The sequence below is a fragment of the Eschrichtius robustus genome, chromosome 9 (assembly GCF_028021215.1).
Source record: "Eschrichtius robustus isolate mEscRob2 chromosome 9, mEscRob2.pri, whole genome shotgun sequence".
Lineage (NCBI taxonomy): Eukaryota > Metazoa > Chordata > Mammalia > Artiodactyla > Eschrichtiidae > Eschrichtius > Eschrichtius robustus.
This window is the reverse complement of record NC_090832.1, coordinates 16,427,399-16,488,346: the sequence shown is the minus strand read 5'-3', so window position 1 is coordinate 16,488,346 and position 60,948 is coordinate 16,427,399. Positions and strand designations below refer to the sequence as shown.

At 38.5% G+C, this 60,948-nt stretch overlaps 2 protein-coding genes and 1 non-coding gene across 3 annotated transcripts in view; 1 reads left to right on the top strand and 2 right to left on the bottom strand.

Moving 5' to 3' along the window:
• Positions 1-280: 280 nt before the first annotated feature.
• PPIL4 (peptidylprolyl isomerase like 4) lies at positions 281-35,551 on the bottom strand. The gene is made up of 13 exons (XM_068550878.1): positions 35,420-35,551; positions 29,368-29,435; positions 29,216-29,280; positions 28,700-28,817; positions 27,958-28,100; positions 27,356-27,452; positions 26,496-26,612; positions 21,722-21,846; positions 19,819-19,885; positions 14,708-14,819; positions 12,117-12,213; positions 7,155-7,302; positions 281-1,085 (listed from the first exon to the last, which is right to left on the bottom strand). The coding sequence occupies exons 1-13, from the start codon at positions 35,487-35,489 to the stop codon at positions 834-836; spliced, it is 1,479 nt and encodes a 492-aa protein (XP_068406979.1). The 5' UTR covers positions 35,490-35,551; the 3' UTR covers positions 281-833.
• A 10,956-nt stretch (positions 35,552-46,507) lies between these two features.
• GINM1 (glycosylated integral membrane protein 1) overlaps positions 46,508-60,948 on the top strand; it is an 18,264-nt gene continuing 3,823 nt past the window's right edge. The window contains exons 1-7 of the mRNA XM_068551169.1: positions 46,508-46,661; positions 50,599-50,658; positions 50,830-50,926; positions 56,271-56,422; positions 56,960-57,116; positions 57,660-57,793; positions 59,195-59,358. Coding sequence (XP_068407270.1) covers positions 46,542-46,661; positions 50,599-50,658; positions 50,830-50,926; positions 56,271-56,422; positions 56,960-57,116; positions 57,660-57,793; positions 59,195-59,358 — 884 coding nt within the window. The 5' untranslated portion in view covers positions 46,508-46,541. The remainder of the gene's footprint in view (positions 46,662-50,598; positions 50,659-50,829; positions 50,927-56,270; positions 56,423-56,959; positions 57,117-57,659; positions 57,794-59,194; positions 59,359-60,948) is intronic.
• TRNAK-UUU (transfer RNA lysine (anticodon UUU)) lies at positions 52,667-52,738 on the bottom strand. The gene has a single exon. It is a non-coding gene; the product is annotated as a tRNA-Lys (tRNA).

Here is a 60,948-nt window from a genome sequence, read left to right as displayed (position 1 = left end):
CATATAATGCTGGTAGGGATATGATTGGTACAGCCACTGCAGAATATAACTTGGCATTATCTTATAAAGATGAAGATATCCATATCACATGACCAAGCAAATCACTCCTAGATAAAGAATGTTCATAGCAGCATTGTTTGCAATAGCAGAAACAAAATCAAACCCCAAACACCCATCAACAGAAGAATGGATAAATTATGGTCTATTCATAATATAGCAATAAAAATGAATGACTTTCAAAAAACACTAAGCTGAAAAAAGCAAGTCACAGAAGTAAACGTACTTTATACCATTTATATAAAATTCAAAAACATACAAAACTTAACATTTTGTTTAAGGATACATACATATGTTGTAAAACTATAATAACAAGCAAGAGAATGACAAACACAAAATACAGAATAATAATTATTTGAGAAGGAGAGGGCACTTTTAAACTGCCAGTAATATTCATTTCCTAAGCTGGCCAATGGGTACATGGCAGGTATTTATTATTCTTTATACCTTATATATACACGTTTGTGTATTTTTGTAGGCATGAAATACTTCATTAAAAATAAAGACTGAAAAATATGAAAGACTTTAAAAATGAAGACTACTATTTATGTATAACAATAAAATTAGTGTAAAAAAGTATACAAAGAAAATGTTCAATTCTTTATTTCTTTCAGTGCCCTGTACAATCAGTATTAATCTAAAAGGGCCATAATCCTACTGTGAAAAAAAAATAACAGGCAGTGTCTTTAACTGCTTTGACACAAAATCTGAACGTCTGGTACTCGAAGTTATACAAGAGCAAATATGTTAGCCACTCATGTCTGATTCTTCAACTTTCATCTGTACTTAGATTTTTCTTTATCTTTGGATTTCTTGGGACTCCTGCTTCGTTCTCTCTTTTTACTCCTTTCTCTTTCATAGGGATCTGTCTGGTATTTGGATTTGTGACTGTTACTATAGTGGCCATCCCTTTCTCGAGATCGGCTACGACTTCGGTTTTGAGGTTGGTCTCTCTTTTCACTCTTTTGCTTCTCCCAACAACTTTCTTCTTCTTCATAGTGACCAAAGCCCATTTCCCTGTAGATATCCTGTCAAAGGAATAAAGAGAGAGGTATAAGTGAATCAGTAAAATAATCATTTTGTGCACACTATCAACAAAACTTAGACAAGTCCTCCATTAGCAAGCAGTTTTAACAGCTCAAATTTGAACGCTACCACTAAGGCCAAGAATCTTGTAAGTTAAAAAGCAAAAATAATTCAGAAAAAGACTTAACCATTTTCTCATCGATCTCATTATTCTGTACTTACTATTTCAGCTGAACTGAAAGATCAGATCCAAAAACAAGGAACTGAAATAGCCCAATTGAAATAAGAAGTCTTTAGGGTGAAATTGCAATACCAAGAATTCTGGTTATGTGTGGTTACATTTCCACCTCCCCCCTCTCCACTCCCCAAAAATGTGGTTCCATCGCTGATCTACAATGAAACTACTAAAATCCCCATAAGAATCCTATAAAGAAGACATCATTTAAATAACATAGCCAGAAGACGTTTTAGACAGGTCAGTCAGCCTAAAGAGGAGAGGAAACAGATTCTGAATACTTGGGTCTGAGCAATTATTATTATTATTTTTTAATTTACTTATTTATTTTTGGCTGTGTTGGGTCTTTGTTTCTGTGCGAGGGCTTTCTCCAGTTGCGGCGAGCGGGGGCCACTCTTCATCGCGGTGCGCGGGCCTCTCACTATCGCGGCCTCTCCTGTTGTGGAGCACGGGCTCCAGATACGCAGCTGAGCAATTACTTTTCAAGTATTTTTTTGTAACAGCTCCTCTCTAAATCTCTAAATAAATTTTCTGGTTTAGACTAAGCTGATAAATGTTTTTATTAAAATCATTATTGACATATTTCTTTAAAATGAGTTAACAAACACTGAAATAATTCATTGCCCCAAAGACAACAAAGTGGGTACATTTAGTTCTATTCTCAGTAACTAAGGAGCAGTAGTAACGTTTCCATACAAAAAAGGGCTAGTTACAACACAACAATTCTATCTCTGCTCGTGTCTTATCCCTGATTAAAATGAGTACCTCCACAAGTGGCTGAAATCTAAAGACACCAGAGCCAATGCTCTTTCAAGAATAGTTCATAAAATTCAACTTTCTTAAAAGATTTCTCAACAGAAAGGCAAAATTCTAAGGACTGAACTCCCAAGTGCCCAACTCTATCACCTTAGACATTATTATAGTAGATGTAAATATCAAGGTTTAAAATCCAAGTGATGAATACCCACGGTGAAGGACTGGGTTTTAAGCAAATGATTCGCAATTACTCCACATACTCTCTAGATACTGTACATTACGCCTGGCACAGAGATTGCAGTATGTGAAAACAGACCTAACACGATTGTTATGCTCCACAGTGTCTGTGGAACACCTCACTATAAACTGACTCATCATTTCCCACACAAGACCAATAGTTCTTGTCATTCTGTAAGAGTCCTGGAGGTAGAAAATGAGTAGGTATTTCAGCTTAACCTTTTATCAACTATTTTTGAGCAAAATGTGACATCCTTAGATAAAAGAATTTTTTGTGCTTCCTGTAACATACACAAAATGTAAATATCTATGTACTATTCTGACTGTACACCTAGTACTTATTTCTGTACTGGTTGAGGCAATAAACTTTTTAAATGGAGAGACTGTTTTAGCTGATGTATAATCCTATAAAGTCTTCAGCACATTATTATACAAACAGGCACTTAAATGCTTTGAGTGTTTAAAATAAGAGAGAGAGAGAAAAGATTATGCAGTATTTAATTCTTTGAAAAAACTGAGTAAGCTGAAAATCTGAAATGGACTGAAACCTTAAAAACCTCTCCTACTTGGCACAGTTTTCAAAGCTACACAAGCTTTGAAGTCGGGCAGCTCTAGGTTCACATGGTCTTTGCCATTTAGGAGATGTGTCAAACAAGAAATGCTCTTGGGCTTCCCTGGTGGCACAGTGGTTGAGAATCTGCCTGCCAATGCAGGAGACACGGGTTCGAGCCCTGGTCTGGGAAGATCCCACATGCCGCGGAGCAACTGGGCCCGTGAGCCACAACCACTGAGCCTGCGCGTCTGGAGCCTGTGCTCCGCAACAAGAGAGGCCGCGATGGTGAGAGGCCCGCGCATCGCGATGAAGAGTGGTCCCCACTTGCCGCAACTAGAGAAAGCCCTCGCACAGAAACGAAGACTCAACACAGTCATAAATAAATAAATAAATAAATAAAAGAACGTGAATTTCTAAAAAAAAAAAAAGAAATGCTCTTGAGGTTAGATTCATCAGTGAAGGTTTCACAGAGAAGTTATAACGGACTTGAGATGAGCCTCAAAGGATGAGTGGCTTAGGGCTTGGAATGGCTTCAAGAAAGCTGATGCAAGGAGTGTAAGTGAAAACGGAAAAGCAAGGAAGAATGAGTACTGTATGTACGAAGGAGAAAAGTTTAGGCAGCTGGATGAAGCCATATTAGAACAGATCTAAGTATGTGCTTGCACATTGCTAAGTGCTTTTGGAGTACAATATTATCCTCCTTCCAGATATAAGGAAACTGAGACTCAGGAGAGATCCCCATAGGTTGGAGATAATTATTTGATTGATCAGTAACTCTACATATAAAATTGAAAAGGGGGTGGTATAGAGTAATGAAAAAAATTATGCCACATCCAACTGAATTAAAATAAATGTTAAACTTCCAGTCCTCCCACTAAACTATAAGGCCCATGGGCTTGTGGGGTCAGGATCTTCATATCTAATGTGAGGGAAACGAATCACATGAGCTCTAAGTCCTTTCCAGTATGGACTTTTAAAAATTCTATTTGTTCTACACATTTAAGACATAAGACAAGATGATTAAACAAACAAGCAGCTGAAAAAAAAAAGAAAGAAAAAAAGAAAAAGAACACCATAAAATGGCCAATTTAAGGCACTCAACTTAACCGAGCCAATAATTTCATGTTTAGTAGTCAAAAAATTACAAAATCAACCAAAAACTGTCCTTGCTGAGGTCTCTGGGAGTAAATAAGAGGTTTAGTTACATCTAAATCACTAAAATAATATTAAATGATTAAAATGACAACAAAAACAGAGTCCCAAATTATAAGAATACTGAACACCTACGAAACCACAGAGGAAGACAGGCAAGTAGCCTGAGGACTTCTCAGCCAGGCAGCCCACGGCTGAGTACTCATTTCCTGTAACCCCAGTAAAACTCAAACCTCAAGAACACAGTAACCATCTCTGGAATTAAGACATGTGGTGGAAAAATTAAACAGAGATTTCGAAATTGAACAGTAAGGCTGTCATTCAATAAAAAACAAAGCACTTGAAGAAGTAAGTTAAAACATTCTTAGGAAACTAAGCTCACCAAGCAAAACACCACCAAACAGGAAAATTTGAGCTATACCTGAAAATTACCTAGCACTGAAAATTCCCTTTAACGATTACATTTTTGAGATTAAAATCAAAAGGATAAAAAGCAGAATAACAGAAAAAAACCAGGCCCACTGAAATCTTAAAAATGGATGCTATTTTATTAGAAAGAAGAGAAAATTAGTACAGCTATATTATTAAATCAAAGTACAAAATCAGAAACAATTGCTTTAATACACTTCGAAGGGAGAGATAAAGTTAGAATATTATTGCAGAAAGAGAAAGACATCTGCTACTGCTACTGTAAAGTTTTAAGTAATCAAACAGCAAGATAAAAAAGATTCACAAAAAGGCAGGGGTGCAAGGGTGGGAACCACAGACTTAAAATGCAGCCAGTCTTTGGAATTTTTTAAGACGTCTGATCATCTCAAAGACACCAATGTGTGTTTCGGGCCCAAACTCATCGAGGAATCCACGTACAAGCGCAGGCTGAGGAGCTGTAGCTAACTGGGGGGATTAAGGGGTTTTAGTGGGAAACCTGCTAAATAGTCACAGAAGTGTGGTACAGCCACCATTAAAAAAGATGTTGGGGTGATCTTTGGCTAAATTAATAGAGTATAAAAACTAAGAGGGAGATGTTCCTATTGGATGACACTGGAATATTATACTATGAGACAAATTATATTAGAATTAACAACTGGAGTTAGGAAGGAAAACTGCTGACAGGAATATATTCCAGGTAAGAAGATTTAGAAAAGAAACTGACAGAAATATATTCCAAGTAAGAGGAACAGCAGTAAGGGTACAAGTCCAAATTTAAATTGTGGTTCCATTACTTATTAGCTGTGTAAAACCACTGGCAAGTGGCTGAACCTCTTTATTCTTTACTTTCTTTGCTGTGAATGGAGACAATAGTATCCACCTCGCATTATAAGGACACCAGAGATGTTACTATTACTGATTCATGTGAGGATTACTTGAAGGATTGACAAGGATGTAACTTAAAAACTGAGGGCAGGGCATAAACGATGGGAATCTTTAAGTAGTAAAAGGGCTATGGAAAGAAGAGAGATTAGATCTCTGCTGGATGACAGCAAGGAGTAGGAAGATCGGCTGTCTAGAAAACAGGGTGCTAAAAATATATATAAAATATGCATTTGCTGAAAATTTTTAAAATGAAGAATAAGCCATAAAAAACATAAAATGGTTATCTTTGGGGAAAGAAGAAAAGGGGGAAAGGACAAGGGTGGAAGCTAGGTTTTCTATATGTACCATTTTGTAGATTTTACTTTGGATTACAATTAATTTTTAAAATTACGAAACAAAAGAAAAAATTTTAAGCTATCCTTAAACATCAAAAAGAACAAGTTAATTGAAATATGGATCCAGTTAATGGCCTTACCAGAGAGAAATTATTCCAAGTGATTTAAAACACGATTTGACTGTAAAAATAATAGTAAGAGCCAGTGTAGAAAATGTGTGCACACACATTTTTTTTTTTTTTCACTTAATCTTAACATGCCTGGACAATAAATATTATCTCGATTTCACAGAGGAGGAAACTGTGGCTCAAGAAAGTTAAATAATTTGATGAGGTCACATCAATGATTAGCAATGTAGAAATCTAAACCTAGCTTTTCTGACAGCAAATCCTTTACTTTGCCAGTCACACTACATCTCTCCATCTCAGTGTCTTTGCTTAACGTTCTCACCGTCTTGAGTCCCCTCTGCCAACTGAAAGCCTCCTCGTCTACCAGGGCCCAGGTTCAAATGTCCTTACGTGGCAAAAACCATAGCAAGGGAATATAACGTAATCTGCTTTTCATTTAACTGAGAGCCAAAATGCAGGCTGGTAATGATTTCTTCTCTTTATAATTAATTTTCTTTGGGGAATTTTTATTATCATTGTCTTAGAAAATGTATTGTTCAGGAAAGCTCTGGGGATGATCAAGATAATTATTAGTGCTGCTTTTATTTCATATATACCATATGGAAGGGCATAAACGTTTTTCAGGTCCTAAAACCTCAAGAGCTGTAAGTGCTGTACGTAACACTTGGTGATAAATTAACACGATCCATTAGAAGAACTTTTTTACCATAACCACACTTGTTTTTGATAGGAATAAGTGAGTGTCCACAGGTATGAAAATCACTCTGGTTTCACAATGTGGAACTATATGATATATTAAGTTATTTCAAAAACAATCTTTTATAATCTGTTATATATATTCTTGAAAATTACAGTCCATTACCCTAGTGAAGCCATTCTACATCTTAAGAGTTAGAAACACATCCATCCCTGATCAGGACTATACCCTTATCTCCTAAATTAAGATGTAATTTACAGGGCTTCCCTGGTGGCGCAGTGGTTGAGAGTCTGCCTGCCAGTGCAGGGGACACGGGTTCGAGCCCTGGTCTGGGAAGATCCCACATGCCACGGAGCAACTAGGCCCGTGAGCCACAGCTGCTGAGCCTGCGCGTCTGGAGCTTGTGCTCCGCAACAAGACAGGCCGCGATAGTGAGAGGCCCGCGCATCACGATGAAGAGTGGCCCCTGCTTGCCGCAACTAGAGAAAGCCCTCGCACAGAAACGAAGACCCAACACAGCCATAAATAAATTAAAAAATAAATAAAAAGTAAAAATTCTACAGTTGTTAAAACTGACCTATTATTTAAAAAAAAAAAAAGATGTAATTTACAAAGGGATGAAATATTTATTTCTCTACAGCTAAGTCTGAACATCAGTCAGTACCTGATTTGTATTTTTGACTGGCATATAGTCCTCATCTTCTTTTTCTTCAGAGCAGTGGCGGGTTTTCTTCTTGTGTTTTTTACTTGTGTGTGAGTAACTTGACTTTGAGTCTTCTGCCTGCTCATCTAGTATAAGATCATATTTTGCACTGCAGCAGCTAGTTAAAGACAAACGTGAGAACTGACACCGGTAATACATCAAAACATAAGAATCTGGTAAACAAAGGAGGCCATGAGGTTAAAGATAACTTTTTAAAGCAAGAAGCATCTCAGAAGCATAGAGTATATTTCTAAAACAAAACTAATTCACATTTTACTTCATTAGAGAGTCAGGAAAAATGGAAAGAACACTTGTCTTAAATAAACGGTTATAAATTGGTAAGTGGGCCAAAAATATAGAGAGTAAAAAAAAAAAAAATGAAAACTATAAGTAGCATAAAAAATAAGGAAGCATATTTGTCAATAATGAAAAACTTAAACTTAGAAAATGAGGCACATTTTTAACTAGAAAAAATTAAGACATTATAAACCCCAATGCCAGAGAAGCTGTACAGATGAAAAAGACACTCGTGTGACTCTTCTTTTGAGTGTAAATTAGTTCAGTCCTATAGGAGAAAATTTAGCAATGCATATCAATAGTTATCATGTTTAAATTCAAACAAGAATTTATAAAAAATAAAATAACAGTAAGTTAAATGAACACAAGCACAGCTGTCCCTCATTATCCACAGGGGATTTGCTCCAGGATCCCCTGAGGATACCAAAAGCTGCAGATGCTCAAGTCCTTTATATAAATGGCATGGTGTTTGCATATAACCTACACACATCCTCCTTCATACTTCAAATCATCTCATTACTTAAAAACTTAACACAATGTAAATGCTATGTAAACAGCTGTAAATACAACATAAATGCTAGTAAATAGCTGCCTGCACGGCAAATTGAAGTTTTGCTTTTTGGAACTTTCTGGAATATCTTTCCTGAATATTTTCCATCTACATGGATGCGGAACCTGCAGATACAGAGGGCCTATTGTATACATAACAGGATTATTTTTTTTTTAGGATTATTTTTAATAACAGAAACTAAGAACAATAAACAGCCTAGTAATAAAGATATACTTAAATACATCAGGGTATTTCAACTGATATATTACTGTAAAGGAAGTTATTAACAATGACAAATGAATGCTATTAAATAACCTGGAATGGTGTTTATAAAAAATTAAAAGTGGAAAAAGCTTGAAGCAAAAACTGTATATACCGCACAGTGATTATAACTTTATAAAGCTTTATAAAAGATCAAGGCTTGAGAGGAACAAGGAGAAATAAAAAGTATCATTTGCCTAGGCGGTAGAACTATGAGCGAATCATTTTTAAATTTCACATAAATGTTATAAAAATTGTAATAATATATGTTTCAATTCAGAAATAAGTGTTTAACATACTATGTCTTAGAATAAGAGAAAATGTAAGACTATTAGACCCTCTTCTAAAAATAATCTTAAACTCTAAAACAGATTCTGAGGAAGGCTGACAAGGACTAGAATAGTGGTTTTCAAAAGAAAGACTAGGAGGAAGCCCAAAACGCACAGCTATTTTAGTGGCGTGTGGGACTAGAGTAACAGTAGACACACTTCCCTCAGGACTAGGGTTTCACATGCCACAGCTCTACGCTTCCTCAGCGATGTCTCATGCAGTAGGAAAACGCTGCAACTTCTGGCTCTTCACAAGACGGCTAAGGACAGCTAATCAGCCTGTACCATCCTATTATTACTCCACTATCTCCAACTTCTTTTCTCCTTTATACCATGTTGCAGTGTTTCCACAGTACCTTCTGGATGGTCTCCTTCTCCAGATACAAATTCAACAGTCCTTGCCTATGATTTCACCTCAGTGTTTGCTCTACACATGCTGCTCCCTGGCCAAAGTGCTTCAGAGTGGGCTTCCCTGGTGGCGCAGTGGTTAAGAATCTGCCTGCCAATGCACGGGACACGGATTCGAGCCCTGGTCTGGGAAGATCCCACATGCCACGGACCAATTGGGCCCGTGTGCCACAACTACTGAGCCTGCACTCTAGAGCCCGTGAGGCACAACTACTGAGACCGTGTGCCACAACTACTGAAGCCCGCGCGCCTAGAGCCCGCGCTCCACAACAAGAGAAGCCACCGCGATGAGAAGCCCGTGCACTGCAACGAAGAGTAGCCCCCGCTCGCTGCAACTAGAGAAAGCCCGCACGCAGCAACGAAGACCCAATGCAGCCAAAAATAAATAAATAAATATTTAAAATAATAATAAACTATTTTTAAAAAGTGCTTCGGAGCTTCAGAGTGTTTCAAACTACTGATCATAATCCATCAATGGGGTGTAAAATCCAGTTAGTGGGTCACCAAAAGCCAGCATTTTAAAATAACATAGACTAGAAAATAGAGTACATGGCATCTAATGAAAATTTTATAACACTGTTGTTTCAATTATGTGTGTGTGTGTGTGTGTGTGTGTGTGTGTGTGTGTGTGAGAATGATTATACTTGGACTGTACTGAGTCAAGATGTAAACTGTATTTAATGGATCACAGATAAAGAAAATATTGATAATATCCCACCTCAGCCCTCCTCTCCCCCCATATTCAAGCTGTAGCTTTAATGTCACTACGTATAGTATTACTTGAGGATCCTCTGACCCCTTACCTCTATTATGAGTCCCATATCCCACAAATGCACTTCTCTGCAACACTCTAGACATATTTAATTAATGGTGATTATTTAATGTCTGTTCTTAATGTCTTCAAGGTCCAGGGGCTACATTTCATTGCGAAACTTCACTGGGCATGTAACAGATGCCAAATAATATCGGCTGATTACTTGTAATACCACCAAGACACTTGCGGTATCTCTTCCTTCCTTGCTCATCCACTATCTTCTACTCACCACTACAATCAAGACTTTTAGAAGATGTCAAATCTCTCCAAAATCCTACTTTGTGATCTCCCTGTCCTCTTTTCCCCAATTACTTCCCTGAGGTCTAGTGCAGCCAAGTTAAACTTCTCTCTTCTACTTCTATTTTTGAATCTTATTAATAGTTTAACAGCACCTTCTCTCTCATGACCTATAAAGTACATCCCATGTCTTTCTAATTGACTTATCTGTACTTAGATTATCATCAGAATCCCCTTTCTTCACCATGGTAATAATGTATGTGAAAATATATATATATGTGCTACATATGAAGACATATGTTCTGTCCCTCTATAATTGTACCTATAATTTGTAGATTACAAATGACTTGCTAAAATGAAACCTATCAATTACCAGGAATGTAAAGATCATCCTACTGGGTCAGATTCATGAATTCCTTTCTCTTGTTCAGTATGCTGTTTGTGAATGATGAATAGTGGTTTGCACCAGGACATGCCTGTCTTCTCCATCAACTTCAAAAGGTTAAAAGCAGCACTGTTCAATACTAGCCATGGGTAGTGGTTTAAATTTAAATTAATTAAAATTAAACAAGTTTTAAAATCCAGTTCCTCAGTCCATTTCACACGCTCGATAACCACATGTGGTTAGCAGCCATACTGGACAGTGGAGACACAGCACATTTCTATCACTGCAGGAAGTCCCCTTAGACAGCACTGGCCTACAGACTGATTCTCAAACACACCGAGTTCCTTTCTTAACTCTCAGTAATCTATCATCTTGAATTTAAAACACTTTAATACTAGGTATCCTTCCTTTTCAGCCTGAACACCCGCTATGCGGGGAAGATGCCTCCTTCTACTTTATACTCCACAGCTGACCTTCCTTTCATTCGTCCTACACACTTCCCTTCTTCCAGTTGCAGTTTCTAGTGGTTGGCCTCAATTTAATTTCAAAGATTTGGTGAATAAATCTCAAGTGTATTCCATCCACACCTTTTATGATTCTAAGATTTCAATCATACCCCCTCTAATGCCCATGTTTTCAGACCAATCTTAGTTTACTGTTTGGTTTGTCTGTATGTGAAAGCCTCTTTTCATGCTGATTATGTCAGTATACTCCAGACTTTATCCAACTCTAACACCTTACAATGCTTTGTGCATTAGACAGCCAATACAATAAAAAATATTTAACAGGTCAACCTGATATTCACTTTTCCTGATGAATACTTGGGAAAAACATGTCTATACAGTATGGGTAAACAGAATCCCTAAAACACCAACAGAAACTAGGAAACAAGAAACTACTTACGAGAAAGAATCACAAAAGAAATAACCTTTGCCATGTATGGAGTGATAGATTTATAATGAGAATATCAATGAACAAACTAAAATGACATAATATGAAAAGCATGTTTCATTGCTTCTTATTTGTCTCAGCCTAAAACTTGAAAGAATCTATAAACTAAAGGGTCAAGTCAATGGATTTCTTTTTAATCCTATAAAAGTCAACTTTTGTACACAACAGGAGCCCAATAAATATTTGCTGCTAGACTGACAATGTATTATGCAGAAAGAAGCAATCTAATAACGTAAAACAACAACAGGATTTTGTTATCTACATATTCACCAACTCCAAAGAAGTTAAACATATAAGAAGGCTTAACACAAAGCGTTTAGCTTAGCTATAACAAAGAAATTTCTGACTATGAGAAATTTAAAACATTAAGATTATATATAGAAAATACAACTCTTACCCGCAGATCTTCTGAGAATAAGAGATAACCTTAACCTAAGTGTAGGGAGGTAAAAGAATTAAGCTCAAAACTTCTTTCAACCTTAACTTTCTCCATACAATAGAGAATATACTGAAAAAGCAAAGTATACATATGTAAAATGGTGAAAAGAGGTAACAATCAACTAAGTGATTTCTTCACAAACCATCTGGATTCAGGAACTTGTCTTCTATAGCCTTTTTATAAGGTATCACACTCTAATCTCCAGATTGGATGGTCAATACATATTGACCAACTGGTTCTTGTGAAGGATACTCCTGTTTGGGCTTTACTTTATCTTTCAGAACCAGATTAGATGTTTTATCCTGTTCCTTTTCATATTCCTTGAAATCACTCTTGGTGTATTTCCCACCTATTTAAAAAAAGAAGAAACAGCCTAGTAAGAAAATCACCTGATTCATCAAGAACAATAATTATTTTATAAGAGGTATAATATATAAGAACTATTTTATAAGTGGCATATATATCAGGGGATAGAAAAAGGCTGAGAAGAAAACAAAAGAATCATAGTAATTCATTCTCCACCACTATTTTAACTGAAATCAGATATCCATTTTGCTAGGTAGCCAGATGCTGCCCCCTAATGACATACATGAATATTACAACACCAAACTTCCAAATCCTAAATTACGCAGTGAATACAATCACTGGAAAATAATTCAGGGTTCAAGTAGAGCCATTAAGTCTATGAGAACATTAGGCCCAAAGGAAATTGAGGGCTTGGGACCTGTGTCTGAGATCTGAGAGGCTTATAAGCATCAAAGACAAGATGAATCTATTTGGCAATTCCAGAAGCTCTGTAAAGGAAAAGGGCCAGTAGGCCAAGTTTCATATAAATGTGAAACAGACAACTGTAAGAGTTAAAATACTGGTAACTGTAACAAACAGGCACCATTTCATCACTGAAAAATATGTGCCATGTGCCTGCCATTAGAAGTCTCACTATGGATGAAGCAGTTATGGTATACTGTCGAAGGAGCAACAGATCAAAGTGAGAAGTTTTGGATTCAAATCTTGACTCTAGTGGGAGGTCCTAGGTAGGACACTTCAATTCTCTGAAAGTCATTCTCTTCATTTAGGAACTGAAAATAATATCAACATTTCACAATGCTGTTGGAATCATTAAACAAGGCTATAAGGAAAAGTACTTAGCACTGTGAATGGTACACAAGATATGTTCAATTTTTTTAAATGTTAATCCATAATATACAGAATTATCTCAGGAACTTCCCTGGTGGCACAGTGGTTAAGAATCCACCTGCCGGGCTTCCCTGGTGGTGCAGTGGTTAAGAATTTGCCTGCCAATGCAGAGGACACGGGTTCAAGCCCTGGTCTGGGAAGTTTCCACATGCCGCGGAGCAACTAAGCCTGTGCGCCTCAACTACTGAGCCTGCGCTCTAGAGCCCGCGAGCCACAACCACTGAGCCCGCGTGCCACAGCTACTGAAGCCCGTGCACCTAGAGCCCATGCTCAACAAGAGAAGCCACTGCAATGAGAAGCCCATGCACCGCATCAAAGAGCAGCCCCCGCTCTCCGCAACTAGAGAAAAGCCCGCGCGCAACAAGATCCAATGCAGCCAAATAAATAAATAAATTTATAAAAAATAAATAAATAAAAACACTGCATCAGCAATCAAAAACCCGTAGTATTTCAGTATACACAGATTCAACCTTAAGTTTGTTACGCTACCACTAGCAGAAATTTATCTGACATATATATGCATATGTAGGATATGTCATATGTGTAGGGATAGGACCTAGTACACAGATCTTTTCAATTTTGTACCATATGACAACTAAAACAAACAAACTTTATAAAAAAGAATTTTTTTTTAAAATTTATTTGTTTTTGGCTGCATTGGGTCTTTGTTGATGTGCACGGGCTTTCTCTAGTTGTGGCGAACGGGAGCTACTCTTCGTTGCGGTGCGCGGGCTTCTCATCCCGGTGACTTCTCTTTTTGCGGAGCACGGGCTCTACGCACATGGGCTTCAGTAGTTGTGGCACACGGGCTTAGCTGCTCTGCAGCATGTGGGATCTTCCCAGACCACGGCTCAAACCCATGTCCCCTGCACTGGCAGGTGGATTCTTAACCACTGCGCCACCAGGGAAGCCCCAGAAAAAAGAATTTTTAAGAGTTTTGCATCTAGAAGAGCCAAACCACCAAATGGTAATTACTTTGGAAACATGTTATGTCTGCAATGGGTAATTATAAGTGATTTATAATACAGTCAAACATAGAAAATATATTCATCATCAGTTTAAAATACACCTATACATCAGATAGAGAAGGACAAATATCATATGATATCACTTATATGTGGAATCTAAAAAAATAGTACAAATGAACTTATTTACAAAATAGAAATAGAGTTACAGATGCAGAAAACAACCTTATGGTTAACAGGGGGATGGGGGAGTGAGATAAATGGGGAGATTGGGCTTGACATATACACACTACTATATACAAAATAGATAACTAATAAGGACCTACTATATAGCACAGGGAACACTACTCAATACTCTGTAATGACCTACATGGGAAAAGAATCTAAAAAAGAATAGATATATGTATATGTATAACTGAATCACTTTGCTGTGCACCTGAAACTAACACAACATTGTAAATCAATTATACTTCAGTAAAAATTAAAAAATTAAAAAAAATACAAATACACACACTCACACACACATACCCCCATCTTGTATACTAGATAGCAGCTAGGTAAAATCAAATAGCAGGAGTTACATCACTGAACATTTCTAGTTAACAGCACCGTCAAAAGAGATACACACACACACACACGATGCAAAGCAGAACAGAAACAAAGGAAGATGAACCAACATACCTTTTCCTTTCCATTTAACCTTTGCAACAGACTGGCTAAAGTCCACATGTATTCTTCTGTCATCTATAAGTACATTGTCCATCTTGAAGAACGCTTTCTCACAATCTTCTTCCTGATAGTAATTACAAAAACTCAAGCATAAATCTTTATAGAAAAGATTTCTGCAGCTAGAACAAATACTGAAAATACAAAAAGTTTCTTGTTACTAAAACTAAAATTTGAATACTTACTATGCACCAAATGCTGTTAAATGCTTTGCATCTATTATCTCAATTAACTCTGATAACAACCTTCTGAGGTATTACCTACTATTACCTCCATTTTGTCAAAGAGAAAACAGAGGTTTAGAGCGATATAGAAGTTGCTAAAGGGCACACAGTTGGCAAGGGCGAGAGCCAGGATTTGAACCGAGGCAGTCTGATTGCAGTGCACATACATACACTTACCAACTGTGTTATACAAATCCATAATCCCTTTTACTCAAAACCCAAAAATATCCTGAAAACTGTTTTTATAAATTTGGTGTTAAAATCCATGTGACAGCAAAACCTAATGGAAGGATAAACCTTAACTTATTCTACTAAGTATGAATATTCATTTGTTTTCACAGCAGAAGTATTTCTGTGATTATGGAATGCTGACCCAGAAGTGTGCCACGTAACCCAGAGATATGTGTGTTGCGCGCACACACACACACACAAACACGCAGTATTACATTTCTAAATTCTGAAAAAGTCTGAAATGGGAACAGTTACTCCCAAGGGTTTTGGATAATGGATTGTGGGCCTATGATACCAAGGTCTATGTTACATAAGAATTCTTGTCAGTAACTTCACAAGCCCTACATCCCCATTTCTGACATCTGAAGACTAGAAATGACACATTTCAATCCAGCACTGATCAATTTTCTCCTAGGTCGCTGGAAACTTATTTTTTGGTCTGTTCACAACTCAACTAGAAACAATCCAAAGAGAAGCAGATAAAAGAACTAGTTATAATCATATTTATTTACAATGTACGTCAAGAATTAAATGGAACATAAACTCCAAGGGACAAAATTTTATTCATCTTTGAATCTACATCATTTAGACCATCATCTGGCACATGGTAGGCAATCAGTGCATGTTTGATAAATCTGACTGATGACCCTTAGGCAGGCATAATTCCATCACTGTGCCATTTCCCCAAAGAGAAAGTTCTCAGATACTTTTTTTCAGGAGGATAATATTTGCAAATACTCAATTTACTTATACCTAAACAACAGTTAAGGAATCTCTTCAAAATTTAGATTAAGCGCATTGTAAATCAACTACACTTCAATTAAAAATTATAAAAAACACATATGGAAATGCATGCAAAGGACAAAAATATCCAAGAAAATCTTTAAGAAGAACAAAGTTGGAGGACTCACACTACCAGATATCAAGACATTATAAAGCTGTAGTAATTCACACAATTTGAGAGTGGTGCAAGGACAAACAGACCAGTGCAACAGTGCGGCATCCAGAAACAGACTTTACACATGTGGACACCTGATTCATGACAAAGTTGGTACTGAAGAGCTATGCAAATGGGTCAACCTTTTTAACGAATTTTGCTGGGTCACCTGGCTATCTTATGCAAGAAAAATGAAATTTAACACGACACACATAATATACAAAAATCAAATTTCAGATCTAAATGGGAAAGATAATTTCACAACAGAGCTTCTAAAGATAGCATAGAGAATATTTTCATGACTTCAGGTAGGCAAACATCTTTAAAAATAGGCAATAAGGAAGAAAAGCTGATAAACTGAACTGAAAATTAGAAATTTCTGCTTATCAAAAGACACCATTAAGTTCCCGGTCAGGGAAGCCTCTGCAAAAGACACCATTAAGAACGGGAAAAAGGTAATCCACTGAGCAGCAGATACTTGCAACACATACAACCAAAAATGAGTTTGTACCCAGAAAGTACAAAGAATTCTTACAAATCAATAAAAAGGCACAAACACCCAATCCCAAAGTGGCCAAGTCTTGAACAGGTATTTCATTTTTATAAAGGACGTTTAAATGGCAATAAACATATGAAAAGGGGCTCAATCAGGAAAATGCAAAATAAAACCACAATAAGATACCACTACACACCCACCAGAGTGGATAAAATTTAAAAGACAGACCATACCAAGAGTTGGTAAAGCTACAGAATAATAGGGACTCCCATACATTGCTAGTGGAAGTGAAAATTAGGATAATCCCTTTGGAAAGCTGACTGGAATTATCTCCTGAAGCTACACCTACCCTATGACACAGCAATTCCCTCTTGGATATATACCCAACAAAAATGCATACATTTGTACACTGAAAGACATGACAGAAATGGTTTAGAGCAGCACCATTCGTAGTAGCTAAAACTGGGAAAGACCCAAATGTCCATCAACAGCAGACTGGAAATCTAAATAATGTTATATATGCGCAATGAAATACCATATGGCAATGAAAATTTACATACACACAATAAAATACTATATGTCAGTGAAAATTTACATACACACATAAAATACCATATTTCCAATGAAAATTAACAAAAAAGTTAAAAGCTACATGCAGTAACGAACAAATCTTGCAAATGTTAACACTGAGCAAAAGAAGCTAGACACCAAAACCACACATTGTGCGTACACTGATATGAAGTTTAAAATTAGACAAAATCTATATCAGAAGTAGCATCAATGGGGAAGTTTGCGGAAGGGGACACAGGTGGGGCCTCTGGGATTCCGGTAATTTTTTTTCTGCTGGTGTTTTATTTCTTGACCTGGGTGGTGATTTACATGGGTGTATTAACTGTGATTAATTCATCAAGCTGTTCACTCATGAGCTGCACGTTTTCGGCATGTATTTCATTCCTCAGTTTTAAAAAAATTTTGATCAGATTATCCAAAGCATAGAGAACTTGCATAACATGCAAAAAAGACTCAGCGATGGATACTTACAAAGAGGCTACCGCTCAGGAGAATTATGAAGCAGAATAACGTAGCTTAATCTAATTTTCAAGAAAAGAGAAAGGCTACAAAAGATTCACCTCAGGGACTTCCCCGGTGGCACGGTGGTTAAGAATATGCCTGCCAATGCAGGGGACACGGGTTTGATCCCTGGTCCAGGAAGATCCCACATGCCACGGAGCAACTAAGCCTATGCGCCACAACTACTGAGCCCGTGTGCCACAACTACTGAAGCCCATGTGCCTAGAGCCCGTGCTCCGCAACAAGAGAAGCCACCGCAATGAGATGCCCGTGCACCACAACGAAGAGTAGCCCCCGCTCGCCGCAATTAGAGAAAGCCCACGCTCAGCAACTAAGACCCAACGCAGCCAAAAATAAATAAATAAATAAAAGGTTCACTTCAAAAACTGAAATGTTGAATCATGATAAAGAATCCATAGATTCTAGAACCACTCTATGCTCTAAAGTTGACCTGAACTATGTATTCATGGCAAATGGTATACCTGCAGAAGATATTAGTCTATCTGCCATAAACAAAATGAAATTATGTTTGTAAGCAAATAAACAATATAATCTATGCTCAGTGATGGAATAACACTGTCAAGTTGACAAAAAGTATTCATAGCAAACTAAAGGTAGAGATCTCCTTTCTGCTGACACCAATGTACCTTGTAAATATTATTTCTGGTACACCTGACACAGTGTCTAGGTATAATGTGTTATGTGTCTGTCTTCCTCAACCCTCCATTATTCATCTTGTACCCCTAGGCCCTACTGCAGTGCCTGAAATATAAAAGGTGTTCAACAAGTACTTTGGAATAACTATAACTTAGAATGAGCTACTACTGGACACACTTCAGTCCAAAGCTGCAAAAAGAAATAACGTAGCCTAGCAAAATGGCTAAAAACATTGGGAACAGCATCAGACATACCTAAGTTCAAATCCTAAGAGCAAATACAAGCTTTTGCATTTATTTATCAGATGAAGAAAAGTGCAAAGAAGAAACAGAATTAATACAAATGTTCCTAGTCACTGTATAAGTCACATTTAAATTTGATGGGTTTTTTTTTAAAGAATTACACTGAATTTATGAGTATTAACAACATTTTAAATCTGAACAATTTTATAAATATGGGTGGTAGTTAATATTTGTTATATAAAATGTTAATTGAGTTATTAACTATTTCTTTGAAAATAAAACAGCAGGACAGAAGGCTATGACATTCACTAGGTACATGATTTTAAACAAGTCACACTACCACTGTGTGTCTCAGTTTACTTATTTGGAGAAGGAGGACAGTACCTATCTCAGAGTTGTGAGGATTAAATGCAGGTCAAATAGCATAATGCTTGCTTAAAGAAAATTACTTGAGTAACATAAGCTATCATTCCTATTACAGATCTAGAAAGTACCATCTAATCTCATACTCAAGTTTTACTTATAAGGAAGATAATGCCTAGAAAGAAGAATTCTAAATAAACTGCCAAATATCATAGAATAGTTGGTCAATGACAGAGCTGAAATTAATATCTAGATCATAACACCCAGATTGGTTCTCTTTCTATTACTCAATTATTATATCTACCTAAATAGCACTGAAAAATTGTTTATAGAATGTGAAAAACTTTACCTAAAACTTTAAAATTTTAAAGATACATTCATGTAGGTTGAAACTGAACCTGAAACTGAACTGAGCCTAGAAAGAAGAATTCTAAATAAACTGCCAAATATCATAGAATAGTTGGTCAATGACAGAGCTGAAATTAATATCTAGATCATAACACCCAGATTGGTTCTCTTTCTATTACTCAATTATTATATCTACCTAAATAGCACTGAAAAATTGTTTATAGAATGTGAAAAACTTTACCTAAAACTTTAAAATTTTAAAGATACATTCATGTAGGTTGAAACTGAACCTAAAGTAAAGATACATACATTAACATTGATAGATGTTAAATTTATCCCCTATTTGAATATTACAAAGTTATTTTTCTTGGGTGCCTAAAGAAAGGGCAAACTAATTTTCTAATCTTAGAGACCAGAAAAAGTTCTATACATTTTCACACTTTAATACCATAGACCAAAAAAAAATACAAATTGAATATATCTATATTATGACCTACTTTTTCAAATTCAATAAAAGCATAACACAGGGATTCTCCAGTCTTCCAATCCCGGATAACTTCACAACTGAAACAAAGTTTGGAAAAAAGTGACTTTAAAGAAAAAGCATTCACTCTTACTCTTCAAAAGTAAAAAACAAAAGAAGCCAAAGTTAAATTCACAGAACTATATTTCTCCAAATTTCTTCAATGATAATTATTTTTTTAAAAATAGTTCACCACTCTAGAAACTAAATTATCTAGATTCTACTATAAATGCCCTATCTAGGCCTACAATCCTAAATTCCCAAAACACTGAAGGAAGAATAGATAAAAATATTTAATTTTCCTTTGGCAAAGGGAAATTACTGCTAAAAATCCTTTTAAATGGTAATTTATTTCTAGTCCAAGTACAGATGAATTACAGATTATCTAATGTCACTGTAGAATAATGCACACACATTCATACATATACACATGTTTAGTAAACTTACGATTTGGGATTTTTGAATTTTAATATAAACCAAGCTCAAATGTAATTGCATAAGTCTAGCTATGATACAGAACTAATCCATCTTAACCAAGTGAAAGGGCCAGTAAGGTGGAATTTAAAGCACCTGGCTTAATCATTTTTCCTCATGTATCTCAAGTCTCATTTTAAACACATGAAATGAAACAGGGACAAAAAACATTGTGAGAGAAAGGAAAAGTAATCACATTATAGCATATGGTTCAGCTGTTACAATATTTAAGTATACATTAAAATGTAAATATTGAACAAAGATCTAACCAAAATTATGATACAACCAAAGTAGTAGGCAGGGAGAATGAAGAGGGCAGGATAGAAATAGAGGTGAATCCTCATCTTCCTTAGCAAGAAGTTAGAATATAATGTCTCCAATTTAAAAATAAGAAGTAGCAGTATAGGAAATATTTTTATAAAGATGATATATTATAAGTGAGTAGAGGAATAAAGTCAGGTAGTCTTTTATAGAAAGATTTTCCTTTCAATAGAAGAATAAAGAATGGCTTCATAGGGCTTCCCTCGTGGCACAATGGTTGAGAATCTGCCTGCCAATGCAGGGGACACGGGTTCGAGCCCTGGTCTGGGAGGATCCCGCATGCCGTGGAGCAACTGGGCCCGTAAGCCACAATTACTGAGCCTGCGCGTCTGGAGCCTGTGCTCCGCAACAAGAGAGGCCGCGATAATGAGAGGCCCGTGCACCGCGATGAAGAGTGGCCCCCGCTTGCCGCAACTGGAGAAAGCCCTCGCACAGAAATGAAGACCCAACACGGCCATAAATAAATAAATAAAAATTAAAAACAAAAAAAAGGTCAACAGAAATTGATGCATGACTTTAAAAAAAAGAATGGCTTCATAGAAGAAAAAACATGAAATGAAAGGAAATTCTAAACTTAAAATATTTTTTAATCAATTACAAAATATTCCCCTTTCTCACAGAAACACTAGCTTCATAAACTTTTGCATTAATAATACAAGGAAAATTAACCAAAAGAAAAATTTTAGAAAACTTATATTCAAATTAATTTTGACATAGGTTGCTGGTAATTCTAGGGAAAATTTAAATGAGATAGCTATTTAAAATATTAAAGAAGAATACTACAGAACTAGACTTAAACTGTTCCATTCACTTCCTGTTTTAGAGTTGAAAATGTCTGTGCTGGGAGTGAGAGAATCACTCAATGTATAATGCATACACACACATTGCAATATATACACACACATATATCTACGCATACACATTTACATACATGTTTTTCTTCCCTACTGTCCAACAGACTCATCTGTAAAACTCACCCGTATAAAATTCACCTAGAGTTCACAGACTCATCAAAAATGTTATTAGAAAACCACCAACTAATACCTAGTTTTTCTAAATCTTTCACTAATTCTAGAGACTACCTTCTTATTGGCCCAAATCTTGAGAATATTATCTCCAGATCTTCATCTGTGGTCACTGGGTTCAATTTACACACAAAGAGCACATTTTCTGGAGGTTTAATATCTGCATCAGGTAGGTCTCCCACCTAAATGATAAATAAACAAGAATATAAATCAACTCCTTTATTTAATTCGCATTCTAAACATCCCGTATTTAGCCCACAATGCTGATTCCCTGAAATATCTAAATTTACATTATAAACTACAGGCTCAGGAAAAGAAATCTTAAAGATTTCAAAATTCAAACCTCCATGCTTCCTGGCAGTAACAATATTAATAGCCAAAATATTTACCCGACCCCTACTTTGTGTGAAGACCATGTTTGGCACTTCATATACACTACTGCCAATTCTTAAAACAACCACGCAATTTTCATTTTACTTTTCCATAAGTAAAGTAAAATTCAAAAAGGTTAAATAACTAACTTGCCCAGGGCCACACAGTTGTAAGCAACAGAGTTGGGATTTGAACCCCGGTCTACCTGGCTTCAAAGTCCCAATTTTATCTCCGCTTTTTCTTTCTTCACGTATTTAATATATTTTTGAAAGAATTGATGTAAAGTATATCTAAGTTATGAAGCATGAAAATAAAAACACCCATGATGCCACCAACTAGCTTAAGAACTAAAATGTCCCCTGATTCCATTATCCCTCTGCCTCTCTCACCACAAATGAGTCTTTTGGTTTTCCTTTCTGGCCATTCCCTTACAGATCTTTATAGAGTTTTGCAACATAAGTGTATACCCCTAAGTAACATATTGTTTAGTTTTACTTGTTTTTAAACTTTTGAAAAATACTGTCATGCTGAATCTAGCCTTCGGCAATAAGTAATGCCCAATTCTTCTCCACATTATTGCTCAGTATGGAACACCAACAATTCCTGGATAGTGTTTCTAGCTTTTTAATCTCACCCTCACTATCATCTTCTACTTCAGTCAAACCAAAGTCAACTTCATGGTCAACTACTGTGCTGAGCTGAGCCCACCACTTCCTACTAAAGAACTAGAGAAGATGACAGTAAGAGAAAACCATGATATGATGATGGTGTTGTTCTCCTTGTGGGAAAAGTATGTTTACCATGAGCCTTTAGATGGGGAAACAATATTCCTTCATACATATATTCAAAAACTCTCAGAGATGATTTCAGGTAAGATTACCATATAAAGTGTTTCCTCTTGGATAAACACATTAAAAAAGAGAGAGAGAAATCTTGGAAATCATAAACAGTAAGAAGCAACTGAGCCAGTAAGATCTGCTCAGTGTCTCTGAAGTCTATCAAAAGATAGCAATAACCTATGCCCAATAAGCAGCATTACAACATATATGGGGAAGAGCAAATCAGTAAAAATCCCAAAAGGCACCTATAATGGCAGAAATACATCTAAAGGAAGCACAAATGAGAAAAAAAGTTAATGAGTTAAAAAAGAACTTGTTATACTACTTAGTCAAAGATAACTTTAAAATACTACAAGGAAATTTAAAATATTCATAACAGCTATGAAGGTCAAAACAATATTGCAAAACACTAGCTGAATTACCATTACATTATACACAAATAAATAAAAACCGATGTTCTTAAAAAATAGAGGAAACTTGTTAATTGTGAGAATTGAAAGGACACAGGATCACGTAATGGAACAGCTAAAATCCAAAACACTGACAACACCAAGTGCTGACAAGGATGTAGGACAACAGGAAGTCTCATTCTTGCTGGTGTGAATGCAAAATGGTAATTCAATTTGGAAGAGAATTTGGCCGTTTCTTACAAAGCTAAACCATAAAATCGAGCAATTCTGCTCCTAGGTATTTACTCAAATGAGTTAAAAATTATGTCCACACGAAATTCTACACACAAATGTTTATAGCAGCTTTATTCATATTTGCCAAAACTTGGGAGCAACCAAGATATTTAATAGGTGAATAAACAAACTGTGGTAGACCCATATGAAATATTATGTAACAATCCAGAGAAATGAGCTATCAAGCCATGAAAAGACATGGAGGAACCTTAAGTATACACTGCTAAGTGAAAGAAGCCAATCTGAAAAGGCTACACACTGTATGATTCCAATTATATGACATTCCGGAAAAGGCAAAACTATGCAGACAGTAAAAAAAGATATTGGTTGCCAGGAGTTAGGGGGATGAACAGGTGGAGCACAGAAGACTTTCAAGGCAGTGAAACCATTCTGTACAATACGTGGCATTTGTCAACACAAACAGTGAATCCTAATGTAAATTATGGATTTTAGTTAATAATAATTTATCAATATTGGCTCACCAACTGTAACAAATGTACCACACTAATGCAAGATGCTAATTAAAAAGGTAAACTGTTGGGGAGGGTGAAGGGAGTACATAGGAACTCTCTGTACTTCTTGTTCAATTTTTCTGTAAATCTAAAACTATTCTATAAAATAAGTTCTATTTATTAAAAACAAAACAAGAAAAGGAATCCACAAGTCCACATTGATAATGAATATATGATAAGTAGCGATAATAAAGGAGTGCTCTTCCTTACAACAGAAGGCAGGCTGACAAGTGTGGAAAAAATGGCGGAGTTGGGAAATCACCACTTTGCACCCATCAGAGTCAAGATTGGTTCAAGCAATAGTCATGGATGGCTAAGAAATCCAGAGGGACAGTTTGACAAGGAATAAGATATCTGAAGGTCTCAAAGTGCCTTGCTACAGATGGCTTATTAGTTGCAAGGGGAAAACAGAAACTATGCAGTGGAGACCCCAAGACAATGGATTACCTTGACCAAGTGATCAAAATGAACACCTCCCAATGAGAGGCAGATGGATATTATCCACCTCCAGATGTGACATCTGAGAAGGATACAATGTCACCTATGTAGTACTCTGGCTATGGGTGTATCTATAACCTGAATCTTAATCACAAGGCAACAGCGGATAAACCTAAATTGAAGAATATTCTACAAAATAAATGACCTGTATTCTTCAAAAATGTTAATGTAATGAAAAACAAGGCAAGTTAAGGAATTCTTCCAGATTAAAGAGATTAGAGCAACATGACAACTAAATGCAACAGATGATCGATCATGAGCTGGATTCTAGACTGGCAGGAAAAAAAAAGCTATTAAAGGATATTACTGAAGTAACTGACAAAACTGGAATGTAGACTGTAATTTCTATCAATTTTAAAGTTCATGATTTTGATATCTGTACTGTGAATATGTAGGATAATATTGCTGCTCTTAGGAAATACACACTAATGAAAGAGAAAAGATATCTGCACCGCAATTTCAAATGGTCCCCCCAAAATAGTATGTGTCTATGTGCATGTATAATCAGAGACAGAGAGGGAGAGGAGAGAGAGAGAGAGAGAATGATCAAAGCAGATGTGGCAAAATGTTAAAAATGGGTGAATCTGGGTAAAAGGTATATAGAAGTTGTCTGTGTTATTATTTGTAATTTTTCTGTAAATTTGAAATTATCTGAAAATAAAAAGTTTAAAGAATGTTAACCCCTCTTATTCTGGCATAAACTTTCTATACTTTGTTGATGAAAGCTCTGATGATAAGCTAATGTTCTTTCCCTTATAAGTCACTTACTCTTGCTGCCCAGGTGCTCAAAGCATTTTTCTTTTAAGTCCAGTAATTTTCTTAGAATTTGCCTTGGTGTTGGCTATTCTGGGTCAATATTCTCAGATAACACAGTGTGCTCATTAAACTGTGCACTTTTAATTTTTTTTTAATTCAGTAAAGTTTTCTTGAATTATAGTCTTTAGTATTTGTTCCTTCAGACTAGTGATGCTAATACGAATTTTAGAACAGGTAATGAACCTGAAAGCTCTACTATATAAAATAATGATAGTAATAAAAACTTAATTATTATCTATCCATTCCAATATTATTGATAAGCTACTATGTGAAAGGTATACCTATTCCACAAAAATAAGAAATGGAAAAAATGCCTAGTAGGTCAACTAATCATGTACTGAATAACTGTTCCCCAAACAACTTCATATTGCTAGTAATACAGAAAAGAGTATACTTTAGACTGTTCAATTTCTGCCCAGGTTTTATCCTGTACTTAGTATTCTACTATTTAATCTCAATACTTGAGATGTACAAAGAATTATTCTCTAATATACTTAAAATTCAGTCCAAGAAACTCTTTAAAAATGAGATGAGTATAAACAACTGAAATCCAATTAATATTTGTAAGCTGAATATCCACTTCCCATTTTTTTAAAAAGGCACTTGGCACTATATTAATAGTGAAATCAAATTTGTTTACTTTCATATGTGTTATTATGTCATACAAAATTTAATCCAGAAAAAAACTCTTAGCTAAATTTTTTAATATTTTAAAGACTATCAAAAAGTCAGGGGGCTTCCCTGGTGGCGCAGTGGTTGAGAATCTGCCTGCCAATGCAGGGGACACGGGTTCGAGCCCCGGTCTGGGAAGATCCCATATGCCGCGGAGCGACTAGGCCCGTGAGCCACAATTGCTGAGCCTGCGCGTCTGGAGCCTGTGCTCCGCAACAAGAGAGGCCGCGATAGTGAGAGGCCTGCGCACCGCGATGAAGAGTGGCCCCCGCTTGCCGCAACTAGAGAAAGCCCTTGCACAGAAACGAAAACCCAACACACCCATAAAAATAATAAATAAATAAATTTTAAAAAAAAAAAAAAAGTCAGAAATAAACTCACAATGAGTACGTATTAAATATACTGCTGAACAACTATTTGAAAAAAGTAATTATCTTACCATTTCTAGTAGAATAGCTTGAGTTTTGGCCTCTTTTTCTGCCTTTATTTCTTCTACTTCTTCAGCCGATCTTCCTTTGAAATCATCAATTTCTTCATCTGCTCCTATTCGACCACTCTGTAAGGCAGAAGTTACTCATATATATATTTAAAGAATAGAAAAATCTAAGAAACATGAGAGACATTTGCTTTATTCTTAGTTCCATCAAATGTGTTAGAACATTTGTGTCACAAATGTGCAACAAACTTACCTCTGAAAATTGATTTAGATGAATTCAATAATACTAGCCAGACTAGGCATCTAATTTATTTTTAAATCAAAATAAACATTTATATAGGAACTATCTGGTATCCAACTAAGTGCTGAATACAGAAGATAAATGGTCTTAGAAATTAAGCATTAAATCCCAACTATAAAGATAAATTCAGCTTTGAGGAAGCCTCATACGCAGAAATTTTTACCTTAAAAGATGTGAGGGAAAAAGTCTCCATTATGCCCCAGAAATTTCTGGGTTCTAGCCCGGCTCAAAAGTATCCCCAGTTGAAAAGTTCCTTCACAAGCTGATAATTTAACTTAGCCTTAAAGCTACACTCCTATCTAGAGTTAAGATATAAGAGAAATATTTCCCCAAGGTATTCATATAAGCTTCCAGAGCTAAGGAAAGAATATTAGGGAAATAAAAAGATAGGTAGAAAAATGAGTATCTCCCTGGAAGAGAAAAAGAACTCTAAACTTGTCCTAGTATTACTGATCAAGCAAGATAATCATTCTGAAGAAATAAGTTTTAATAAGGTAAAAAGCAAATTTTATGCAAAACATTAATACGTATGTACATTCAATCACAAGAAGACTCTACTTACATCTAGTTGTTCCCTTGTAGGTTCTGGTGATCGATCAGGAATTAACAGATCAGGAGGATCATCAAATGGATCATCTAAAATCACTGTATGATTTATCCTTACAAAATAAATCCAAGTCAAATGTTACATTTATGTCATTTCAGAATCCATGTTTTACTTTTTATAAAAATTATAACAAATATCTTAAGTATCTCTAACACCAAAAAAAACCATAAGCTCTTAAATTTTACTGCACAAGGATGTTACTAGTGTACACTTCCACAATTAGTGTTACTGTTTTTGATTGTTTGATATTATATATTATATTTATTACTCTGCATTACACTACGATGTAATATAAATGACTAAATCTTAGTAATTTTGTCGTATCTCTCAATAATCTGCATTTTTTAAAAGCTAAAGGATTAATAATTCCTCCCAACATAAGCATTTATAATTAGTACAAGTATTTTTTAAAATAAAGGTCTTCTCTATTATAAAGATTCTTATAGTCACATTTTAGAATTATCCAAAAACCAGTCCTACATATGCCATCCCCATTACCTGTCAAACATCACATATAAAACATTCTAGTACATTTCAATAGTAAACTGTAACCATACCTGATATCTTGATATGGTACAAAGTCCTTATCAACAAAGGTCTCATTAATTTTCTTAATTATGTCCATGCCTTCTGTCACCTCACCGAACACTGTATGAACACCATCAAGGTAATCTAGATTATCTCCTGTTGTAATAAGAAACTATATAGAAAGACATAGAATAAATACAAATACATATATAATTCAAACTGAAATCAGTTACAAAAGACTACATTAATTGCATGAATTCTCACCTACTTGTCACTACTACTAAGTATAAGGCACAAAGCTTAAACATAAAATATCAATAAATACAGATGCTCTGATTGTTTAAAATACTTGAACAAGCCAAATCTCAGTTTTTTCACATGTAAACTGTGAGGAAAAAAAAGCATCTACTCCAATGGGGCTGTTGTGACAATGAATGAAAGGTGCTCAACATGACCTGTTTTGAAATAAGTAATAAACACTGAAAGGAAACGGGCCACACTGTGAACAGTGATATTCCATGAATGGTGGGATTGTAGGTAATGTTATTTTCATCTTTGTGCTTTTCTGTATTTTCTAAATTCCTCCCAATGGACATGTTTTACTTTTAAAGGAACAAAATAATAAGGATTTTTTTAACATAGGAAAAAATAGTGTCATGTTTTTCTTCTAACAAATATCTTTGATTGAAATTCTCTCATTACTAGATAGTTTACAAAGATAATTTTGTGGGTTCCCTACAGCAAAACTCATCTCCTCACCCATTTCCTAACCTGAGATCCATGCTGATCACTGCCATTGTTCACCATGGACACAGTGCCCTTCTTCCTGTGCTTAATTCTTGGCACTTTTTCAGCATCGAAAAAGCTTGCTTGATCACCATACAGTTGACTAAAAATACATATAATAAGGTTATAAAATATAAGTATACTCAACATGAAATATAAAACTACTAGGGTTACATATAGGGCACTAGGGTTAACATATAAGGTTACCATTTGTTTTTGGTTTTTTTCGGCTGCACGCATGGCTTGCGGGATGGAACCCGTGCCGCCTGCAGTGGAAGGGCAGAGTCTTAACCACTGGACCGCCAGGGAAGTCCCAGGTTACCATTTCTTTATAGAAATGCCACTATGATTCAAAATATTCCTTTTATTTGCTATAGACATTTATGGAACTTGGGAAAAATCTATATTTGAACCATATTTTAAAATGCAGACTGAAATATGCTACTTAACATTGTTAAGAGCCAATTCTATTTTTACTCATTTGAAAATAAAAGAACTTACCCAAAAACTGACTCTCCTCCACGGCCAGTCCCTGTAGGATCACCAGTCTGTATGATAAAATCCCTCTATAATATATAGGATACTTTGTTAATTCAGAGAGCTTGCTAGATAGTTCCAATAACAAAGAACATGACTAATATCCACCAACTCACCTGTACATTGTGAATAAGGCAATAATTGTAATATTTTATTTTGCACAACTTCAGGAAATTCAAGCAAGCTGAAAGAAAGTAAATAGTAAACTTATCACAGTAGTTCACAAATATATTTTTAACCACGTAAAAGCACAGTTAGTATAGTTTAATTTCTAAACTACCATACAGAAACTTCCTCCCCAAATGGTCAAATGTCCAAAGCCATTGAAAAAGGTAGTAATCCTAGAAAAAGGCAATATGTTTTAAATTATCACCTTATTCTCTTTTTCTTTTGATTTCTTGGGCATCTGAACTATATAGAAAACTGAAACTTATCTGGGATAAGCAATCATTTGTTGATGAATTGATTTTTTGTAAGAGAAAAAAAAAACTAAAGAGGACACTATGATTGGAAAGGATCTAGCAGAGTATCTGAAAATGGGTACAGATTATTTATATTAGAGAAAACAAAACATCTGGGACCATTTTTTTCACAATGATTAAATAGCCATTCACAAAAATCCATATACTTATCATGTACCATGTTTTTAAAATAAATTCACTCATTTATCCAATAAACACTGACTGAGAATCTTCTAAGTACCTGTCACTGTTGTTAGGTCAAATGCCATTAATTCTTGATCTCTGCCCTTAACAAGTTTATAGACTAGTTGTAGAGAAGCATGCTAACAACTTCTCAAGGCACTAAGCTAGAAACCAAACAGACAGAAAGACATATGAGGCGGTCCCTGCCCTCAAGGAGCTTACACTAAACTAGGGTCCTTACACCTGAACACAAATAATTACAATAGTGGGCACACCTGATAATACCATCTGTGCACCTAAATGGTACAAAGTTTAAAAGTGGTTTTAAATATGCCACACAAGTTGAAAAGAGATTGTTTCTGGCTGGGGAAATGAGAAGACATCCTGGAGGCTTAAGGGAACATTAAAAGAACTGGATTGGCAGAGAGTAGAGAGTGGGCATTTCAAGCTGGGAAGACATTATGAAATACCCTGGAAGTGGGAATTTAAATGTTTTGGGGAGAGTCCAGGAGACTAGTCGAACTTCTATAACCTCTCCAGTGACACAGAGGAATAGAGGATTAAAAAGCTGGAGAGGTAAGATGGAGCCAAGTTATTGGAGGGTCTTGAATATCAGGCTTTTGATCATTTTTCTAGAAAAAAAAATGTATTCCTGGAGTTACTGTTAAACATATAGGAATAGTCCTTTAACTAGAAAACAAAAATAATGAATCTAAGTAGTGATCAACAATGGTTGCCAAAATCTTTAGGTGAAAAGCTAATGGGAACACTGTAACAGATATATCAGGTAGACAGGCCTGAACCACTAACCAATTTTAACAACACAAAAAGATCCAACCAGACATCAAGTGCCTCCTGAATGTGATGCAGTTGGAAGTACAGTCTATCTGATATGAAATATTCTTGCCAAAAACATTAAACCTGAATCTGATCAAGGCTCTGGATCTAAGTAGAAATTCATGAGAAATAGAAGGGATAGAAGAATATATTAAAAGATACAACAGGGATAAAATCAGTCAAATCCAAAATGAGAAAAATTCTACAAATGACCCAGATTCTTTCTCAAAAACTTTTCAGGGAAAAAAGGGGGGCGGGGGGAACTTACAGATTAAAAGATATTTAAGAGATGTATCAACCAATATAATATATGGACCTTCTTACAAGACTAGACTAAACACACTCTTATCATACAATCCAGCAATCATATTCCTTTGCATTTACCCAAAGGATTTGGAAACAGGTCTATGCAAAAACTTGCACACGGATGTTTATAGCAGCTTTATTCATAACTGCCAAAATTTGGAAGCAATCAAGATGTCCTTCAGTAAGTGAATGGATAAATAATCTGTGGTACAACCAGACAATGAAATATTATTCAAGTCAAAAAGAACTGAGATATCAAGCCATGAAAAGACAGGGGAGCCTAAAATGCATTACTCAGTGAAAGAAGTCAATCTGAAAGGGCTACATCCTGTATGGTTCCATTTGTATAACATTCTGGAAAAAGCAAAACTATGGAGACAATAAAAGATAAGTGGTTGCCAGGAGATGTGGGGGAGGGGAATGAACAGGCAGAGCACAGAGGATTTTTAGGGCAGTGAAATTACTCTGTATGATACTGTAATGGCGGATACATGTCACTATACATTTGTCCAAAGCCACAGAATGCACACCACCAAGAGTGTACCCGAACATAAATAATGGACTTTGGGTGATAATGATGTGTCAATATAGGTTCATCAAATGTACCACTGTAGTAATAAATGTAAAGTATGTACAATGTTACATGGTAGAAACATTACAAATGTATTACAAATGTACCATTCTGGTGGGAGGTACTGACAATGGCAGAGGTCTGTGCACTGGGGGTAGGGGGGATATGGGAAATCTCTGTGCCTTCACCTCAGTTTTGCTATGAACCTTAAAGTGCTTTAAAAAAATAAAGTCTTAATTTTAAAATGGGGTGGGGGAGAACCTATAGATTAAAAGATATTTAAACCCCTGAAGGTTCTGAACAGGATATGGATGCAAACAAAACGATTCATTTGCTCAATCACTTAACAGAGAGGGTGGTAACAGGACGATTGCTGATACTTATCATGTGTGTAGCTGCCCAACATGTATTTTTAAGTAAACATTTTTGTTGAAATATAATGCACATACAGAAAAGTGCACACATCACAGCATACAGCTCTTTAAATTTTTGTAACATGAAAATCTGTGTAACCGGCAACTACATCACCATTTAGAAAACTGCCATCACCCTAGAAGGCTCTCTCACACACCCGCCCAGTTAATAATTTCCCAAAGGTCACCACTATTCTGATTTCTATCACCATACATTAGTTTTGCCTGCTCTTTAATTAATACATAAATGGGATAATATACTACATACTCTTCAGTGTTAGACTTTTTTCTCAACATAATGAGAAGTTTTGTGAGAATTATCCATGCTGTTTCTTGTAGCCATACTTCATTCATTTCACTGCTGTGTATTATTCCACTGTATGGATATACCTCAGTTTGTATATCTGTTCTGATAGCGAAGGGCAGTTGGGTTGTTTCCAGTGTCGGGCTATCACGAACGATGCTGGCACGATTCGTATACCCAGCGTCTTTTTCAAACCCAGGTTATGAGTTTCGTCCCCCCAAAGTAGAAATCAGAACTCAATTATCCACTTCCCTGGCAGCAGTGGCATGTGACCTCGGCTCCGCCAGTTAGACATACCTACCCATGACTTCACTTAAGGAGCAAATCATGAGGAAGCAGCTGGTAAGACTGGCAGAGAGTGACCAAGAGACTCTGCCCTTCCAGGGGCAGAGTGGCAGTGGTGGTGCCCTGTGGACGACACCTGCGATGCCAGCACCAGATGTGGCATGTCTCACCTTGAGGCAGTCCTGGGAGGTCCCCAGCTATTGTTCCTGGCTCCGTGCCCCAAACTTTGAAGACTTGTTCTCTTACCAGGATTCTTTGAACCTCTTTATTAAACTCCTATTTTGCTTAAAGAACCTAGAGTGGGTTCTATTACCCATGAAGAGAAGTACTATTAGAACAAAACTAGATAAGCCTCATTTGACTAGTATGGGAACAGGAGATGTAATGTCCCTTTTACAAATATGGACAAGTCCATAGAGTCAGACTGCCTGAGTTCAAATTCTGTATGATTCATGAGCTCTATGTCCTTGGGTAATGTACTCAACCTCTCTGTGCCTAAATTTCTTCATTGTAAAATAGTGGTGATAATAAAATGCAGGTCAAAATGTTAAAAAAAAAAAAAAAAAAAAAGATATTTAAGAGGGACTTCCCTGGCGGTCCAGTGGTTAAGACTCCACGCTTCCAATGCAGGGGGTGCGGGTTCCATCCCCGGCGGGGGAACTAAGATCCCGCAAGCCGTGGGGTGTGACAAAAAAAAAAAAAAATTTTTTTAAATTTAAACATCCAGTGGAGTGGGGCTATAAATGAAACAACTGTTAAACGAAGCTGATCATCAGCACATGAGGGTTCATTTACATGATTCTACTTCTGTATATGTTTCAAGTTTTCTATAATAAAAAGTTTTTTAAAAAAAGAAAGAAAAAGAAGGGAGAGAAGGAGGGAGGAAAAAAGAAAAATAAGTCTGGATATATTTACTCTAAATTGATAAGTAGTTACATATAGAAGTAGATATCCAATCACATGCTTACAAATATATACAAATAGGGTGGACTTATGTTTTTAGTGTCCCAAGCTATCTTTGCAGAAACACTGCTTGGCCATTTTGTCTGTGTTAATTAGGTGACATAACCCTGCCTCCCCTTTAGTCTCTCATAGTTCTACGGAAAAGGCCCACTCACTTGCCAGGTGCTGCTTCACATGGAGAGTGTCAAACTCAAAGGAAAGCAAATCCAAAAGATGAAAAATACAATTCCCTATAAAATCCTGTGTACCCCCTGGTCCTGCCATCCTTAAAGCTTACCCCAGTAACATGAGGCAATCAACTGTTTTCTTTAAGCCAGTTTGTGTTGAGTTTCTATCACTTGCACAAAGAGTCCTAATACAACACATATATTTGCATTACTCAATATAATGAACCTTTGGTGTATGCCCTCAAAGTGTCAGGCACTGCACTAGGTGCTCAGGATATAGAGATAATTAAGGCACAGTCCCTATTCTCTTAGAGTTTACATTCTTGAGAGGAGACCAAGACTTGCAAATAATTCCAGGCAAATAGGTAAATCTATAACAAAATATGTACTGTGATTTATAAAAAACCTGAGACAGAACACAAGAAACCAATCGAACTCTGCTTAGGGACACTGGAGAGTTTCACAGAAGAGATCATGCTTGATCTGAAAGTTGAATAATAAGCAGGAACTTTGCCAAAAGGACAACAGTGGAGAGAAATGTGGGGTAGAGGCAACAGTATGAGAAAGGCATAGAGGTATGGTTGAGTGTTGAGGGGTGGCGATAAGTGAGCGTGGGATAAAGTGTAGCGCGTCAGGAGGCACTCATGGTACCCTATTGCAGCTTGTTTCATCTTCTTTCATAGACTGAATTCCAAGGGGGCAGGACCCTGGTTGTAACTAAACTCTCCTGGTCTCCAGCTTCTCCCCACTCTGAAACATTCTCCGCACTGCTACTTATTATCGTCCTAAAACAAGAAGTTTGCCATGCCTCCATCCTGCTCTTAAACCCTTCAAAGACTCTGGGCTTCAGTAGGGTACACAAGGCTATTCACGACCTGACCTAACCTAAAAACGTATACAACCAGACTCGCAGTCTGCCATTCCACGGCCAAGCCACGCGGATCTACTTGCTATTTCCAGAAAATTCCAGGCAAACAAGAAAACCCTCGCTCCCACTCATCTTTCAAAGAGCTAGTTCAAGTGCTCTCAATTCTTTGCTAGCTTTGCTTCTCCCCGCCCCCTGCCAAAATTACACCCTCCTCTGGTTTCCATGGCAACTTACACATTCTTCCACTACAACGCTTAAGAAATTAAATGGGTTGCGGCGCCTATTTCCCCCAATGGAAAATTAGACCCTCAAGGACAAGAGGCCCATCCCACGGCTTGGCACAAAGTCTCGCATAGTGAGCGATCAATGAGTGTTTGCTAAGGTTGGGTGCACACCTCCGGACAGCCCTTCCTCCAACCACGAGGGATGCCCACACTCACGGCTCCAAGCCCATCCTCCCTGCTTTCATCAGGATATACTGATTGCACACCAAGGAGTACTGCTTGCGTTCCTCTGACTAGTGAAAAGCAGTAAAGCCGCAAAAGCTATGGGCATTGTATATGCTGCATTACACACACACACACACGCATTTAATAACCACAAGCACCCGCCACCCGGACCCAGCACCAGATGCGGAGAAGGGCTGCTCCTCAAAAAAACTTTTCAACCAAGGCCCGCTAATAAAACAGCGCAGTCGCGGGCACCATCAGCCCAGAAGCTCCAACCAGTCCACGCGGACCGGGCAGAAAAGGCAAAGTGGGGAAAGCAGATAGCTGCCCGGCGGAGAGGTGAGCGGGGCCCGGGCCTCACCGCGCGGCCGCTCCTCCGTGTACAAGTCGATGACGACGTCGCCCAAGGTGGTCTCCAGCAGAACCGCCATGGCGCCCGCTCCTCCTCTGCAACAAACCCCAGGGGTAACAGGCGCAGCCCGACGTCAACTACGCCAGGCGTCACCCTCGGCGCGACGCATTTTACGTCATCCCTCCGGCGACAACGCCCCCTTCCGGGAGGCTCCTTTGGGCGGGTCTGGTCGGTGCCCCGCCTCGCCCGGCTGTCGGGCGGTGCCGTGGGTCTCGCCCATGGCGCGGCCCTTTTGAAAATCGTCCTTAGCTCTTGGCGACTGGCGTGGAAGCCTGTCACTCAAAGGGGCTTCTGTGAAGGATTTGTGCCCCATCCGAAGAATGGGGGGCTTCCCTGGTGGTGCAGGGGTTGAGAGTCCGCCTGCCAATATAGGGCATACGGGTTCGAGCCCTGGTCTGGGAGGATCCCGGATGCCGCGGAGCAACTAGGCCCGTGCGCCACAACTACTGAGCCTGCGCTCTAGAGCCCGTGAGCCACAACTACTGAGCCCGCGTGCCACAGCTACTGAGGCCCGCGTGCCTAGAGCCCGTGCTCCGCAACGGGAAAGGCCGCCGCAGTGAGAAGCCCACGCACCGCAATGAAGAGTGGCCCCTGCTCGCCACAACTAGAGAAAGCCCGCGCGCGGCAACAAAGACCCAATGCAGCCAAAAATAAATAAATAAAATAAATAAATTTATAAAAAAAAAAATGGGGCGCTCTTGCACTGTTGGTGGGAATGTAAACTGATACAGCCACTATGGAGAACAGTAGTGGTGCCTTAAAAAACTAAAAATAGAGTTACCATACCACCCAGCAATCCCACTACTGGGCATATATCCTGAGAAAACCATAATTCAAAGAGAGTCATGTACCACAATGTTCATTGCAGCTCTATTTACAATAGCCAGGACATGGAAGCAACCTAAGTGTCCATCAACAGACGAATGGATAGAGAAGATGTGGCACATACATACAATGGAATATTAGCCATAAAAAGTAACGAAATGGAGTTATGTGTAGTGAGGTGGATGGACCTAGAGTCTGTCATACAGAGTGAAGTAAGTCAGAAAGAGAAAAACAAATACCATATGCTAACACATATATATGGAATCTAAAAAAAAAAAAAAAAAAGGTTCTGAAGAACCTCGGTGCAGGACAGGAATAAAGACGCGCAGACGTAGTGTAGAGAATGGATTTGAGGACACGGGGAGGGGGAAGGGTAAGCTGAGACGAAGTGAGAGAGTGGCATGGACATATAGACACTACCAAATGTAAAATAGATAGGTAGTGGGAAGCAGCTGCATAGCACAGGGAGATCAGCTCTGTGCTTTGTGTCCCCCTAGAGGGGTGGGATAGGGAGGGTGGGAGGGAGACGCAAGAGGAAGGGGATATGGGGATATATGTATATGTATAGCTGATTCACTTTGTTATACAGCAGCAACTAACACAACAATGTAAAGCAATTATACTCCAATAAAGATGTTAAAAAAAAAAAAGAATGGGGCGGACCTTTCTTTAATGCTCCCCTTCGCCGCAGGGGGAGTGGGGGGGAGTCGACCGTGGCGCCACCTTCCCCTGCCCTGTTGGGGCAACTACTCGGAGTTTCCTAGTTGGTCTCTTTTTATCTCCCAGAATCAGAAACTTTAGGCCTTAAAGGTAGAATTTGCTACCCAGAAAGATGGTTAACAGGGAGTTATTTCCTGGCTAATTGTGTCTAGGGAAAAGACTATACCTGTTACAGCAGCAGATGGTGGGTGGGTCCCTAGTGCAACAAGCTAAAGATGGTAGGCTTCAGCCTGTATCTCTACTGGTTTTATCAGTGCTCTTGATGAAATAAGAGAAAACAATTTTAAGGCAAGACAAAGAAGTTCAAGATCAATGATTGTAATAGTGTAACTCTAAATGTGAGGAGAAGCAACAAGAGGGAACATTTCCTGGACCATAAGGGACTAGTAAGACAGGCGGTCTAGAGGCTTTGGGCTACTGTTAACAGGGTCTAGTACAGTAATAGCACATTGAATGGCCTATCATTGACGGGAATGAGCATTCCTAGCACCCCCGGGATAAATTTGTCATGAAATGCCTCGCAAACCTTGGTTGAAATTAAGACCTAAAGGGAAGGGATTGTAAAATAAAAAATGTTGCCCACCATCCAGTTATACAAGAATCAAGTCATTAGGCGCTGCAGTCACTGGCCTATAATACACCTTGAAAGGAATTCAGGGCGAAGATCAGGATGAGGCACTTTGTGCTCTGGGAAAACTGACAGAACTGGCCATCAGTTAGATATTTTCAGGAGAAAATTTCATGAACCCGGTTTCTTGCATCTTCTCACACTTAGAAAAGCACTAAACCCGTTAACTAAGATATTTGTTCCTCTCGAATAGCAGTAACCTACTAAGGTGATTGATTTCACGTACCCCTTCACCAAAATCACATATATACTGGCCTCCGCCTTTACCTCTTCAGAACAGTTCTCAGAGCTCTCTGAGAGACTATCTCCCAGGTTATAATCCTCAGGTTGGCTCAAATAAAATTTTCCATTTATTTCATAGGTTGACTATTAATTTTTTCATTGACACTCTAACTTAGAAGACTTATGAAACTACTTTTGTCTTCCTTTGAGGGTTTCCATGAAAAGTTTATTCCCCAAACTCTCCTGGTCAAGCTGACCACTCTTTTTTATGTCATTTTATACACACTTATAACCTCCAGTAACTACATTTCTTTTTTTTTTTTTAATTTTTTTTTTTTTTTTTTTAATGGCTGTGTTGGGTCTTCGTTTCTGTGCGAGGGCTTTCTCTAGTTGTGGCAAGCGGGGGCCACCCTTCATCGCGGCGCGCGGGCCTCTCACTATCGCGGCCTCTCTTGTTGCGGAGCACAGGCTCCAGATGCGCAGGCTCAGTAATTGTGGCTCACGGGCCCAGCTGCTCCGTGGCATGTGGGATCTTCCCAGACTAGGGCTCGAACCCGTGTCCCCTGCATTAGCAGGCAGACTCTCAACCACTGCGCCACCAGGGAAGCCCTCCAGTAACTTCATTTCTGACTAAAGACCAAAGTTTTTATAGTCTACAAGGCCTTACATGATATTCTGCCCCCCTCTTCCCGTCTTCTCTCTTAGTCCCATGAGGTCACACTAGACTTTGCTATTCTTTGAACAATATGGGGCAGGGGGTGGGGTGAGGGGTTCTGCCTGAGGCCCTTTGCATTGCTGTCCCATCTGGTTGGAACCCTCTTTCTCCAGTTACTTGCATAGCTCTCTTTCACCTCCTTTAGGTCCCTTGCTCATATGTCACCTCTCAGTGAGCCCTTCCCTGACCACTATAATTAAAGCTAACCTGGGACTTCCCTGACGGTCCAGTGGTTAAGACTCTGCACTTCCACTGCAGGGGGCACGGGTTCGATCCCTGATCGGGGAAGCTAAGATCCCACATGCCTCCTGGTGCGGCCAAAAAAAAAGTTAACCCCACATACGTACACTTTTATTTTTCTACATAGTGCTTTTTACCATCTAACATGCTAGTTAGGAATTTGTTTATATTTGCATGTTGTTACTAGAATGTCAGCTCCAGAGGGAGAGCCAATTTTGTCTGTTTTGTTTACTGCTCTATCCTTAGTGCCTATGACAGCCTGCCACATAATAGGTGAATAATTATTTGTTGAATGAATGAATATTGGCAATTAATTAAAGAAATGCAAATTAAAATAACAATGAAATTGTTGATGGAAATGTAAAATAGTACAGCCACTTGGGAAGAGAGTTTGGCATTTTCTTACAAAGCAAAACATTACCTTACCATGAATTCAAGCAATCACTCACCTAGGTATTTACCCAAATAAGTGGAGTCTTATATCCACACAAAAACCTGCACACAAATGTTTATAGCAGCTTAATTCATACCTGCCAAAATTCAGGAGCAACTGAGACATTTTTTTAATAGGTGAATGAATAAACAAACTGGTTTAACAAGGTGGAATAAACATCCATACAATGGAATATTATTTAAAGATCAAAAGAAATGAGCTAGCAAGCCATGAAAAGACATGGCAGACCTTAAATACATATTGGTAAGTGAAAGAAGCCAGTGTGAAAAAGCTACATACTGTGTAATTCCAACTATATGACAACTACTCCTTTTCTGATAAAGGAAAACTATGTAAACAGTAGAAAGATCAGTGGTTGCCAAGTTTCTGGCAGAATGAGGGAGAGATGAGTAGTTGAAACACAGGGATTTTTAGGGCAGTGAAACTATTTTGTATGATGCTATAATGGTGGATATTATGTATTTGCCAAACCCCGAATAACTGTACGACACAAAGAGTGAACCCTATTATAAACTATGGACTTTAGTTAATAATAGTGTATGAATATTGGTTTATCAGTTGTAACAAATGTACCAGACTAATTCAATATGTTAATAATGGGGGAAACTGGGAGATGGAGGAGAGGGTATATAGGAACTCCCCATAATTTCTCCTCAATTGTTCTTTAAACCTTAAGTTGCTCTAAAAAAATGTGTATACAGAAAAAGAGATTTACCATTTTTCAACTTTTACTTAAGTGATTCAAAAGATAAACAGTCCTAAATATTAAATTTTACATATATACCACTTAACATATTTTATGGTTTTATGGTTACATTTTCCATGATTATCTCTAAATACTGAGTCCCCTGAGATAGTCAGCTTCCACTCCTATCCAACGCCATTCATATAAAAACCTTAACCTTACTATAGCAGGGGCTTAGATCCAGGGGCTTTTGAGAACATTTTGGTTGGCTGGAAAGCAGGACATTCCGCCCTCTCTGGAAGCAATCTTCACCTGTTTCTTCATCTGCCTGTCCTTGTCAAAGACTTTAATTGCTTTCTTTTTTTTTTTTTTTTTGCCATTTTATTTTTTAAAATTTAATTTAATTTATTTTTTTATACTGCAGGTTCTTATTAGTCATCAGTTTTATATACATCAGTGTATACATGTCAAGCCCAATCTCCCAGTTCATCCCATCACCCCCTCCCTCCCACTTTCCCCCCTTGGTGTCCATACGTTTGTTCTCTACATCTGTGTCTCTATTTCTGCCTTGCAAACCAGTTCATCTGTACCATTTTTCTGGGTTCCACATATATGCATTACTATACGATATTTGTTTTTCTCTTTCTGACTTATTTCACTCTGTAGGACAGTCTCTAGATCCATCCACGTCTCAACAAATGACCCAGTTTCATTCCTTTTTATGGCTGAGTAATATTCCATTGTATATATGTACCACATCTTCTTTATCCATTCATCTGTCAATGAGCATTTAGGTTGCTTCCATGACTAACTGCTCTTTCTTTATTGTGATTATTTTAGCATGACCTTTTCAGTAGATATTGGTATAATGTTTTGAAATGTGGGTTTTATTATTACTCACACATGGTGAGGACAACAGATCCCAAGAGGAGAGGGGACACACCATGCCGTGAAGGACCACATGGGAAAGCACCAGGGTGGGTCAGGAGGCAGGAGGAGCAAGAAGAAAGCATAGACTGAAGTCTTTACTGTGGTTTCTATGGAGAAGGCAAGACAAGGCAGCATAAGCAGGATTAGCATTGGCTGGTTTGAATAATTTCAGTGGGCTCTGGGGTTTAGAGGTTATCTCTAGTGTTCTGGTACTTGGCCCTGGGATGATTAGGGCAGAGAAATACTGTCTCCTGGAGTTTAATAAAAGCCTGATAGTGGAGGTGATTTGGAGTATACGCTCTAGATTGGTTGGTTTACATATGAAAGGCAGGCTCACAGGGGAGCAGTTTACTGACTCAAGAAATTAGCTTAGCCCTGGGAGTCTCTCTTGGGTCAGCCAGGCCCCAGACAACAGAGCATCCAGAATACAGAAAGTAAGAAAATATAGTTAGGGCTTCCCTGGTGGCGCAGTGGTTGGGAGTGCGCCTGCCAATGCAGGGGACAGGGGTTCGATCCCTGGTCCGGGAGGATGCCACGTGCCGCGGAGCAACTGAGCCCGTGCGCCACATCTGCTGAGCCTGTGCTCTGGAGCCCGTGAGCCACAGCTACTGAGCCCGTGTGCCGCAACTACTGAAGCCCATGTGCCTAGAGCCCGTGCTCCACAACGAGGGGGGCCGCCGCAATGAGAAGCCCACGCGCCGCAATGAAGAGTGGCCCCTGCTCGCCGCAACTAGAGAAAGCCCGCGTGCAGCAACGAAGACCCAACACAGCCAAAAATAAATAAATAAAATAAATTTTAAAAAAAGAAAATATAGTTAATACATATAGCTTATGAAGTTGCCCATAATTTTGCCACCAAATGAGGTAGAAGATGATAAAGTGCAGCTCCTGTGTTCTAGGGACTCAAATAGAGTGAAGCTTGACTCAAAAGAAGAAAATGCACTCCCAAACACTGGAAGCCCAATGAAGGCAGAGAAAAGACATCCTGCAATCTGTTTCTGCTTCCACATGGAGGCCCCTTCCATTCCTAAAAAAGTCTTAAAAGTTCAAAGAAGACAAATAAAAATGCAGGCTTTTGCTTCCCGGGTGTCTGTACATAGCTTGTCTTTGTATCAGAGCACTCTCCTGTGTTCTGCTTTAACAGACAACAGCTGTATGAGGAAGACAGTGTAAATAGAATACAAATTAAATTGGATCTCTATGGCCTAGGTTTTGTACATACAGAAACTGCATGGTATTTAAATTATTGTTTGTCTCTAATGATGTATGCAGTTTCTTGAAAAACAAACCCAAAAAAAGTCTTAAAAAAATTTTTTTAAAAAAATGCAGGCTTACCACAAAACATTACCTACTTAGCTGTGTTACTGAATATAAAATCATCCCTAAATAGGCTCTCAAAAGGATTTCTACCTCCACCATTGAATTCTTCCTGCAATATTTATCACAGATGTCCTATATTTTTGAAATCGCATAGTATTTTTAAATATTTTGGATGTTTATATTAATCTTTTATTTCCAGAATTTTTATCAGAATACAAATCAAACACTGATTTACAACTAATTTAACATCCTTGGACACAGATGTCTCTGCATGCTTTCAGGTTGTTGGAATCAGTTAGCTGGGGGAGCAGAAAGCAGGGACGGCCTCTTTGTCCTGGGGCCCCTCTGGCTACAGTTGTGGTGGAGAAAGAGGCAAAGATCTCCCACAATTTCCTGTTTCTTCATTTCTCTCAACCCAGATCATGTTCTTAGAAAGTCAATTGAACAGAACACTTTGTAATAATCTCTATAAACATATAACAACAAAGAAAATTATGACTTTTACTTTTTAAAAAACTTCTATGAACCAATAGAATGTATTAATTCAGAATACCAGGGTTAAAAACCACAGCTCCATCACTTAGTATCCTGTAACTCAGGGCAAAAAGCTTAATCTCTATAAATGCACAGAGAATAAGGGTACAGTAAAAGCAGTTTTAAAATATCTTAGGAGAAAAATAAGATAAAATGTGTAAATGGCTCTGGAGATGTAAAAGGAATATCTTTCTTGATTTCCTTTTTATCATCTCCTGGGGGTCTTCAGGAAGTTCAAAAATGTGTAGTTGAGTAACTCTGGAAAATAATGGAGTAGACTGTGTTGCAATAGAAATGCAGTGACTCACTCTCTCCCAGAAATTGGAAACAGATACAGATTATGTCCCAGACTTCTCTTTGGTGCCAAGCCTGCTTTTTGATTACAGAAAAAGAGGAATTCAACTTTTGAGTGTGAGAATAATAAAAACAATGGGATCAGTAGTTTTTGCTTTTTTTTTTTTTGCCACACCGCGCCAGCATGCAGGTTCCCTGACCAGGGATCAAACCTGTGCCCCCTACAATGGGAGGGTGAAGTCTTAACCACTGTACTGCCAGGGAAGTCCCTAGGATCAGTTGTTGAAAAAGGAAATACCTCAAAGTTTGGAGTCAAAGAGTACTATTTTGCATGAAAATAGAGATGTATTTTTTATACCTCATATAGTTATCTATGTATTAAATTTTTTAAACAATATCTTCTGCTATACGAAAGATTATCTTCAAGAAACTTAAAGCATGTAATGTACACAGAAATACATTGGGTTTCTATAGCCAAACTGAACTCTTTTGGAGACAAACAAGTGTAAGAATAATGGATGGTCAAAGGGGAGGGCTCTGTGAGTGACATATAGACTACGTCACTCACCTTCCCCAACTACTCTTTCTTTCAAATGTATTTTGGAAACTTATACATATATTACTAATTCAAATTACACAGATCCACATATGTCATATGTTCTGACCATTAGATTCGATTTGGTTATTTATTTATTTATTTAGGCTGCACCATGTCTTAGTTGCGGCATGCGGACTCTTAGTTGTGGCATGCATGTGGGATCTAGTTCCCCAACCAGGGATTGAACCCTGGCCCCCTGCATTGGGAGCGCAGAGACTTAGCCACTGGACTATCAGGGAAGTCCCAGATTCGATTTGTTTTTAATCCCAGAGGTCTGAAACAATGAAAAGGCCAGTGGTTGCAGTTGGAACCCACCAGTGGGTGAGGCTTCATTGCAGAAACCACTTGCCAGTTAATAATGTTGTTGGGTATCTCATCGTAGGCAAGGAATTAGTTGAATGACTGTAGTTTACCATACAACAATTTTGGCCAAAGATTTTGTGGTTTACCCTAGCTAAAAACGCAGGCATGGGGGGAGGGGTTGATAAAAGAGGAAGAGGAGCTAAGAGAGAAACAGGTTTCTTTTTCATGTCAAAAGTTTTATTTTTTGGGACTTCCCTGCTGGCGCAGTGGTTAAGGCTCTGTGCCCCCAATGCAGGGGGCCAGGGTTCAATCCCTGGTCAGGGAATTAAATCCCACATGCATGCCACAACTAAGAGTTCACATGCCACAACTAAAGAGCCCTCGAGCTGCAACTAAGACCCAACACAACCAAATAAATAAATAAATATTTTTAAAAAAAATAAAGAAAGACTGTTTCTTACTCTCCCTGAATGGCAACATCTCCAAGTTCTTCTCAATCAATATGCAATCCTGTTAACCTGAAATGTCTGAATTCTTGGCATTTTCCGTGTTAACCTTAAAAATAAGCCAGTTACTTTACCAGCAAAATGAGTTTATTCAGGAATAGCAGAGCAACTGCAGTAAGGGACATGAAAACTAGATGAACCATAGGTTAAGTTGGAGGACAAAGGAGAGGGACTTGCTTTTATAGAGAAAAGGGGGGAGGTTAAGATGGACTGTTTTGAGTAGAAATCCATTGGAAGAGGGCAGGAGTTCAAACTTCTCATTGGCTGAATGTGGCAGTTTCTCATTGGCAGGCTACTGCTGGGTAAAGATAAAATCTTCCTTCTGCTGGAGTATTTCAGTAAGCCTCTTCCTTTTGGACATGCATGGTACCTCTCTCTGTTTGGGGTCTGCAGACCAAGGAGTGATCATGCATGAGAGCTCCCCCTCCAGTCCTTCCAGATTTCATTTTATTTTATTTTTAACTTTTAAATTTAATTTTATCATTTTTTCTTCCAATTTTATTGAGATATCATTGACATATAACACTGTATAAGTTTAAGGTGTACAGCATAATGATTTGACTTACATACATCATGAAGTGATTCTCACAGTAAGTTTAATGAATATCCATCATCTCATATGTATACAAAATTAAAGAAATAGAAAAAAAATTTTTTTTCTTGTAATGAGAACTCCTAGGATTTACTCTCTTAACAACTTTCGTATATAACATACAGCAGTGTTGCCTATATTTCTCATGTTTTACATTACATCCCTAGTACTTATTTATCTTATAACTTAATTTATCTTATAACTGGATGTTGTACCTTTTAACTGCCTACATCCTAGTCTCCCTCCCCCCATCTCCCAGACTTTCTTTTCTTCTTTTAAAAAATTAACTTATTTTATTTAGGCTGCGATGTGTCTCCGTTGCTGCGCGCGGGCTTTCTCTAGTTGCAGCGAGCGGGGACTACTCTTCGTTGCGGTGCTCAGGCTCCTCATTGTGGTGGTTTCTCTTGTTGCGGAGCACGGGCTCTGGGCACGCGGGCTTCAGTAGTTGTGGCACGTGGGCTTCAGTAGTTGTGGCTCGTGGGCTCTAGAGCGCAGGCTCAGTAGTTGTGGTGCACGGGCTTAGTTGCTCCGTGGCATGTGGGATCTTCCCGGCCAGGGCTCGAACCCGTGTCCCCTGCATTGGCAGGCGGATTCTTAACCACTGAGTCGCCAGGGAAGCTCCAGACTTTATTTTAAATGGGGTTTCTTTCGTTTCATTTCACATTTGCTTTAGAGGGTTTCATCAAAAAAAAAATTTTTTTTAATCTGAAAGAGGGAAGAAAATCTATCATCTTCAATTTATAGATTAATAAGCTCACTAGAAAAGTCCTGAGAGCCCAGGTGGCCTGGCTTCCAGTGGAGTGTTGTGCCCTCGCGTCTCCAGTGATCCGCTGAGTGCTGAACTTAATGCGGGGTTGAGCCTCAACCTTGTCACAGTAAATCACTGGGGAACTTTAAAAACTACCAGTGCTCAAGCGGCTGCCCAGACTAAGTAAATCAGAAACTCAGGTGTCCCGGAAGATACCAGAATCAGTAATTTTTAAAAGTGCTCAGGCAATTCCCAAGTGCAACAAAGGTGAGAAGTACCGATTTAATGACTCTGCCCCTCTAAACGTGATATACCTTATTTTCATGTACAACAGTGTTCTGATACATTACCATTATTTTCACTTTGTCGATATATGTAAACATATACACACAGAGACATACCTATGTACACATACAGTATATACTAATTCAAAAGTAATGGCAATGAAAATGTTTACACTCTTTTAGTTGAGGAAACTCTCTCCAAATCAGAGTGCCGGTCTAATTACGAAATCAGACCTTCTGTTGACTTGACCCCACCCCCGATCGTTGTTTCGCGGCCCCGAGGCCTAGACCTCCGCAGCTCTCGGAGCCTTCCGGGTCCCGCCCCGCCCCGCCCCGCCCCTCCCCGCCCCGCCCCGCCCCTCCAATCCCCTCCCCTCCGAAAGGCCCCGCCCCTCGGGCCAGCTCGGCCCTTACCTCCCAGCCGCCCCCCCCACCCCCCCCAACGCCCGCCGCCCGCCGCCGGCCTGTCCAAGATGGAGGGCGCTCCGCGGGCGCCGCTCGCCCTCCGGCTGCTCATCGTCGCGGCCCTGCCAGTCACCGGGTGGCTGACGACGGGCACCTTTGAGCCGCCGCTGTTGCCCCGAGCCCCGAAGGTAGGGCACGGCGGACGCGGCTCTGCCGGGATCCTCGGGAGAAGCCGGGACCGGGGACGTGGGACTGCGGCTTCCCCATCGACGCCTCCCACCTCCGGCGGGCAGGCCGTGGGCTGGGGGCCGGGCCCCCAAAGCGGGAGTGGGGAGAAGCAGCCAAGGCAATGGAGGCGGCAGGGGATGGGGGAGGCGAGAGAGCAAAAGAGGCTCTTCCGTGTGAGGTTCAGCGCGGCGCAGCGAAACCGATTGTTGCGGCAGCCCAGGCAGTTGCAGTCCTGATGGGGGTGTGCCGTCGAAAGTAGCGGATCACTAGCGATCTCAGCCTTTTGTAATGGCGCCTTCAGAGCCGGGCTCTGGGGCGAGGCAGTGTTAAGTGCTGGGGAGACGTGGAAGTTGCTCTGTTGAGAGCGAGCGCGAGCGTTTCCAGGCCACCTGTCTGCTCCGGCCGGCGGCGGGAAGGAATGCCTTCTCCCGGCGCGCAGGGCTCCGGCTGCACGCCAGCCGGGTCGCTGGGCCGGAGAGGGAGGGAGGCCGAAGGCCAGCGCTGACCCCGACGTCGTCCCTTTGGCGGGAGTTGTTAGAGGAGTGGATCTTCGAGCGCGGTGGAACCAGCCGCACCAGCATGCCCTGGGAACCTGGCAGAAACGCGCTAATCAGAAGCTCTAGGGTAGGGGCCCAGCACTCTGTTGCAGCAAGCCCTCCAGGTGATTCCGGGGTCGGCTAAAGTTTGGGAACCACTGCATGCTTGTCCTGAAGGGTGGCTGGTTCTTATTGCTTTGGCCGGGTGGAATTAACCAGTATTTGCCTTTTGACTTCTTTCTACTTTTGGAAAGTCTAGATCTACACTCAGAATTTCATAGGTTAAGTGAATGCTGTGCAACTAGAAGGAGAATCTCATTCCTTGGAAAGGTGTATAGGGGAAACTGAGGCCTCTTGATCTAAAAATTTTTCAGTTTTATTGTGAAAAATTTCAAATGTACAGAACATTTGAAAGAATTTTACAGTGGTCATGCATATTTGATAGGAGCTGTCCAGTTGACCTTTGTGCAGTGATGGTGTATGTCTGCTCTCTCCATTACAGTAGCCACTAGACTACTGTGGTTACTGAGTATTTGAAATGTGGCCAGTGTGACTGAGGAACTGAGTTTTTAAAATGTTATTTAGTTTTAATTAACTTAAATGTAAATAGCCACATGTGGTTAGTGGATACCATATTGAATAATGCCAAATTAGACTATCATTTATGTTTTACTATACTTGCTTTATCACACATCTGTTCATTTGTTCATCTTTGTATCCAGCCTGACCTAACTGTAAGAAAACTGGTTGAAGTCAGGAAAATTCTCCCTGTATCTCTTCAGTGACTCAGATTTATTGTGTTATAAGCATTTTTCTGTTGTTTTTTTAAAAATAAATTTATTTATTTATTTTTGGCTGTGTTGGGTCTTCGTTGCTGAGCACGGGCTTTCTCTTGTTGCAGTGAGCGGGGGCTACTCTTTGTTGCGGTGCGCGGGCTTGCGGGCTTCTCATTGCGGTGGCTTCTCTTGTTGTGGAGCACGGGCTCTAGGTGCACGGGCTTCAGTAGTTGTGGCACGCAGGGTCAGTAGTTGTGGCTCGCGGGCTCTAGAGTGCAGGCTCAGTAGTTGTGGTGCACGGGCTTAGTTGCTCCGCAGCATGTGGGATCTTCCCAGACCAGGGCTCGAACCCGTGTCCCCTGCATTGGCAGGCGGATTCTTAACCACTGTGCCACCAGGGAAGTCCCGCATTTTATGTTTTGTTTACATATGTAGTTGTCAGAAGTTGAGGTTACACAGATTGTGAAATAAAAAAAAAATTGGGAAGAAAATTGTTACAAAGATTGTGAAATAAAAAAAATTTACGGTGCATTCTTCTAATATTAAAATGACTTGGTCACCAAAGAGAGGGAGGCATCCAGAGGACACTTACTTTCTTATATGTGTAAATATTTATTTCATGTATTTCCCTCAGACTTATTTTAAACCAGATATCTATTACCTTTGCCCTTAGGAAGCCACTTTGTTCCAGATGGGCATTTGTGAGTGAAGGAATTAGAGGAGAATTGAAAATGAGTGGGGAGAAACTTCAGTTCTGCCACTCACTTTTTAAGCATATACTGCCCTGGCTGACAAGCCTGAACTTCCAGTTCAGTCAGAGGCTCTCAGGAAGAACAAGAAATATGACCTGGCTCTGAACTTTGGGTCAGGAGGCAGTAAGGGATGAAGAGTTTCCCCTGATATGAAATCATTCAAGAGGATCAAAAGGAATTTAACTGAAGTTAGTTCTCTGGAAAATATAGTGTGCTATACAGTCTGTTAATTGTCTTTTACAAACTGCATATTTCTACTGGGCAAATGATGTATGTAAGTGCAATAAATTACTCATAATATAGTGTATGTTCTCTACTGAAAGGCAGAAGCTATAAAAAGGTTTCTCAGAACACCATGAGTGGAGGGTTATCTCTGGGCTGTTAGAAGAACACTAGTCTACAGTTTTCAAACAGATCCTCTAGTTTGAAAAGAGGAATGAATTCTTGGCTGGAATTTGGGCATAAAACAATACAGCCACCAACTTGATGATTTATTGAATGTTAGTTTGTTCTAGAGATGAGTTTATTTGTTCTAGCCCACACTTAATTCTAGATAAGGGTGGGCCAGGAGAAAGCCAGGCTGGATCTGAGGAATCACTAGTCCTAAAGCTTCCTGGGCTCCTATGGGAGTTGGGAAGTGTACCAAAGTCATCCTGAATAGATGGTATGAACTTACATGTTAGAATCCTGTTCCTCAGGTTGTCCCAGGAATCAAGCCAATCTCATAAAATCACTCAGTCTTAGTCTCTCATTCGTTAGAAATACATAAAGTATTGGAGTTGCTCACAGTGCCAAGAAATACACTTGTATATTGGTTTGAAGTTTAGAATAATTTTTGTCTTTTCAAAATTAAGAATACCCTCACAAAGAAAGTATTTAAGAGGAGTCTTGTTTTTATTCTAGGATAACAACGTCTGTCTGTGAATACACTTAGGAAAGAATTTGATTTACAGATAACAAATTATAGTTCCTGTGACCCTGATTACTTAGAATAGTGCTTTCTTGTCTGTAGTAAGCATGTCATGACTAAACTTAAATATTTGAGTAGAGTGCTTTTGAGCATACCTTGAGAGGCACTGAAACTGATTGTGCACTGAAAGTCCTTGCCCATGGGCACTAGGGGACACATGTAAGGAGGGTTAGAGCAACTTTGTACATGAAAACAATAGAGTTGGAAACATTTCAAATGTCCACTGATAGGGAACCGTTAAGTAAATCGGTAACAATTTGATGGCATATTACACAATGCTGTAAATAAATGTCTACAGCTGCATACGTAACAATTTTAAATGAAAGAAGTTCCAGAAGAGTACATTATAATATTATTCCACTCATGTAAAGTTCAGGAACAGATAAAACTAAACAATATGTTGTTTAGAGAGAGATAATACAGGTAGTTAAACTATAAAGAAAAGCAAGAAATGTTAACATAGAAGACAATATAGGGATTCCTTCTGAGGGGCATGAGGGGAATGTGACAGAAAAGGTCATGCAGGGGACTTCTAAAGTGTGGATGACATTCTAGTTTTTAACCTAGGTAGTAAGTATGTGAGTGTTAATCTTTTCTTTTAAACTCTATATTTGCATTTTATATGCTCAGATATGTGATATATTTCATAATTAAGTGGAAAAGTATATAGTTTATAAAAAATTGGAATTGTGAAGGGTATTTAAAAGGCTGTAAGGATGAAATTGATGAGTTTTTAAAAGTGTTCTTTTAATGTTGCCATAAATGATCATACAGTAAGTATAACTGAGGGGAGAAGAAAAAGAACTGAGTTATTCTCAGTTTGTGAAACGCATACCTGCCCAATTTGTATATTTGTTTTGCAGGACAGCATCAGAATTAATGTAACTACCCTGAAAGATGATGGGGAGGTATCTAAAGAACAGGTTTGTCTCTTTTGGTTATGTTTTTATTATATCACTTAGCTAAGTATCATGCAGCCTATTTTATTTTTTTATGTATATATCCAATTTAGTTAGATAATGTATTTTTGACATGAAGAGTTTGTCATCATTTGTAAACCATTGGAATTAATGTATATGCTGCTTTATTTTAAGGTTGTTCTTAACATAACCTATGAGAGTGGACAGGTATATGTAAATGACTTCCCTGTAAATAGTGGTGTAACCCGAATAAGCTGTCAGACTTTGATAGGTAAGTACTGCTAAATTACTTCTGTAATTGTTCTGTTTTTAATAATACTAAATTAGTGAAACACAATTCTTTGATGTTATATATTTCCATTTCAAATTAATACTACACATCATTACTAGAGTATATAATAACACTTGTGTGTACTCTTTTCCTACTTTATATTGGTTATTTCTGGCATATTCACATTTTCTCTGTCATGAGATTGGTATTGCTTGGAACTTCATGTCTGGTAGGTTGATAACAATGTAAGAATGTGCCTGGAGGTAGTAAATGGAGATTTACAAGCAAGAGGCAAAATCTTCAGAGGAGTGCTTATCACAGTTGTAAAAAATAAAGAGAAAAGTGAATTGTCTTTCTGATTCTTCCACCTTTATGTCCATATAATGTTTTCCTTTTTATTAAAAAAATTTTTTTTGTTTTCCTTTTTAACCTTTTAAAATCTTGAGTTGTTTAAAGACAAGCAAATATGTTACCTTGGAATGTGCCATTATTTGAATGAAATAAAGGATATGAAAAATTTGTATAGTATTCCTATTACCTGTTTTAATATATGCATTTGAGACAGTAAATGCTTCTCTGAGCAGTTGTATCCTATACTTAATTCATTATATATCTTTATTATCATTCCATTCATGGTGTTTTCTAATTATTTACAGTGATATTTCCTTATCCTGTGGGTCATTTTGAAGTATATTGCTTAATTTTCAAACATTTTGGGATTTTTTTTTTTTTTTTTTTTTTTTTTACTGATTCCATCTCTATCATCAGAGATATAATCTGTATATTTTAACCCTCTGAAGTTAGAGACTTGCTGTATGGCTTAGCAGATGGTCAGTTTTAGTAAATGTTGCTTTCTGTGTGTACTTGAAAGAAAGTTAATTATGTAATTAGTTGGATATGATGTTCTATGTATGTCAGGTCAAATTTGTTAATCGTGTTCAATCTTTTATGGAATTACTGATTTTTTTGTTTATTTCTTTGCTTGCCCTATCAATTACTGAGAATGGTATGTTAAATCTCCACTATGTATATTTGTCTGTTCTTTCAGTTTTGTCAATTTTTGCTTTATATATTGTGACACAATATTACTGAATCCATACATATTTAGAGCTGTTATGTCTTCCTGGTGAATCCACTCATTTATCACTATAATATGTCCTTATTTATCTCTAGTGATGTTCTTGCCTTAAAATCAGCTTTATCTGTATTATTTTACCAATAACTGCTTTTTGGCCAGGCATGGGGGAGGGATGTGGATTGCTTTGCAGTATCTTTCCATTTTCTTTGAGTCTTCCTGGGTCCTTATAATTGAGGTGAATGTCTTACAAGCAGCATATACTTGTGGTTTCTTTCTTTTTTTTTTTTTTTAATTCAGGCTGTCAATCTGTCTTTAGTTGGAATTTTGATTTATTTACATTAATGTAATAACTGATATATTTGGATTTAGATCTTCTCTCTTAATTATTTGTTTCCTATTTGTGTCTCACCTGTTCTGTTTCTTTTTCTTCTCTTTTTGCCCTCTTCTGGGTTATTTACTTTTTGTTTCATCGTTCCCTTCTATCTTGTTGGTTTTCATATTATTTTACTATGGTTACCCTTGAGATCAGTAAATTAGTACTTTTATTATTTCCCAACCAATGTAGGACCCTTAGAACATGTAAAGTCCATTGATTCCCTTTATGCTTTTTTAAATTTTATTTTTATTTTTTTGGCTGCGCCGCGTGGCTTGCAGGATCTTAGTTCCCCGACCAGGGATTGAACCCAGGCCACAGCAGTAAAAGCACTGAATCCTAACCACTGGACCACCAGGGAATTCCCCCCTTTTTGCTTTTATGTTGCTATTGTCATGCATTTTAACTCTTTGGGTTCTTAAACACTAAGCAACATAACTGTACTTAATGGTTTTCTGTAGTCCAGTATTCATTTATGTTCACCCTCACAGTTACCCTTTCCATTGCTCTTCATTCCTTCCTGAATATCAGTGTTCCCCTCTGGGGTTATTTTCCCTCTGCCTAAAGAATTCCCCTTAGTATTTTTTTAGTGAAGATTTGAGTGTCTGTTTGTGTGTTTATATTTTTACATGTTTTCTAGTGGTTCTCAGTGAGAGAGTTGGTGTACTACAAGCTAATCCATCATAGCTAGGAAAAGAAGCGCCATTACTGGCTTGAATAATATTCCACTGATGCTGTATTTATTAGGAATTTGACATGGAGTGCAATCTGGCTGCTTTATTTGTTATAGTCATCTTTCTAGTCATCCCAGTTGCATAGAGTTTATTTCCTTGAAAGTGGAAGTAAAAGCCTATCTTATCAGTTACAAGAATCTTTAAAACATTAAATGCAACTACAACAAAAAGTCTTCTATCCTTAATTATTTTAAAAAAATTTCTTCTTTGTAGATATATTAGTTATACTGCTGTGTAACAATTCACTCCCAACTTAGTAGTCTTTGTCAGTATTATCTCCTAGTTCTTGCAGGTCAAGAATCTGAGCTTGGCTTAGCTGGGTTCTCTGGCTCTGGCACGACCGGCAAGGCCCGCTTCCTACCTCACTCACATGGTTGTTGACAGGATGTAGTTGCTTGTGAACTGTTGGACTGAGGCCTCCATTCCTCACAAGATGTTAGCTGGAGGCCTCCCTCATTTCCATGCCACGTGGCCTCTCTGTAGAGCATCTCACAACGTGGCAGCTGGCTTTATCAGTGAGAGTACGAGAGAGAGTGTCAGGGAGAGAGTGCCGGCAAGACACAAGTCACAGTCTTTTATAATCTAATCACACAAGTGACGTTCCAGCACTTTTGCTGTATTCTGTTTGTTAGAAACAAGTTACTAGGTCCAGCCCACACTCAGCAGGAGGCAGTTACACAGGGGCGTGAACGTCAGAAGGCAAGGGTCATTGAGAGCCATTTTGGAAAGCTGTCTGCCTCAGTAGGGCAAGTCAGCATATGGAGGGCTTTTGTTGTTGTTAGTTTTATTCTACGGCAGCAGTACCCGATTTGGAGTCTGAAGAGTCCCTGCTTTGAGGTATTTATATGACTGCATTTCCTCATGCGTTCAATCTGTGTCCTAGCGTGCTGGCCTTTGGGCATACAGCTAGGCTGTGACTCCTACTGTTCCATGAGGGAGACTGACGGGTAAATAGTGAAAACACTGGCGTGGACCACGAGAGAAGGGAATTTTTCCAGTTAGGAGCCTCAGAGGATGTGAGCGAAGTTAGGCAGACTAGAGGGAGGGCACACTGTAACGAGCCTGAAGAAGGAGGACCAGGCAGAGACCCACCAAAGAGGTCACAGGGGTGCTGCTGAAGGCGTTTGCGCAAGGAGACTGTATAATCAAAACCATGTCATGGTAAGATTAATCTGGTGCTGTTGTGTGAATGGTTTGAAGGGGGGAGGGATTACTGAAGGGGAGAATAGGTAAGTATCGTAATAGTAAGTAGCTAATGAACTAGACATTGGGTGGGGAGGTAGGTGGAGACGGAAAGGACAAATATAAGAGATACTTTGGAATGGTCCAAAGGAAGCAACTGACTGGATACAGAGGAGGAGGGTGAAGAAGTCAAAGATAACCTAGTAATTCCTGTCCTTGGTAGGTTGGAGAAGGGTGGGTTTATTAACAGAAACAGAGAAGTCAAGGAAGAACAGGTTTGTGAACTTAGATTGAGACCAAGGGTTAGGCCACTTGTTTCTCAATCAAAATACCTGTACCTGTTTAAAAAATTACAAATGTTAGTCTATACCGCCCAGAGATTTTGATTTATTAAGATTAGAGTGAGGCTCTGGCATCTATACTCTTCCCAGGTGATTCTGATGCATAGTTAGGATTTAGAACCACTAGACCAGGTGTCTGAACATTATTGACAATTTATGATAGGATATTTACTTTAAATTATGTATTTATAATTCTGGGTGGAATCACTGATTCACAAAGGCTATAGAACAATAAACTTGATGCATTCTCTCAAAGAACTCAGCCTAGTTGAGGAGACAGGTTTCTAAACTAAGAGCTACACTGCGAGAAAGTTAGTGCTTAAAAAAAAAAAGGCATGAACTCAACATTGTAGGGATATGGTATCTAGAACTACCCAAGTAGGAGTTTATTAAAAATGTATGGGAGGAGAGTGAATAATGGAGAGCATTCTATAACTTTTTTTGTTTAATTTATTTATTTTATTTATTTATGTTTGGCTGTGTTGGGTCTTCGTTGCTGCGCGCGGGCTTTTCTCTAGTTGCGGCGAGCGGGGGCTCCTCTTCGTTGCGGTGCGCGGGCTTCGCGCTGCAGTGGCTTCTCTTGTTGCAGAGCACGGGCTCTAGGCGCCCGGGCTTCAGGAGTTGTGGCTCGTGGGCTCTGGAGCGCAGGCTCAGTAGTTGTGGCACACAGGCTTAGTTGCTCCGCAGCATGTGGGATCTGTCCGGACCAGGGCTCGAACCCGTGTCCCCTGTATTGGCAGGCGGATTCTTAACCACTGCGCCACCAGGGAAGCCTATGGAGAGCGTTCTAGATCAAGGGAACAGCTCTACAAAGGCACAGCATCACTTTAAACAGCTGGATATGCATGCAGAATATCCATCTGGGTTCCTTTTTGGCAAGTAATTCTCAGACAATAACATTTGAGGAACGGAAGCAAAATGCTTCTTTTGCGGCAGTTTTGTTGGTTTCTATTGATTTATCTTTTTCTATCTTTTTCACTTTCTTGGCTTTATAAGCCAGCTGCAACTGCCACACCCCGTCACCGCCAGGGTGGGGCGGGGTTTCTCAGCTAGAGAGGAGCAGGGCCGGTAGCTGATCCTACGCCATCGTCCATTAGTGGAGAGTCATTAAGGGCTCTCCCACCCTCTTCCCCATTCCTGACCTCTCCAACAGTAACGAGTCGCTTACTGGAGACAGGATTGAGAAAAAGCCTCAAGTGTCCTTACTGCTTGGGCCCCTTCTATCACTGGATTTTGTGAACGAATGAATGGATGGATGAACGTGCTCACTTTGCTAAAACATGGGATTGTCTGTGTCTTCCGGCCTGCTTTGTAAATAGTTAACGCCTTGTCGGTTCCTCATTGACAGTCTATATAAAAGAATAGCAAGGGTGTGGCTAGTGTGGAGTTCGGTACAAAATCTAAAGGCCATCAAGCATTTTCCCCTTTTCAAATGAGTATAAGGATTGTAAGGATTTGTCAAGTTGTCTTTGTTTTCATAGATCTGAAACATCAATATAAGGTCAGAGATGAAGAAAGGCAAGGATACTGGTATACAACTGTCTCGTTCCATGTAAATGTCATCAAAATAATCAAATTCAGTAACTGATTTGGTGGCAATTTTTGTTCAAAGCTGTCACTACTTTTTTTTTTATAGTGAAGAATGAAAATCTGGAAAATCTGGAGGAAAAAGGATATTCTGGAATTGTCAGTGTAAGGATTTTAGTTCATGAGTGGCCTATGACATCTGGTTCCAGTTTGCAACTAATTGTCGTTCAAGAAGAGGTAGTAGAGATTGATGGAAAACAAGTAAGATAGTATGCTTACTAACTGAGAATTAAATTATAAAGATTTGTGCTCAGTGTTATGCATGTGTTCAGTTATTTTATTATTTATTTCTGACTTAATAAGGAAAAAAGTTACGTTAGTGTTGCGTGTATCCAATCACTCAGAATTTTTTACTTGTTTAGCATTTGAAGTCTTAATTTTAAAAAAGATCATATTCATACATATTTATATCACTTTAAAATATTGTAAATATCATTAAACAGAACAAGTAAGTGAAGAGATTGAATTTGGTTCGCAGCTCTGCTGCCATCTCCTCTGGCTAAGTCTCTCTGGGTCAATGAAATGGAACTGAGAGCGAGCCTCTAATAGTCAGCACACAGGAGTGTGATTAAAGTTGCAAATTAAATGCCTTAAAGTGGGGGGGAAAGAAGGAGGAATTGTGTGTGACTAGGACAAGGTTTTTAGTTTCAGAAATCAGGGAGGAAAATTCAATTTTAGTTTCTTACCAGGTTGTGCCATTATTTAAAATAAAGAGTAATTGCTTATATTTTCTCATAGGCTCAACAGAAGGACGTTACTGAAATAGATATTTTAGTTAAGAATCAGGGAATACTCAGACATTCAAACTACACCCTGCCTTTGGAAGAAAGCATGCTGTACTCGATTTCCCGAGACAGTGACATTTTATTTACCCTTCCCAACCTCTCCAAAAAAGGTACTTTAAAAGACCATTATTTAAAGTGTTAAGGAAATTATTTCTTTAGTTGGTAACTTTTTAATCATAATTACTATGTTTTGAAGTAAGCTTCTTTTAAAAATGCTTTATAACATGTATTGCTTTATATATCCATTTGAGGACTTTGCAGAATGTGATCAATGCTGATTACAGAGTGACGTTTTGCTGTAATCATCTATCTACTCTTACTCTGGGTAATCATCACAAAATACATAATAAGAATGTCGTTCATTTAAGTTCATTTAGAGGAGGAAGTATCCATTTTTCCCACTGAAACACAGAACTTTAAAAAATTTGACTTTCTATGTGACAGAATCATAACTGCTGTAGCTCCCTTTTAACTATCTAAATTTGGGGTTCCTTTCTGGCATTTAAAGCTAAACAATCAAATGTTTGTTTTTCTCCCATGGAAAAATGTATGTTCTTGCTATCTGAAATGTTATTGGTGTAGTAGTCTTAGGACTAGTGGGAGAGACACCAGCATATGCCTAGCACTTTGGTAACCTGGCTCTTCCTCCTCAGGAGAAAGTGTTAGTTCATTGCAGACCACCAGCCAGTATCTTATCAGGAATGTGGAAACCACTGTAAATGGAGACGCTTTACCTGGCAAATTACCTGAAACTCCTCTCAGAGCAGAGCCTCCATCTTCGTATAAGGTAAATCAGGCGTTTGGGGTTCTCTTTATATGTACTACAAGCATTTATGGTTATGGTAAAGAAAATAAATATCAGCATTTAAAATGAGGTGGAAACCATGAGGATTGGATCCATGGGATATTGTTAATAATGAACTCATCACTGTTTTAATGTGATATTTTTAGGTATTCCTGTCTTCCTCTTCAAGTTTCACTTAGTAATGTAGTCAGATAATGATGATTAAGGCATTGGATTTCATTTTGTTTGGGATCTTCCCTTTCAGAGTCTTTCTCATGTCCCCATTTGTCTGTTTATTCTGTGACTTCTAACACAAACACACATGCACGGTCCCCTCAGGACCGTGTACAGTGACTAAGCACGCTTGGTTAAGAGTGTACTTTCTGGAATCAGCCTGCCTAGGTTTGAATCCTGCTTCTGCCACTCGCTAGTTGTATCATCTTGGACAAGCTCCTAGCCTCTCTAACCTTTTCCTTTATCCGTACAGCAAAGGTCTCTGTAAAGTGATGCCTTTCTCGTCAGGTTGTTGTGAGGGCTGAAATAAGATGGGTGCAAATGTAAATACGCATTGGCACCTGTTAAGGACTTGTATATTCTTAGTGACATTATACCGCTGACTGGGAAGATATTCTGGGTTCAGAGAGAGTATCCTGGAATCTCTATGTTAGCTAGGCCCCTCGCTCGGAATAATTTACATTTAAATGAGCAGGATCTGTGGTTAGTCGAAATGGATTCCAGAGATGATTCTTTGAAGAGGTTCTCACTGAAGGTTAGGACTGCTTACGTGGGGTCCCTGGAGAAATCTAGGTCGCTTTGTGCTGCCTGAACCCTAGCACCCTCACTGTCTGCCCCGTCTCCTTCAGAGCAAGGAAGCCCAAGCACAGAGTCTTCAGAGCCCATGCCATCAGAGCACACCTGAGTTTCTTCTGTCACTGTTTTAAGTACAGAAGTAGGTTTTGTGCACAGTGAATGCCCCGTCTGTTTCAAAAGCGACTGATATGTTTGTCTCTCTCTCCTTCTCTTGTCCTCCAAATATTGGAAACACATTGTTGATGGGTCCATTTTATGTAAGTGGACTAGCCTTCTTCTTGTCAATTAGCAATAATTTTCACTCGGTTTACAGTTAGACAGCAGCATAAATAATTGTAAAATATAGCAACATTTCTGTGCCTGTTTTGCATAATTTTTTAAATTGTAAATAACTTTGAGGTACATTTAAAAATAAAATGCACCCACTTAAAATGTACAGTTAGATAAATTTTGAGAAGTGTAGACACCCATGTAACCACCACCACAGTCAAGGTATATAATGTTATCATCACCCAAAACTAGAACATAATTTTTAAAGTTTCTTAGAGCTCAAATGAAACTTGCATATCTAATCAAAACCCTTTTTTTTTAAAGGTGATGTGTCAGTGGATGGAAAAGTTCAGAAAAGATCTGTGCAGGTTCTGGTGTAGTGTTTTCCCAGTATTCTTTATGTTTTTGAATGTCATGGTGGTTGGAATTATAGGAGCAGTTATAGTAATAACCATCTTAAAGGTGCTTTTCCCAGTTTGTGAATACAAGTAAGTATTTCTTATTTTGGACCAATTTTAGTATTTTTAATGATTAAAAAGTAGTTGTATTTACTATATTTCAGAGTGGGAAATATAAAAATTAGGAAGGATAAGAGAAGTGGGAGGGAAAATAACATCTTTTTTTTCTAGCCCATCTTTCAACTTTAGCAAAATTAAAAGACATTTATTAGATACCTATTATGGTCAAGACACTTGTCTTGGGAATTCATATGTGGATGGGACAAACTCTGCTGTGTAAGAACTTAGTTTATTAGAGAGAGAAAGGAAACAAATCTCTATAATGGAAAATGGCAATGTGTATAATAAGAAAGAAATGAAACAAGAGGGCTTCACTATTTTCAACCCCAAAGTATCAATTTAAAATGAAGTAAATTTTTGAAGACTAAGGGGATATTCACGGCAGCACTGCTTGTAACAAAAAACAAAAGCAAAAGAGGAAACCTCTGAACTGTTTATAGGTGGTGGTTGATAGCTAATGGTTCACACATGCAGTGGGATTCTGTGCGGCTTATAAAAGGAAGAAGTCCAAGATGTATTAGATGGGGAAAAAAGTTGTCTAATGGTATCATCCAATTTGGGTAAAAGAAAAGTAGTACGTGTATATGTATATAAATGCACAGAAGATTTCCAGAATGACAAGGGAGATGTTATGTCTAATAAGTGAGAATGAGAGCAGGAGTGGAGAGACCTTCACTTTTTCCCCTTCTGTACAGCTTGATTTTTTTTTTAACTGTAAGACATTATTTTATAAATTTAAAAATGAATTTATTGTTGGCATTTTTACAAGTTAAATAACTAGTCATTTTAGTCATCTTACTAGAAGTAAATCTCAATAGAGATGACAACAATTTTTTTTTTTTAATTTTTATTTATTTTATTTTTGGCTGCACTGGGTCTTCCTTGCTGCGCGCGAGCTTTTCTCTGGTTGCGGTGAGCGGGGGCCACTCCTCATTGCGGTGCGCAGGCTTCTCTGCAGTGGCTTCTCTTGTTGTGGAGCACGGGCTCTAGGCGTGCGGTCTTCAGTAGTTGTGGCACACGGGCTCAGTAGTTGTGGCTCGCGGGCTCTAGAGCACAGGCTCAGTAGTTGTGGCGCACGGGCTTAGTTGCTCTGCGGCATGTGGGATCTTCCCGGACCAGGGATTGAGCCCATGTCCCCTGCATTGGCAGGCGGATTCTTAACCACTGTGCCACCAGGGAAGCCCGATGACCGCAATTTTTGGCTTAGCTAAATTACATTGGACTATGTGGAGAAGACCACAGGATTTATATTTTTAAAAAAAGACACAATTTAAACATTTGCTTTTTTTCCACTTGCTTGTCAAGAGGTCTTCAAAATTTCCATTTCTTCGTGTGTAACACTGAACTAATGCCTCCCTTAAAGGATTGTTAGAGGTCAAAGTCATAATACAAGCAGAGCAACTGAGAGTAAAGAAATATTAGTGCCCCTCCCACCTTTTAGTTTGTGTTTCCCCTGGAGGATTCCCATTTCCCATTTCTTTCTGATAATGAAAATTCTATAACTTAATAGTTTCTTCCTTTTTCCTTTGACTGCCAGGAAGCTCAGAACTTTTTTTTGAT

Coding starts and splice junctions, on each gene's coding strand:
- PPIL4 (XM_068550878.1), bottom strand. CDS start 35,489: ATGGCGGTTCTGCTGGAGACCACCTTGGGCGACGTCGTCATCGACTTG. Junction 29,436..35,419: donor CACGGAGGAGCGGCCGCGCG/GTGAGGCCCGGG, acceptor ACTTTCTTTCAG/CTTGCTTGAATTTCCTGAAG. Junction 29,281..29,367: donor GCCTTATTCACAATGTACAG/GTGAGTTGGTGG, acceptor TATATATTATAG/AGGGATTTTATCATACAGAC.